General features: G+C 41.5%; 1 protein-coding gene across 2 annotated transcripts; it reads left to right on the top strand.

Moving 5' to 3' along the window:
- Window positions 1–13,481: 13,481 nt before the first annotated feature.
- Window positions 13,482–45,499, top strand: PMP22 (peripheral myelin protein 22). 2 transcript variants are annotated; one of them, XM_083352359.1, is made up of 5 exons: window positions 13,482–13,723; window positions 17,401–17,501; window positions 18,529–18,622; window positions 38,624–38,764; window positions 44,026–45,499. In XM_083352359.1, exons 2-5 carry the CDS (start codon window positions 17,424–17,426, stop codon window positions 44,190–44,192), a joined length of 480 nt encoding a protein of 159 aa, XP_083208485.1. In that variant the 5' UTR covers window positions 13,482–13,723; window positions 17,401–17,423; the 3' UTR covers window positions 44,193–45,499. The 2 variants fall into 2 exon arrangements, with proteins under 2 accessions (XP_083208485.1, XP_083208486.1); XM_083352360.1 differs by lacking the exon at window positions 13,482–13,723 and adding an exon at window positions 15,603–15,674.
- Window positions 45,500–72,089: the final 26,590 nt, after the last annotated feature.

Genomic DNA, 72,089 nt, shown 5'->3' on the forward strand with positions numbered 1-72,089 from the left:
TTAATTTTCTGTTCCTGTGGAATCTGGAGGCATTTCTAATTGAGAGGGACAATCATTGTCAAGAGAGTCATTATGGAGTGCTTCCAGTGAGAGAGGGCCATTGTGTTGTCCATGAAGAGATATTGCATAGTTATTTCACCTTTTCCTATGAAACAGATGTTCTTTAGAAAGTTATATGATGCAAGAAGAGGTGCGGAAACAGAATGATTAGCAATAGAGGTGTGGCATATCAGGAGCTCCCCTACAATTTTATGTAGTAAGAGCTTCATCTGGATGCCCATTTTATTGCTATGTTGCTTGAAAAAGAGAGAACATCTGTGCACTCAACAGTCCCTTGAAAGTTGGTGAAAGGGAGCAGGACTGATAAAGAGAGCCTGGTCTGACTAAGCAGCTGAAAAGGAGAACAGATGGTAAAAGCTGCTGGTTTTACTCTGAAGCCTTCACTGAGTTCATCTGGGGATAAGTTCTAAACTAGACCTCAGTGGGGGTTTTAAAAAATCATGCAGTCCAGAGTTCAGGATTTCTGGGAGGAGGGGGAAAAAAGAGAGGTGCATTCTGAGGAACTGGATGACTCATTGTTCCTGACTTGATGCTGAGCTGGGATTGGCTGCACTAGCCTCACTTTACTGCAGTCATTTATCAGCACAAGTCATTACCAATATCCTCTCTAGGGACCCTGAAAGCAAGCCTTCTCTATGGCAGCACTTGCCTTCTGAACAAAGTTCCCAACTCTCCTGTTTAGAAGACCATGGAGAAGAGCCCTGGAGATCATGAAGAGCCACGGAAACCAGGTTTATTCATCCAGGCCTTGACACTTTTCATCTTTTATTGTGGTTTATTGATTTTATTGTACTTTTATTATGAGTTGCCCCAAAGTAATTAAGAGCTGGGTAGCATATAGGTTTAATAATAAATAATAATCTTAGACTATAATTTCCACAGTCCTCTTTCCCCTTTTTAAAATAGATTGCTCTACTCAGTGCTTTTTTTGTAAAAGAAAAAGGTGCCGGAACTCACACGTCATACAACCCGCTTTGCCTACCCTACAAGGTTCCATCCAAAAAAGGTGCTGGAACTCCATTCTGAGCATTCTATGAGGAAAAAAGCCCTGGCTCTACTCATCAAGGAGTCAACCTACAGAGTGCAAACTAGATATTTTGTCCCTGGCTTAACACATGTAATTGAAAAGTTTCGTCTCTATGGTAGCTTGTTTAGCATGGAATTCTTTTCCAGTGGCTACTGTTCCTAGGAGCCCAGCTCCTTATTTTTTTTCCTCATGAAATGCTCACAGGGTTGTTTACAACTCTCACACAAAACCTTACAGCTAAACCCCCTTCTCAAACTATGGTTAAAGGTAAAGGTAAAGGTTCCCCCACACATGCATGCTAGTCGTTTCCGACTCTAGGGGCCAGTGCTCATCTCCGTTTCAAAGCCGAAGAGCCAGCGCTTGTCCGAGGACGTCTCCGTGGTCATGTGGCCGGCATGACTAGACGCCAAAGGCGCACGGAACGCTGTTACCTTCCCACCGCAGTGGTCCCTATTTTTCTACTTGCATTTTTACGTGCTTTCGAACTGCTAGGTTGGCAGAAGCTGGGACGAGTAACAGGCGCTCACTCTGCTATGTGGCACTCGGGATTCGACCCGCCAAACTGCCGACCTTCCGATCGACAAGCTCAGCGTCCTAACCCACTGAGCCACCGCGTCCCTATAAACTATGGTTAGTCCTCCCTTAATGGTCATTTGTTCAGCGACAGTTCAAAACTGAATGAAGGGACTTACCACTGCTGCCCAAACTTATATCTGTTTCAATCTGAAACCACGGGATTGCAATCTGACTGCTTGGCAACCCATTCGCACTTATGGTGGATTGCCAAGGGCCCTGCAATCGTGATTACTAGAATTTAAAACTTGGCAAACTTGCCATGGTTTTTTCTCCTAATATTTGAGTCTTAGATTTTAACTGTTGGCCAAAATATTAGATTTTATTTTATTTATTTTTGTTATTAGCCAGCTTTAAATTTATTGTTGAGGAAAAATAAAAGAGACATATGCAGTGGTGTGGACAGTTTTGGCGTTTCTGTTATGCTCATTAATTATAACACCATTGCTCTGCAAATTCCCTTCCTCCCTGTAAGTTTCTGGGTACAATTCAAGGTGTTGCTTATCATCTATAAAGTTCTGTATGGGTCAGGGTCAGGCTATTTGTGGGATCGCCTCTCTCCCATTGTTTCTGCTCACCTCACCAGATCTAACAGGGAGGAGGGTATGCTTCAAGTTTCTTCCATTAAACAATGTCATCTTTTGGACCCAGAAGTCATAACAACAGTTCCTGCCCTTGCAACAGCATCCCTCCAGAGAACAAGATAACCCTGACCTTGTTAGACTTTCTCAAGGCAGTGAATTCCTGTTGCCAAGGCATTTAGGACAGGTCTGCTGTGTTAATCCATCATAAATTGTTCATAAAATTTCATAAGCGTAAAATTTCAGTGTAATATTTTTGATTGTCGTGTGTGTGTGTGTGTGTGCATGTGCGTGTGTTTGTAGATTTTTAAAATTCCTGACTAGTCTAAAAACTGTTAGGAGACATGTCATTTATCAATAGCTAGGAGGGTAGATATAATTAGTTTGTGGAAAATTCCCTTTTATCTGAAAAACATATCCCCACCCTTCCTGCTGGATCATTTTGCCTGTCATTCTGGCATGTTATTCTAGAATTATTCATAATGACCCAGCAGAGCAATGGAGTCATTCTAACCATTAAAACTGGAGTGAGACCAAGGTGATCTTCAATTTCGTCCTTTTGCAAAAAAAAATAGTACATTTCATAGCGCTGGCAAAAAAGGGATTGGAAAAATTACGGAGGGAGGAAGGAAGGAAGGAAGGAAGGAAGGAAGGAAGGAAGGAAGGAAGGAAGGAAGGAAGGAAGAAAGGAAGGAAGGAAGGAAGGAAGGAAGGAGATAACTACAGAGAGGAAAGGAAGGGGAAGGGTCTCAACTACTTTTGGTTTTGACTTTGCCCACCATTGGAATACAGTACATCCCAACACAATATAAAACAGGTTTCAGTGAAGGTTGCCCAATTATGGATTACAGTCTTTGTTGATTATAGATATGTTTGGATTTTTACATAACACATTTGGAGGAAGATCCATGGCTTTTGGTGAACTTCACGGAAATTCTATGCTTGCCAAGTTGTCAAAATAAAACCCATAGTCAATGTTCTAATTTTAACCAGAATTATTCATGCAGGTTACACAAACAGGTACACATTTTTTGATCATTGCTCTCACATGTATTTATTTCCCTATTTCTTATTTCATATGCTTTCTCCCTTACTGTCTTTCCAATTCATTGACTACCAAAGGCTCTCTCTTTTATTATTTAAAAAAACATTTTTATGGCATCCATCTTGTGTCAATCTATAGCAGCACACAACCAATTACCACCATGGCTGTTGCCTTGCAAATTCCTTCTTATTATTATTGTCTCCAAATGAATTTGATTATTTATTCACAGCTTTCATTTGTACGGATAGCTGTCCTTTTCAAAATAATGATTCTCTCCAATTTAACAGCAATCTGTGTGCAGTATTAATGCATGATAACTCAAATTGACAATTGCAACTGTAATCAAGGAAGAGACAAGTAACCCATAAAATCTGTGAACCCTTCTATTGCAAATATCATCAGTTACATTTAGCCAAATGCTTTCCTTGGACACAATCATTGTCAGATATGCATGTCATTGCCAATGATTGTTACAATATGTAGGAAAAAAATGAAATAATGTAAGGCTATTGCAGCTTGCATAAAATTTCAGCTACGCCACTCACAGTACTGAGGCTTTAGAATATCTATAATCTACTTATATTCTTTCTAATCATGATCTACTTATTATTTTGCTGAAATTATGACGAGATAATTGAAGATTTCTGATCAACCTGCATACATGACGTACATCCCTTTGTTTGCAGATAATGTTTTGTTTTAAGTGTATGTTTAAAGACATACACACTTTCAGTATGCTAAATCATGGGGTTAACTGGATATTGTCTTTATTCCTCTAGCAGATACCGTAATTGGCCAATATGTAATTGATCCAACAAGGTAGAATATGTTTTATGGTCTTATGTAAGTATATTTTATGGTCTTATGTAAGAAAGCACACACAGAATCTCATTGCACAGAATTGTTTCAGAGTCCCTTGGAGAGTACATGGCTGTTTAAATTAAATTCATTAATTAATATGGCTTATTTTTCAAGAGATTTTTATTTAACACACTGGGTTTACACATCTAAAGCATTTCCTTAGGTTAATATCAAAGAGCACGCAGAGCCAAAGTCAAACCATTATTGCAGCACAATCCCACTGTATAATCCAGCTACCATATTTCTAAATATAGCAAGGCTGCCCATATCAGAAACTATTCTGACTCATCATTCCCCTGCCACACCATAAAACTCAACCCATGTTGATGTCAACATGTTACCTTCCCTCAGTAACCCTGTACTTGGGACAGAATTTCCTGTTTCATGAGAACTCATTCAAAGTATTTGTAGAAATCACATGATTTATATAGTGTACTGGTAAAAGATAAGAAAGAGCTAAATATCACCTAGAATTTTATAATTCTCAGATGTGCCAGCTGAATAGGAATAGATTATCCTTGCTTTTGTGTTGGCCAGACGTGTGATAAAAGCAAGTCAATTCTCTCACCCAGGATCTGACTCTAGAATAAATGATGAAAGCAGCTACTTAACTCAAGCTACTAATACCCAAAAAAAGAAACAAACAAAAAATGTTCAGGAAACTGTCATGGTATGTGGAACAGTTTTATTTATTTCTTTATTTGACTTTTATCCTTCTTTTATTACTTTGCAAGTAACTCAAGGCGGTAAACATATATAATACTCATTCATATTTCCATTTCCCCCCACAATAACAATCTTGTGAGGTGGGTTGGAATGAGAGACAATGCCTGGACCAAAGTCACCCAATTGGGGTTCATGCCTAAAGTGGGACTAGAACTCACAGTCTCCTAATTTCTAAGCCAGTACCTTAACCACTGCACCAAACTGGCTCTTATGGTCTGTACCAACATCTAAACTATTCAACTCCAGAATACTAGAACTGTGGACTTGTTCAACGCTCTCCATGCTACTACTCAGATAATGGGCTTGGAGGAACTTCAGAGTGAAGAATGGAGGTTGGACTTGGTTTTTTTTCTCAGAGTATTGCTGGGTACTGTTTCCCTCTATTTGCAGTTGGATTCAATTTCCACCAGCCAATATAAAGAAACCAGAGATACATGCAAGATTCAGAGACATTTTATCCCTATTTCCATTGCTCAAAGAAGGGGCAACACATGGGTATAGATAATTTAGAATGTGAGTTGCCAAAGGCTTCAATTAAATGCTGGACAATATCGGAACAAGTTATTTTTCTGAAGCTTGCTTTGTGGACTTTTGATGAATTTAAAAAATAATGTAGATCCAGTGGCTACAAAGTAGAACTCTTGGGGCATTAGAACAGCTTAGTAGTTATAGGAAAGATGTAGAAATAATGGAGGATCAACTAGAATCATGTCCAATGTGAAACAAACCTAATCTACTTCTTCAAGGTGCTCCAGGGTTTAACTGCAACAAAGTCAAAGGGAAGAAAATTGATTGAACTGCCATCAGAATCGATGGAATAAGATCAGAGGTTTGTGGCATTGAACTGGGATTGTTTATTTTTGTTATTATTTTTCTTTAGGTTAGACCAAGTATTCTGAAACTGTAGTCTGCAACCCATGTTATATTTTAAAAAATGTGAATCAGGCATTACAGGTTAAGTGAGGAGTGAAGTCTCAAGAGAGTTTCAGGTTGTCCAAGCTTTGCCAAACTGTCAAAACTCACTCCTGTTTTGCCTAGGCAAGGGTTGTGGTACTGCAAAATTTGAAGTCACCTGTGATATCTAGATTAAATATGTATTATTACTAAAAAGTATTATATTTATTTCTTGCCTATCCTAACCCCTATGAAAAGCTTTGCTTTACTTCAGTTGGATTGCACAAATAATTTATCTTTTAGTGGCTTGTGGTATCACATAATGTGAGAGGCCCTGGCTTAGTGCATTGTGGAAACCCATCATTATGGCCCTATTATATGGCTTATGGCTTGAAATGTACAGATATATTCAATGTATCATAGTTAAAAACAGCGCAAATTTTAAATGAACTTATTCCTGAAATCTCTCAATTTGTCTAGTTCTATACTTCAGTCTTCCTGGTCCTGGTGCTCTTCAGACATGCTGTACCTACACACTGTTTGTAACTTGGTTGGAGGGCATATTGAGTATTAGTCCAGAATAGTGCTTTGAACACCACAAACATCTGCTTCTGTTTTTTTTTTTTTCATTAGTTCCAGACCCATTCACAGGAGCACTAGAAAATGTCTGCAGAAATCCTATGCAAGTTTATTCTGTTGCATTGGATCCTAAAGTAGATCCTGTGCTATATCAAAACAAAAGCCTATAACATTAATTTAGGAATCTGGTTCTCCCCCCCCTCTAAATTAAATCTACAGCCTGAATAGCCCAGCTCTCCTCATCACTTCTCTTTCCAGAAAGAAGGCAAAGTAACTTTCCATGTGGCTTGTTCACGTGATTAAAAATATTTGGAAGCAGCATAGTTTTAAAATCCCTGGAGCTATAATGGAAACCACATGCTCAATAAATAAGTCCAGAGGCCCCATGTCTGCTTGGACTAGTTTTCTTTCCAAAAAGAGACTTTCTGAGACAGGATACTGGCAGGATGCGAGAGCTCATGTATGTGCTTCCTCCTCGTTTCCCAATCTAGGAGATTCTGCCAGAAGAGTCTTCCTTAGGTCTAGCTTTTTCCTAACTGAGTTTGGCATATTTCTCACTTTAAAATGTCTTTCTGGCTTGAGTGGTAAAACGGCTCTCTCTCTCTCTCTCTCTCTCTCTCTCTCTCTCTCTCTCTCTCTCTCTCTCTCTCTCTCTCTCTCTCTCTCTCTCTCTCTCTCTCTCTCCCCAGCTTCTGCTGGGCAAAGGATAAGATGAAAGTTTTTTTTTCTTTCTAGGTAAGAACTGCAAGTTGTGATTTCTCATATCAGGATCCAACTGTTTCACCTGTTGGATTACCTGTATTTAAATTGATCAGGAATTCAAATATGTGTCAAGTGCAGATTTTCCCTGCAAAATATAGACTGCACTCTTATGCCCATTTCCCCAGGGAGAAGAAATCTCCTCTGAATGTCTTCTCTGTCTTCTCTGAAAAACACATCTGTGATTATACTGCTGTGTGAACCAGTGGTGTGAAAAGTTTACATGCTAGGCCAGGGGTAGGCAACCTTGGCTCTTTTATGACTCATGGACTTCAACTCCCAGAATTAGGAGTTGAAGTCCATGAGTCATAAAAGAGCCGAGGTTGCCTACCCCTGTGCTAGGCTAAGCCATATATAATGTACTTTAATTGGCTTTGAATTAGTGAGCACACATGCAGTTAATAAGCCATGATTTAGGTCTTTGAATAGTTTGCCCAATCTGAGGTGATTTATGGCCTCTCAAAATCTTGGTTTAGCTTCCTAAGTTCTCCAAAAGTTGCTGCCAAATGATAATTGTTAACATGACAGAAGGGGGTGGGGAAACCATTAAATGTATGACAAAACCATTAAATACCTGGAAAGTGTGCGTATTAAGTATATTTAGTAACATTTAATTTTGTTACAAATTAAATTATATCATCTTTAGTTTTTCTCCTATACTTCTTTCTGGAGCACAAGCCCCAGCATGCCGGTCAAAGGACAAGAGTAGCTTTCAGTCTTACAGAAGATATCCCTGGTTTAGTATACTCTTGGTTTCGTATGTAGTGAAAAAATCCATTAAATTATGTTTAAACAAGCCATGCCTTAGTGCCATATGTGAACTAGATCAGGGCTTTTCAACCAGTGCTACGGGTACCACCTGTGGTACATTGGCACCTGGCAGGTGGTACATGACCATCCTAGAAAAGGGGTAGCAGGGGAGGGGAATGAGCTGAACCGGTGGCAGCACCGCACAAGGCTGAGAGAGAGATGGCTGGAGCTGCAGGGCTGTCAGGGCTCAGCAGAAGTGGCAAGATCAGCACCAAGCTCCAGCTGGAGCTCGGCACTGATTCCGGCGCTTCTGAGACTAGAAGAAGCGCCGATCAGCTGGAATGTTGCAGCATCTCCAGAGTCTCGTGATTTACATTCAGATGCCTGGCAACTGATTCATATTTATGACCGTCACAGTGTCCCAGGGTCATGTGAAGTGACCAAAACCTGCTGCAACCACCCAGCAGAGGGTGGGGGGGAATAAAAACCAAATACCCCGACACCCCACCCTCACTGCCAATCCTCAACAGAAATGCTCACAACAATGAAAACCTCAGACAGGAGAAAGAGCACCACCAGTCAGGCAGGTATCTTGCTTGACTGTGGATTGGGGGACACTTTTTTCAGTGCCATTGTAACTTCGAACAGTCACTAAGCGAACTGTTGTAAGTCGAGGACTACCTGTATTTCATCACTTTTTCCCTCTTTTATTTTTTGGTCATTAAGTTTTTGACACCTTGCTAGGCGACTGGTGGTACTTGAATGTTGCCATATCCTAAAAGTGGTACAGTGGGTGAAAAGATTGAAAAGCCCTGAATTAGATGATTGAATTAAAATATTTATGTTTTAAAAATAATTGGGTGGGCATTTTGGAAGTTACTTAATCCAGAGCTAACCTTAAACAGGATCCAGATTAATGCCAGACTTTTATGCCAGAAATGGTATATTTGGGTTTCCCCAGTTATTCATCCAAAGATAGGCTTTTAGTTTGCCTCATGACAAGGCTGGCTTTCTTTTCACTAAACATATTGCTCCAGCTGTAAATTGCTAGCTAGAAGCTTAGATTGTACATATAAGTAGTCAACTTGGGTGAACATACAAAGGAGAGAAAGAGAAATACAGCCAAGTTTAAAATTAGAATTAAAAGGAGGGAGGGGCTATTTAAATGTATTATATTTTTCCCCCTCTGCTTTACCAGATTAGCTCCCCTTGGTTTATGGAGGGCCTGAAGTGGACGATGTGAGAGATGAAGCAATGCAAATGTTGGTAATGCTTCATGTGATCCTAAGGATAATTTGTTGCAGCACAGATCATTTTAAAGTTGGAAGGCATATATAAACACAAACTTACTCTTATGCTAGAGAGCCAGTTTGGCCTAATAGTTAAGGCATCAGGATAGAAATCAAGAGATATTGTCCTGCTTTAAACACAAGCCAGCTGGGTGATCTTGGGCCAGTCACTCTCTATCAACCCTATGGAGGAGGCAATGGCAAACCACTTCAGAAAAACCTTGCCAACAAAATTGCAGGAAAGTGCAGTTTCTGAGAATCGAACACAATTGAGCAGATTTATTTATTTAAAAAACATCTTTCTGCTACCATAACCACCATTTTATAGGCTAGTACAATGACTCTAAGAAATAAATGTATGAGTGATTCTAGATTTTCTCTGCTTTTAAAATGGAGATAAATCAAGACCTCTGTAACTTTGTTTCAAAAACCACACCCATAACTTTTACTAAATTGCAATCTGCTACTTTAACTATCAACATAGAGATAGGAGAGATTCAAATATTAATGTTGCACTGATCCAAAGGCTATACAGTATTTGGAAAGGACCAAATAGGTTCAAATCCACAGTGTTTTCGCTGCCTCATTCAAGTAGAACTAGACACAAATTCCTCATGTTTCTGGCTTTTTCCTGAAGACATATTTTGAAACAAGCTCCTGTTGCACTCTGTATAATTCAGAATATTTATTATAGTTCTGCACCTTATAAACTTGCTTTTGGTCATTTGGCCCATGGTAGCTGGGAATTATAGGAAGGCTTTTAGTACTCCATAGTACTATATGTAACTTGGAAAACACCTCCCCCCCATTCCATATTTAGCAAAATCACTCTATACAGGGAGAGGCAGCTCCTTCTCTGTTTGAAGAATATATATTATCATTCCCTGTGTCCTTTTCCCTATATACACTGGGGCCTCTAGGAGGGAAAGGATTTCAAGACATACAGCTTTGGAGTGGGAGTGTGTCCCCAGCCCACTGACAATAAGAACAGCCCTGGGTTTATTTGTTGAGACCGAATTGCAATAAGATTGAGGAAAACCCTCAGAGAATGAGCTTGGATATATTGGTGGTTTAAGTACAATAATTCCGTGCCTCCTTAAGGCAATGGGGGAAAATACGGTCTTCGATACCCATATCAGAAGTTAATTTTAGTGAGACTGCCAATTATCCACCAGCCACATGCTTCATGATCATGAGAATTTGCTGCATATCTCCCAAAAAAACATACAGAAGTATCCTGCTCACCTCCCTACAGTGAAGCCCCCTTTGACTTCTTGCAATCAACTCTGAACTCTTAAAAGGCAAGCACTCTATAAAACACGAGCTGAAATAAAGTGGGTATTGTGAGCTCAGAACAAAGTGCCTACTCACATCTTTGAAACAAGTTGCATTTATTTGCATACCATTAAAGGACCAGATTTCTTTCCCTTAGAATGCCAGTTATCAGAATGCCCTACAAAATATTTGAAGGCAAAACTTGAGTGCTAGTTTTGTGCAGATTGGCAAAAGGAGGAGGTAAGAATCAGTTTCAGGTGCACAGTTAAAAAAAAGTTAGCACAGATTCATTATTTAGTCAGGATTCAATTAATCAAACCTCTTTTTTTCCTCTCCTTAGAGTAACTTATGCCCTAGCGGAATTCTGATTATTTGCTTAAGTAACAATGGGATGGCTTAATTTGTCTTGGCACGTGCATTACTTTTCATTTCTCTCTCCTAAGTTAATTAAAGAAGCTTGGAAGCCTTTTACTTCCAGTCTAATGAATGAAATACATAATCAGAAAGGACATGAGAGACCATAAAAGAGGGTTTCACAAATAAATAAAAATAGAATTCCCCTGAGATATATAAAGGAAACCCAGTTTGTTCTCAGATGGAATTAATTGCATTGGTGATATCTTGATCAGATGACACACAACCTGGTCCACAATGTAGTTACTAAGAATTGTCACTGGGTTCAAAAGGAGTTCCTTAGGCAGTCCACATGGCACTGCAGCCTTTATAGTAGACTTGTGCAAAGATCTTGTGCCCGATGAGCATACTGTTACAAAAAAAAAGCAAGCAGACTGCACGGGCTCCTTGAGGTGTGGTAGTGATTTGGTGACATCAATGGAGGGGAAGGACCAATCTTTGCATTTCTAGTTTGGAGGAAGTGAGTCTAAAAAAAAAGTGAAGGCGAGAAAAAAAACTTGATGCAAAAGCTACAGGGTTGGGTGTTCTGTTGTGTTTGGTGGGTTCTAGCACCCACCAATTCTAGTGGAGAATTATTTGAGTGAGAGAGTTGTTTCCCTGCCCCTTTAAGAATGTTCTTGTCTCCTCCTTCTCAAAAAATCATTGATGGATCCCATCCTACTGGCAACTTTCATCCTGTATCTAACCTCTCCTTTCGGAGGAAAATGATTGAGAAAGTGGTTGCAAAGTAACTTCAAAGAACTCTGAATGAAGCAAACCATCTGGATTCCTTTCAGTCAGGATTCAGACCCAACTATGGGATGGACACAACATTGGTCACGCTTTTGAATGATCTTTGGCAGAACCGGGAAGGAGCTTGGGCATCCAGCCTTGCCTTACTGAATCTTTCTGCAGCTTTCGATAGCATTTAACCCTGATATCCTTTTGAATCAGCTCTGGAGATGGGGTGGGGCAGTGTTGTGCTGGTTTGCTTCCTTTTTCCAGAGTCAGTTCCAAACGGTGGTGATAGACAGAGATCCTGCCCTTGGTCCCTACTTTGTGGGGTTCTGCAGATTCAATGATCTCCCCCCTCTTATTTAACATCTACATGAAGCTGCTGGCTGAGATCATCTGTCTCTATAGGATGAGTCATCGTCAGTAGACTGAAGCTACCCAACTATACCTCGCTGCCCCTGGCAAATGAAGTGATGCTGTTAGTGTTCTTTTCTGGTACCCGGAGGTTGTGGAGGCCTGGATGGGGAAAAAAAGGCTTCACCTAAACCCTGGCAAGATTGAATGGCTTGGGTTTTGAGGCCCTCTGATTCAGAGACTATGCCATCTTTGGTTCTTGATGGGGTTGCACTGCCTCAAGCAGATCTGATATGCCACTTCGGGTGGTCCTCAGGCGGCAGTCATGGTTAGGAGAGCTTTTGCACAGCTTTATGTTGTGCAGCAGTTACAGCCATTCCTGTTCTGCTCAGAATCAGTCATGCCCTGGTCACCACTCAGAGATGGGCTGTTATAACACCCAGTGCAGGGGGCTGCACTTCAAGAGTGTCCAGAAGCTTTAGCTGGTGCAAAATACAGCAGCACAGGTATGTGTGTTCCTAGAATGGCATGCATCATATCTTTGTTCTGTGAACTGCATTGGTTGCTAGTTTTCTTCGGGGTCCAATTCCAGGTGCTGGTTTTGGTCTTCAAAACTCTTCGTGGCCTGCGCTGGATTATTTGAGGAACCATCTTTGCCTGAATATATCTGTCCATCCTATCAGTTCCAGCAGCTGAGGCATGCTGTGGGGGCTGCCTACAAGAGTTTCATCTAGAGGGACTCAGAAGATCGGACTTTTCTGCCTTGGCACCTGCCCTATGGAACTGCATCCCCTCCAAGGTGCAATCTGTTATCCTCCCGGAAGGCCCTCAAAACCTGGCTGTATCAGCCCAGCGTTCTAATAAGATAGTTGCATTGTTTTTAATACTGTCTTATATTTAATAATATGTATAGGGGTTTTTAAAATTATATTTGTTTCAATATTTTGATTTTATGATTTTTATTACACACCACCTAGTCACTGTTATACAACAAATAAAAAAAATATGGGGGTCTCACAGTCACTCAACCCCTTATTTTATCCAAGAGCTCCTCCAAAAATTGCTTAAACAGAGTGTGGAAAAGAAACACAAATCCAGAAGAATAAAAGCCGTCTGTTAAAGAAGGCACAGCATTGGAAGTCCAGAAGTTCGGGTTGTTTCCCATATGGGAAACCCAGTAGTAGGATTTAAAAAAAAAATATTTCTAAAGAGGGTCTCCTCTTTAACACTTAAACTAAGCTGACCTTGAACAGCAAAGGGAAAACAACTTTAGGGTTTCCCCTCATTTTTCCCACTGAGTTCCCAGACACGGTACTGCATTACAGGTTCTGCCCCTCGCGTTGGTATTTGAGTGACAGCTGCCAGAGATATGAGGAGCCGACGACCCCTTTGTCGCTTTTGGCGCTTCCCGTGCCTTTTCGGTCAGGGGGAAAAGAGTCCAAAAGCCACACCCTCGCGGAGTAATGCCTCGCTCCCCCACCCCCAATAGGCTCTGCGTGCTTGCTGTGTTCCTTTGCTGGGGGATAAAGATAGAGGCGCTGCCCCTTTAAATAGTTCAGGGTGTTCTCTCTCAGGCCACCATGACATATCTGGGCGTTGGAACGGGGGCTGAATAAACCGAGTAAGCACGAGATCTGCGCTAGCAGTAAAGGGATTGCAAACAGCTGGGGCTCGTCCCATTCGCTGCTACACACCGGAGTGGCTGGCGACGGTCTTTGGCTCTGCTAAGGCGGGGCTCTATTCCTGGAGTTTAAACCACCACCGGGTTACTCTTGTTGTAGGGAATACTGCTGCAAAGGAAGCGCGCCTTTTCTCAGCCTTGGTAAGTCAACCCATGAACGAGGACGCGAGTTCTTATTATCTTCCCGCAGGACCAGGGCAAACTTTTTTTTTTTTTACAGGGTTCCCCTCTCGGGAGACTTAGCGAGTCAAAGTTTTTCGGGGACATCATCACATGATCCGGAAACAGCACCCCCCCCCCTTTTAAATGTAGATCAATCGCTCAACGGCCGACCGCTTCGTTTATTTGGGATTGGGGTGGTGGTGGTGGTTGGTGAACAGAAACTCGCTGGACAGTTATGAATGGGTTAGTCCCGCCCCGTTTCTATACAGTACCAGCGCTGTTCGAAAGTCTTCGGGGAAAAATAAAAAAAGGCTCTGCACGAAGAAACTAGTGGCGCGTTGGCAACTTCGTAAAGAGAGCTTGCTTCGTAAAGAGAGCTCGCGGAGCCCCTGGTTCTGGGCCAGGGGAAACGAAAACCTGGGAGGGGAAGGGAGCGGGCGTGGGAGGCATCACCCATTCCATGGGATCAAGGGCGCTCGATCACCTTTTTTTTAATTTTAATTCCATTTATATCCCGCCCTTCTCCGAGGGGCGGCTTACAAGCTTAGCAGTAGCATTTTCTATGTATATGCCTGCTTATTAGGGCTTTCACCCCCACCCCCAAGCGGCATTATTACAAAGTCAGCTTAGTTGCCCCCCAACAATCTGGGTCCTCATTTTACCTACCTCGGCAGGATGGAAGGCCGAGTCAACCTTGAGCCTGGTGGGATGCGAACCTGCGCTAATTGCAGGCAGCTGGTGTTACTTAAGGAGGCATTAGCCCACTGCTCCACCAAGGCTCTTGTGTGGGACGAGGGAAGTAATTTGTTTCCCTCTGGAGTTGCTAAGGGAGTACTATGTTCCACTTGTGCGCGCTCTCTCTCTCGGTGTGTGTTTTGTGTGGGAAGCGAATGTGTGAGGTAGACGCGCTATAGGCAACTAACGCTGCTGCGAAACGTGGTTCTTGTCTGCCTTCCCTGCTGCAATTCTTGGCGCCTCTGCGCTCCGAAATGCTCCCCGACCCAGCTCAAGAGAAGCGTCTTCGCGCATCCTTCGGAAGGCTTCTTCAGAGCCTTCCGGCTTTCTCTCGGCAGCGAGGATATAACGGAGAGCAAGCAGAAGGCGAGCGGGCCCGGCCAGGGGCGCTGCCCTCTCTTAGCAGGGCTTGGGAGAGTCGCTTTCAGGGGGCAAGGTGGGAAAGGGTTAGGCCAGGGGTCTTCAACCTTGGCCCTTTTATGACTTGTGGACTTCAACTCCCAGAATTCCTCAGCCAGGCATGCCTGGCTGAGGAATTCTGGGAGTTGAAGTCCACAAGTCATAAAAGGGCCAAGGTTGAAGACCCCTGGGTTAGGCAGTTTGCCCGGACTGAAGTTGAGTCGATACCCGCCCTGCCCTGGGAAAGGTGGCACCTGCCCCGGGATGAGGCGCGCGACCCGTACAAGGAGTCGCCTCTTTTTTCACGCTCCCGAATTAAGGAATTACAGGGTCGTAAAAAAAAAAAAAGGGAGGCTTGTTTGGAGTTGCGAGAGGAGGAGACGCCTTTCTTTCGCGGAAAAAAAGGTCATTCTCCCGCGCTCGGTTGTTGGCGCCGCAAGCACCCGAGAGCCGCCGCGTTCAAAGAAAGAGCCCGTCATCTCATTCCCTCTCTCTCTCTCTCTCCTCGGGGAAAGTATTTATAGCTGGGGCACGGTTTGCCTGGCCGTCGGCGTGCTACACAGACCCAGCCCGCTGGGCGCCCCGCCGTTGATTGGGGCGTTGTTCCTCTTGAAGGGCGGGACGTTTGGAGGCCCCGCCCCTCGTCTCCGGAGAGAAAAAACGCGGGCAGCCGCTTTCCCGGGCTCCTTCTTTCGGGGCTCCCCCCCCCTCGCTTTTATTATTTTTTTTTCTGGCGGTAGGGAGCGACCGACAGAAAAGGGGAAAAAAAACCCTGCAGAAATTAAATTGCAGCGGAGTAAGTAGGCCGCTTCATTTCCAACTCGTTCTTCTGGCGGCACGGGGAATTTAAGTTACGCAAACTCCATTCTTGGGGAGGGTCTGTTACAGGGGTAGGCAACCTCGGCTCTTTTAGGACTCGTGGACTTCAACTCCCAGAATTCCTGAGTCAGCTCTGCTGACTCAGGAATTCTGGGAGTTGAAGTCCACGAGTCCTAAAAGAGCCGAGGTTGCCTACCCCTGGTCTCTTACAAATCACCCTCCTTACCCCGAAGCCTCCCGGCGCTTTTATTGCACGAAGATCGCAAATAACACGTCTGCTGCGGTTACCCCCTCCCTCCTGGCATCCTAAGCGGGCTAAGTTGGGCATTGATTGGGAAGGAAGGAAGGGCGGGCGGGCCAGACCCTCTTCAGCTGAGCGGACCTCGGCAGGCAAATTGGCTTCTGGTTCGGGGTTATCGGATCTTATATAAAGCTTCAGTTGCTGTTTGAAAGCTGGCCCGCTCGAAACCATGCCGGCCCTGATATAATTAGAAACGGGTTGAAATATTTTAGCACGTAAATCTCCCCCCTCCCTCCATTTCCCGCTGCCTGGAATTCAGTTCCTCCCTGTAGTCCATTGGTAGACAGAAGTGTGTGATGTGTGTCTCTTGTATTGTTTGTCTGTTTATGGTGGTGTAGTGGTTTCCCTTTTTCCTAGTATGTAATAAATACGTGGAGCGGTTTTTTCTCACCTAGATTAACTTCGTCGGGTTCTTAAGCCCCTCCATTTCCTTGCTGCTTTTAACAAAAACCCACTTAGTTGTTGCTTTGGACCTTTCAGGATTTATCTGTCCCTCCCTCCCTCATTCTATCCAGTCCAATACTACAAGCTTCAAAAATCTCTTTTCCCCTCTCTGCCCCCCCCCAATAATTGTCAACTTTATTTTATTATCTGTAGTTGGGCTGTGAACTTGAGGGATTGGCGGTTTATTGGTTTGCAGATGTTGATGATTCAAAGGAGAATGGTGACTTTGTGGCATAACTGTTTCCATTCCCCGCCTCCTACACTACCTCAGCCAGTCTCTGAGGTCTAGTCCAAGCGTGGCACTGTTTTCCTACTTTTAGACTTTTCTCCCTTTGACCCGATTCAAGTGCATCCTCAGAAAAGAGATTTTTTGTCTGCTGTCTCTTTTCGGAGGAAAGCTCCTGTAGGGCGAACGGAAACTTTGAGGAATGCTATGGCATTTAGACTCAGCAGACCAGGCGTCATATAACTTTTCCAAATCTTGGAGGGAAGCAAAAAGGGAATCAAATTTTGGGGGGGAAAGTTATTGAAGTTGTGTATTTTATGGATTGCTTGGTAGGGGATCCTTTTCCTTGCAATTTCTGCAACTGTTAGTTAGTTACTGTGTGATTGCAGTGAAAGTCCCCAAACCTCCCCCCCCCAAAAAAAATTCACATTATTTCAAAACGTAGGCTTTATTTCTCCAAATAATCACATTCAGTCACATAAAATTACCATTGTTTGTCTTATAGTTGCTTTTATCTCCTGGTTAAGTTGGAAACTCTTCCACTTTCATGCATTTTCTTAGCTTCATTCTGCATAAAACAAAAACACATTTGGTGAATTTTTTTAAGTGATCATAAAATGATTCTGTCTCAGAGGCGCCCTCTGCTGTTCATTTCTTAAATTCAGGTTTGCCTAATCTCATCCATGAGTAAACATTTTCCCGCCTACTTAAAGGTGTTTTCCCCCTTTCCAGATCTACTGAACACTTTTGCCAAAATGCTCCTTTTGTTGTTGGGAATCATTGTGCTCCATATCTCGGTGCTTGTTCTTCTCTTCGTTTCTACAATTGTCAGTGTAAGTAAACTACCCTGCCTGTTTTTATTGCCTACACCTAATGCTCCATTGTGTAATTAACTCACTGCTTCTTTATGAAATATATCTGCTCCATCTATTAAAGCAGATTAAAATCTACCTGTCTATTCTTTTAAAATTTAATGTGAAATTATAGTGCAAACACAACAGAATTGTTGGCATTCTCATAACTTTCGCTATACTAATGATAGTATTTATACGTGTCAGAGAATATATTAAACTTTCGCTATATTAACGTTATACGTGTCAGAGAATATATTAGCCTTTGGTGAATCTGTTAGCTAAATAAAACAGAAACCAAAATTTTAAGCATAAAGGCCTATTAAATGTGAGTCAGTCTCTGCACTGGATTGGTTCAGGAAAAAAATCCTTTTACTAGGTAACCACAGAAAAGTTTCCAGATTACTGAAAGTGGCTAAGAGCCACAATTTTAGGTGAGTTTTTTTTTTAGTGGCCATCCAAATGTTACTGAATGACAATTTCCAGCAGTATCAGTTTCCATGGCTGATGTGAAGTATGCTGGGGTAGTTGTTGAGCAACATCTGGAGGAACTGTAGCTTTTTTAGTCCTGGCACTGCAGATGTGCCAATTCTCCAAGAGGGCTGATTGTATTAGCTGCCATGTGTTTTATTGGTATTCTGCTCCAGAACCATTCTGCCATTGGCACAAGAAGGTTGAAGAGAACAAAATTTTCTCCATGAAATTTTGCAAAGGTTTTAAAAGAGACACATTATTTTGTTTTTGCCTTTCTTCTGAAGGCTCTCTGTAATGCAGTCAAAGAGATCAAAGCACAAAGAAAGGTCTTTCTCCTCTCAGCCAATGTAAAGAGGGATGTGTATTTTTACACTTACTGTTGAAAAGAAGCCTTTACTGCATGGACCTTCAGAGGGTCTTTAATGGCTTTCATTCCTTAAGTGAGCTTGACTGGCTTAACTTCCTTAGCCTGGAAGATAACATTAAGTTCCATCCCCTTCTCTGATAAAAAAATACACCATTCTTTCTTTTTCAGCAATGGCTCATTGGGAACGGACATAGGGCAGACCTTTGGATGAACTGTACCATTCCTGTGTCTCCATTTCGTTGTACAACATCATCTACAAATGGTGAGATTTCTGATGGGTGTGGCTTTCTCTTAAAATACACATCTTTCATCTCTCTTTTTTTTTTACTCCAGTATCTGAAATAGTGTCATCAGCTAATCCTGGAAGCAGTTTAGATAGGATTTCATGATGTACTCCACCCCCTTCTCTCACTGTCAGCTATGTGCTGCTTGAATGTGTGCTTCGTTTCCCCAACTTCTTGCCAGACTATTAGACAACCCTGGCTCATTAACGCTATCTAGACACTTAGCTCCATTTATGAATGAATATATAATTTGCATTCTTCCCATTTTCTATTAAATTGGTGGTCAGATGTCTATTAAGAAAATGGATGCTCCTCATAAATTGCTTGGCTTGTCCCTCAAATAAAGCGTTTGACCGGTGAACTGTTAATCTAGTAATTGTTGATTCTTAATACCTTATAGAATGTTGACTCTGTCCTGCTTCCTTAATTAGCCACAAAACATTGGATATTTCTTTAACCTTTGGAGTATGCAACAATGAATCCAATCCAAGGCTGTATAAACCCAGCCTACGTATTACTTTATGTTATGCTAAACCATGGTTTTTAATCTATGAACAAATATTTATAGGCAGAGATATTCCACAGGTAGTGGCGTTGTACACATGAAAAAAATGTTAGGGTCACTGAGGTTGCAATCTTATGCTTGCTTATTTAAAGGTAAATTCCACTGCAGAAAATTCTTTGAATAAATATGTGCAAGATGTATTGTAGAAATGTGTAATAATGGTAAAACTGGGCCTCCATTAAGGAAAATCATGAAATACATGGGGTTTTCTCCTAGGTTGGTCTTTGACCGTTTGACTAAATCTTTGTTAAGGTCCTTGTATATGGTTTGTTAACATCTGTTGCTACAGATTATGGATTCCCTTCTTCTATTATCAGCCTCAGTGTTTTGGTCATAAGTCCTTGTAAGGCCATTTAGTTGCCTTTTATTTTGAAAATTCATCTTCTGTGTACCTAGGAAGTCATTTGATTTTGCCTTGTTGTTTGGGCGGTCCCATTTTGCTTCCCAATCAAGAGCATGGTTTATTTTGCATAAGACCCTGTCATGAGTTTTCTAAAGGGGTTTGTAAGGTTATTGTGGACCACTGAATTAAATGAATAGGTAGTTTAGGCCAGCAAAACTGAGTATTGTAACTTGCAACTGTGTGATGTGGGATAAAACCATTCTTAATTTTTTCTTGGGAGAAAGCACTTTAAACCTAGGGGATTGATGGGTTATTATTATGGCAACAGCTTTTCTTATGAAAATAAATAATACTTACTCCAATCTCTATCCTTTTCAATTTGTTCTCTACAGATAATTCACTGGCTATCGGTGGTTATTCTCCCAACAGCTATATACTCTATCCAACTTCAGTTTTTATACAGTATTCCCTGACCCCTTTACCAATCAGTTCTTGGATAGTGTTGGCAAAAAATGTTTCAGTATTTCTTAATTAGAATATTCTTTCAGTTTCCTCTCAGGGATCATCAGATTCTTTGTTGCCAATATGATGTGGGATTGAGTTATTTGGATCTCTGAATTGTTGCTCTGAGTAGGTGCTTTTATTTTTTCATTTTATCCAGAGTAGTTGCAGTCGAAGTTACCACCACTGGGAGGGTGGAACTGTATTAACACTTATCTTTTGTGAGTTCTGTTTTTCTAATTAGAAAAACTGTCTTCTTAATTACACAACCCTAAGAGGAAAGGAAATAAATACTTCTAAGTTTCCTCATAGGATAAATAGACATTTTTTGGTAATAAAGAGGAAAAGGGCCTTCCCTCCCATTACAATCACCAAGTGTAGATTGACATTTCTTCCAACTGTTTTTTTAAATGATCCCTCTGGGACAATATTCAGGGAGGTGAATTGTAAGTAGTTTGATCTATGTTAGTTTGTTCTCAGTTCAAAAGAAATACTGAATTGCAACAGTATGCTGGAATGAACATAATGTTTCCTTCCTTTGAAGATACAGGAACTTTCTTTACATACATTTTAAAACACTGAGCCTGTGACAATATTTGGAAATGAATTAATTATTTTGAATGTACTCAGTGCTTATTATTTTTGCAGTTCCTGAAACTCCAAGTCATTCAGCAGAAATAATGGAAACTGCTACAACTTTGGTTACTTTTAGGCCCATCAGATAAGTTCTGCCCTAGACAATTGGAGCAATTGTGAGGAATTGTGTGATTTTAGATCTAAATTATGGAAGTTGAAATGCTTCAGGATTTCAACCTAAGGTCACTAGCCTAGAATCCCTTTAATATCATACCAGTCATCAAAAACAAAAGCTTAATCTTGGATATTAAAAACAGCTGGACTACTCTGAAAGAGATATAAAATTGCAGGCAAATAGCCGATCTTTTGCTTCTGTTTCAGTTTCCCCTAGTCCAGGGGTCGGCAACCTAAAAAAGAAAAAGAGCCACTGGGAACCGGTTCCATCACAAATTAAAAAAAGAGGGAGCCGCGTGCGTGTGTCCATGCACGCGCATGCGCAAAAAGGTTTTTTGCGCATGCGCGGACGCACGCGGCTGCCATTTTTTTTAAAAATGAGATGGAACCGGTTCCCGGTTGCCCGACGGCGACGGCCCGTCTGCAAAGCTGCCGCTTTCGGCAGCTTTGCAGACGGGCCGTGGCAGCTTCCTCAAAGAGCGGCGCCCCTGCCCATTCCGAGAGGTGCGCGCGCACCTCTCCGAACGACCGGAGGTGCGCGCGTACCTCCGCGCGAATGGGCAGCGGTGCCGCTCTTTGAGGAAGCTGCCGCGGCCCGTCTCAGCTTCCTCAAAAAGAGAGGCGCCCCTGCCCATTCCGAGAGGTGCGCGCGCACCTCTCCGAACGACCGGAGTTGCGCGCGCACCTCCCCAAACCTTTGGGGAGGTGCGCGCGTACCTCCGTGCGAAGGGGCAGCGGTGCCGCTCTTTGAGGAAGCTGCCGCGGCCCGTCTCAGCTTCCTCAAAAAGAGAGGCGCACCTGCCCATTCCGAGAGGTGCGCGCGCACCTCTCGGAATGGGCAGGGGCGCCGCTCTTTGAGGAAGCTGCCGCGGCCCGTCTGCTAAGCTGCCGCTTTCGGCAGCTTCACAGACGGGCCGCGGCAGCTTCCTGAAAGAGCGGCACCGCTGCCCATTCGCGTGGAGGTACGCGCGCACCTCTCCAAAGGTTTGGGGAGGTGCGCTTGCACCTCTCCAAATGGGCGGTGCCACTCTCCATTTGGAGAGGTGCGCGCGCACCACTGCCCGTTGGAAGAGGTGCGCGCGCACCGGGCGGCTGGGAGCCGCAAGAGACGGCTCAAAGAGCCGCATGCGGCTCAGGAGCCGCAGGTTGCCGACCTGTGCCCTAGTCTTTTGCCCACTTACTGAACCGGGATAGAATTATGAGATAAACCCAAGAAAGAACTTCAAAAAGCATTTGTAGATTGGGCACGAAGCCCCACACGTAGGAGAACTCGGACAAGCTCTTAGTATGAAGTGTTTCAGAATTGTGGCAATTCTCATGAGATAATTATGCATCATCTTGCAACCAGGTAATATTAGTGTTTAATAGCCTCTCCCAGCTTGTTGTATTGGACTTCAGTTCAATAGTGTTCCTACAATACGGACATTTATCTTGTTGGCTGCTTATTCTGAGAAGAGCTGATCTGATGCATCACAAGGACACACAGCACTGGAGAAAGCTGCTCTGTAAGGCGATCATTTAGTATTTAACAGTGATACAGTGGGGCAAAACTCAGTTTGTGTAGTGGTCTATTTTTGTTTTTATACCACATTACTACCGGTATATTCTGCTGCGATTACACACAAACTCATTGGTTCACAGTATAAAAGAAACAAGACAGTAAAATAAAACCAGCAATCAAAATAGACAAACACAAGGCATCTGGCATCAGCCCTCAAATTCCCTCCAGAAAAGCTCAATTTGAGAAGTTTCTGGAAGGTGACCAGAGTTGGGAATAGCTCTTTGTGTTAAAAGCTGCTGGAACAACATTTTTTTAATGTCCCCATTAACTGAGTCCCATTGTCAAGGGCAACGTCTCTTTCTAAATCCTCGGCTCCATAGTAGTAAATGTCAGCATGGGCATACTGAATTGGTGGATTACTTTGCTCAGTCTGTTTTTTAATTGCAGGCCCACACAGGTATAATGAATAGCTGATAGGCTGTGTAAGACACAGGCATATAAACACAGCATCCTGTCTGCAACTCATCCAGACAATCTGCTTTCATGAGTTGCAGACGACTGGCAAGTGTGTGTTTCCACATATTCCAGATTATTTATTCCGTAATCAATCTTTTGTCTGTTAATGTTGGGATATTCTGTAATGCTCCCAGTTCAGCTGCAATGTTCATTGTAACTGCTGAGAGCAACAGTGATATGTGTTCCTCTCTGGAGTGAATGGAAAGGAGGCTGTGTTATCCCCTAATACAGGGGTGTCAAACTCAATTTCATTGAGGGCCGCATCAGCATTGCGGTTGCCTTCAAGGGGCTGGGTGGGTATGGCCAGGGTGGGCGTGGCCTACTGGGTGGCGTGGCTACAGTGCATGTGGCCTACTGGGTGGGTATGGCCAGCTCTACATCATTCGCATCAAGGGTGCCTATGGGGGCCTGGGCAGGAGTGGGACAGATCTGAGGGTCTCTGGCAGAAGGAGGGTCTCTGGGCCAGGGCCAAGGCAGTGGGGGCTATTCCCTCACTGTTTCCAGGATGGCTTCACGGGCCACATGAAACCACTTCATGGGCCGGATCTGGTCCCCGGGCCATGTGTTTGACATGTCTGCCCTAATAGTACAAGCTAAGTACGCAGGTACCTGGACACATCTGTGTATCAATGTAGCGGTTTTATCTGCTAAATCTGAAAGTTTCTAATCAGCATTTGGTAACGTTCATTTTTGTGCAGCTTAAATGTATGCAGGACTATGGATTTTTGAAGTCATTGGTGTAGTGGGCACTTTTTAATTTAAAATAAAACCTATTTACAGTATATTAAATGAGCCTTCCAACCTATTTCTGTTAAGTGAGCCCTCCAAAGTGGGGAGGGAGGCGATATTGTTTGCACAGCTGAGAAAGATGAAGGAATGTTTTGCTCTTGGTAACAAAAGCTTACACAAGGGAAAATTCAACATTTTGCTAACGTGCAGGACACATCCCAAAGGACAACCATCAGGAAATATTTGCATTTTTATTTTGGATACATGTATTGTTTCCCTCTGGGGATAGAGGGGATTGAGACAAAAGGGAACTATATGCAACATCATGTTCTTACAACCCCTTCTTTTGGCTCAGGTCCTGTGCCTCTTCCCCGTATACTCACTGCCAAACCTTATATACTAAGAATGGAAACTTGCATGGTTCCATAGTATGTTGCTGAACTAAATTCTTTACATCTTTCCCTGTTGGTTTGGGGCTGCTGGGAGATGTAGCTCAGCAACATCTTTTCTACCTATAGGGCAGACATGTCAAACACAAGGCCCGGGGACCAGATCCAGCCCATGAAGTGGTTTCATGTGGCCCACGAAGCCATCCTGGAAACAGTGAGGGAACGGCCCCCACTGCCTTGGCCCTGGCCCAGAGACCCTCCTTCTGCCAGAGACCCTCAGATCTGTCCCACTCCTGCCCAGGGCCCCATAGGCACCCTTGATGCGAACGATGTAGAGCTGGCCACGCCCACCTAGTAGGCCGTATGCACTCTAGCCACACCCACCCAGTAGGCCACGCTCACCCTGGCCATACCCACCCGGCCCCCTGAGGGCAACCGCAATGCTGATGCGGCCCTCAATGAAATTGAGTTTGACACCCCTGCTCTAGGCAAATGCATACCAAGGCAGTCTATCCAGACCTCCTTTGTTATAGGCCTCCCCATCCTTATTCTGAATACCAATTATGTTCTATGTCCCTAGCTGATTGCAGGTAATACCTCAGATATTCATTCCTACTTGAAGATGTCTATTTCTCCCATGGATCTGTAAAGAAAGATTTTTATGCATTATAAATGGATGCCACAATTAATCCTTTAGAAGCCCTCAATTATAGAAGTTTCCTTGTAGATTTTGAAGAAAAGCTGTCCAATGGGCATATAGCCATGTAGCTCAGTTTTGAAACTTTGAAATTTCTCCGGGTTCTTTTCAATTAGACTTCGTGCAGTAGACCTGGTTGTTCACCTTTTTGCTGGAAAACTAAGGATTGTATCTTTGATTGTCTCATCTGCTTCTCAAATAAAATGCTAATTTTTAATTTTATTTGCTGCTATGTGAGACAGATCAAACCTTTTAAAGCCATTGTCTGTGTTTACAGGGGCAGAAAGTAGATAAAGTACTTTTTTTTAAAGATCTTTACTTGTAAATTCATACAGTTGAATTGGGTGCTGTTCATTAGCTTTGTAAATATCAATACCACCTGAATAATGCCACTGCAAGGGACAGAAAATGTATCACTATGTTTTCCCTAATGGCACCTTACTTTAATTGGCAAGCTTTGCTCTGGAGCTCACTAGAATGATGTGGGTGGGTGCATACATGCACGTGCCTTTAGTCAGTATTGACTCCTGGTTAACTGCTTAGATTAGGCTCTACAATTTTCTTGGCAAGATTTTTCAGAAGTGGTTTGTTGTTGCTACCTGCTCAGGGCTGGCCCAAAATCTCCCAGGCTTTGAGCCTAAGGAAGGACTAGAATTCCTGGTCTTCCATTTTCTATCTGTTTTTGTGTTTTAATCACTACAGCAAGCTAGCTCTAGAATTATAAATAGCTTTGCAGATATATGCCTGCTTGAATTACTAACCATGTAGCAGAATATATGATTGATGCCTGCTTTATATTTACCCAATATAATTTGTCATTTTTTCTCTTAAATAATGTAGTTTCCTTTTTTGGTGCAAATGGAGTGTTTTGATGGTGGCCATCCTTCTTAGAAATTGTGGCTCTCAAAGATTGTGAAAGAATTTAAGGTAGCAATATCTAAAATTAAGGGTATGTAAAGTGAAAAAAAAAAATCCCCAGAGAAAGTTTGTCAGAGCAGTGTATGTAATATAAACTCCAAATCTAATTCAAATTGATATTCATGTTTATATTATATTATATTATATTATATTATATTATATTATATTATTATATTATTATATTATTTTCAGTGTTTTAAAAATGTTCACTTACAGCTCTCATATCTTAAAATCTGCTAGATGATGCAATCTGCTGAAATATTTTATTCAATAGCAGTGACAAAGATGTGTGTCTCCTAAATAAATCAGATAGTACAGTAGTATTTATTTGCTTATTTAATTTTTTGGTGGCTATCTTTGGCAAAAAAACATGTAACTTTCACATTCAGATTTTTTTTTACAATGTCATCTAGCAGTATCATCTTGTCTGGAACATGTTTGATTTTGATACATCTTACCATTGAAATTCATTGTTCAGTTTAAACGGTCAGTTATGTGCCATTTAAATAGTTTAAATGGTCAGTTACGTGCCACTTAAGAGTTGCCTGAGCCGTGGGATGGCTGTCCAATAAATTTGACAAACAAACAAGCACATAAATTTATAATAATTGTCAGTTCAAAGGTTGCACTTATCATAGTTTCAGCTTGCCTTGCCAGGCATTCTTCTTTAAGACTTATCTCAGGAATTTAGGACTGTGTCCCACTTGTATATCAAAGCTAGTTTCTCTTTTGAAGCAGCACCATTGAAAGTAGTGGTATAAAGTCAAAGGATGCCTGGAATGATGAGCTCATGTTCAAGGCCAGATACCATTTTTCAGATGACATATTTTATTTATTTTTTAAAAAGATTTATATGACTGCCCATCTTTAACAATTCTGGGAGACTCACAACAACTGTAAAACCAGTACAGTAATTATAAAACAATAAAACAGTAAAACGATCAAACCAAACCCCTGTGCCTCTCCTGCAGCATGCTCCCTTTTATGCTCATCCCATTCTTCCATCTTGTCCCATCCCAGCTTTTTGGTAAACAGCCAGGTCTTGATGGCCTTCCAAGTGGCTAAAACAATGGGGGGCTTCTGAATATTTTGGGGAGGGGATGTTCCATACGGGTAGGGACAATTATGGAAACTAAATGGCAGGATTTCAGGGAAGGGCTCTGGAACATGCCTATTTTATCTGATCCAGTGGGACAGACAGAAATGCAGTCTTGCAAATAACCATGTAGGGTTATCCTGTGCCATGTAGGGATTTAAAGATGATAACCGTCATCTTAAATTGCACCTGACAGGAAACTGGGAGCCAGTACATCTTGCACAACGGAGGTATAACATAAATGAACCTATGAACACCCAAAACTATGTGTGCTGTTGCCTTTAGGACCAGTTGTAACTTCTGAGTGGTCTTCAAAGGCAGCTCCATGTAAATTGCATTGCAGAAATCCAAAGGGGAAATAATTAAGGCACGAATGACTCTGAGTAAGGCCTCCTGGTCCAGGAAAAGTTGCATTAGATCTGCGCAAGCTCCCCAGTCAGCCATAGCTTCCACCTCTTTGTCAAGCAGAAGCCATGAATCCAGGAGTACTCCCAAATTGGGTACCAGCTCAGTCCAGGGGAATGTAACCCCATCCAGAATTAAAAATGAAAACTCACCAGACCCTGGAGGTGTGGGGAGCAGGAAGCAAAAAAATTAGATCATTCTCTTTTGCCAGAATTGAGCTAAAGTTGGTTCATCTCCATTCAGGCCCTCCAAGGATCCAAACACTTGGACAAGTACTTGCAACAGCTTCACCTGCCTGGTCTGGCATAGATAACTGTGTACCCTATGCCAGGGCTTTTCAACCTTTTCACCCACTGTACCACTTTTAGGATATGACAACATCCGAGTACCACCAGTCGCCTAGCAAGGTGTCAAAAACTTGATGACCAAAAAAAAAAGAAGGAAAAAAGTGATGAAATACAGGTAGTCCTTGACTTACAACAATTCACTTACTCTATGTTCAAAGTTACAATGGCACTGAAAACAGTGCCTGATCTAACCCCCAAGACACTCTTCCTCCTGTCCAAGGTTTTCACTGTTCTGAGCTTTCTGTTGAGGATTGGCAGTGGGGGTGGGGTGGGGTGGGGTGTTTGGTTTTTATTCCCCTGTCTGCTGGGTGGTTGCAGCAGGTTTTGGTCACTTCACATGACCCTGGGAGATTGTGACCGTCATAAATATGAATCAGTTGCCAAGCATCTGAATGTAAATCACAAGACCCTGGGGATGCTACAACGTTCCAGCTGATTGGCGCTTCTTCTAGGCTCAGCAGAAGCACCGGGATCAGCACCGAGCTCCAGCTGGAGCCTGACGCTGATCCCTGCAGCTCCAGCCGTCTTTTGGTCAGGCTTGTACGGTGCTGCCACCAGTTCAGCTCATTCCCCTCCCCCGCTACCACTTTTCTAGGATGGTCACATACCACCTGCCAGGTGCCAATGTACCACAGGTGGTACCCATACCACTGGTTGAAAAGCCCTGCCCTATGCCATTGAATGATCATATTCAGCAGTCTCATGAATGTGTTTAAAGAGGGGTATGGAGGGGTATGGAGAAACCCAAGTTCTTATGCACCCCACATTGCAGGAGACTAGGGTTTGATCTCTTGCCCACCAATTGGAGAAACACAAAATGGTGCTTCCCACTCCCAACCTCTGGGGCTGGTGATATAGAAAGCCACTGAGAGATTTGGGAGAGTTGCAGTACCCCCATCCTGAACCCTCCAAAGGTCATCAGCCAGCATGATCAATTTGACCTTTAGTTCTGTATCCTAGCCTGACGTCAGACTGAAAAGGGTGCAGATAATCCACTTCATTCAAGGCCCTCTGAGGCTGCAAGCAAAAGTGGAAGCTTGCAGATTGGACCAAAGTTGTCTAATACAGCTGGATCCAAGGATGACCAATATTGAAATCAGATTTGTCCTTCTGTTCCCCTTCCCCCCCATTGCCTCCTTGATATACAACAGGGCTTTTTTCATTAAGTGAAACAAAGTTCTGATTTTAGAAAATGTAAAGTCTTATTTCTGAAAGATTTTAAAGCTTCCAATTTTTCTTATTGCTTCTGTGCTATGTATGCAGAAATTGAAATGGTGAGGCTTTTCCTACGGGTGGTACAGAAATCATTGGTAGAGGGAACTATTTAAGAGGCAGCATATTTACATCAAATTTATAGGCTGCCCCACTCGCAGTGACTCTGGTCAGAATACAGTTTAAAAAGACCTTGACTTGTGTTGTTCTTTACATATTAGACTGTATTCACATTACTTGTTCTCGGCCCAGTCTGTTCTCTGGAGTGTCCTACCAATGTGTAGACCAGTCATTCATTTTTTCATTTTCATAAGAAGCCTTTGCTTTCTATCCAGTGCTGGCAGTGCTGGTGGAGTTACTGAATTGTGGCATTTGTGCAATTGTGGAGTTACTCTGTATGGCATCTTCTGTTGGATTGCTATCTGTTGCATGGTCTTTGTTGCAAGAAGAGCTCTAAAATTCAATTCTGGCTGCCCTCTCTTCCTTTGCATAGCTGGGGTTTTGCAGGTAAAGAGGTAAGTGTGTGGGTGGGGAGAATAGCTGTTTGGTTTAGATCAGGGGCCTTCAAACTTGGCCCTTTTTATGACTTGTGGACTTCAACTCCCAGAATTCCTCAGCCAGCTTTCATAAACATACAATATAGGAAGAATATTTCTCCTTTATATTCAGGAAACTATTTCACCACCTTGAGTCGCAAGGTGCTTTCAGTAACTGACCAATTTCTCACATTGCTGGGTGGTGGGTTTTTTAGTTTATTTCATCAAACCAAATTGCTTCAACTCTTAACATTTTCCAGCTTACCGCCGGGACCTGAAGACCTGGCTCTTCGAGCTCTCTGGCCCAGGCTGAGAATTTTAATTTTAATTTTAATTTTAATTGGGGTTTTATTTGTTCAGGGACAGATATAATTTTTAAATTGTTTTTAACTTTTGTATTTTTGTTTTTAATCACCCTGTAAACCACCCTGAGTCCTTCGGGAAAGGGCGGTATATAAATGTAATAAAATAAATAAATAAATAAGTGCTTGGTTTGGGTCCTGCTTCCAAGTTCCAGTGGGGTTTAAGTCAGTGTTAATATAACCTTTCCAAAGTACTGATTTTTCCCCCTACCGGTAATTAATCTGTTTGGAGGCAAAGTTACTCCAAAAGTCAGGAAATTCAACAGTAGGTGGGGGGGGGAAGAGGGGGAAATACTTTTCATAGACTTAGTTTGTATATGTAGGTTTATCTGTCCTTTTATCTGATGATTTTGATTCAGTGTATAAGATATTCAAAAGGCCATATTATGTGTTTTTGGAAGATGTGGAAGATGGTATAAATATGTATGAACTGATCTGTTTTCTCTCTCTCCTTTCCTTCCCTCTTAATATAGAAAGCAAGTAATGACCCCATGAATTAGGCTTAACTCCTAGTGACTTACGTGAACGTGCATGTCTTTTTTGGCAGCAGTACAAATGTGGTTTGCCAATTGCCGCCTTTAAGAATGTTTTTTTTCTACTTCCCACTCTAGTCTACTGTCCTGAAATTTTCATTCAAGTCATAACCAAACCTAGCCTTGCTTTACTTGTGAGTCCAGACAAAGTCAGCCTCTTGCCCTTACTTGTTGTTGTTGTTGTTAGTTGCGAAGTCGTGTCCGACCCATCGCGACCCTATGGACAACGTTCCTCCAGGCTTTCCTGTCCTCTACCATCTTCTGGAGTCCATTTAAGCTCACGCCTACCGCTTCGGTGACTCCATCCAGCCACCTCATTCTCTGTCGTCCCCTTCTTCTCTTGCCCTCGACCTTTCCCAGCATTAGGCTCTTCTCCAGTGAGTCCTTCCTCCTCATTAAGTGGCCAAATATTTTAGTTTTAGCTTCAGGATCTGGCCTTCTAAAGAGCAGTCAGGGTTGATCTCCTCTAGGACTGACCGGTTTGATCGCCTTGCAGTCCAAGGGACTCGCAGGAGTCTTCTCCAGCACCATAGTTCAAAGGCCTCAATTCTTTGGCGCTCAGCCTTTCTTATGGTCCAACTTTCACTGGCATACATTGCAACTGGGAAGACCATAGCCTTGACTATACGCACTTTTGTGGACAGCCCTTACTTGACAAATCTCTAATTATTTCTCCATGTTAGATATTTTCAGTTTCCTCTAATTTTCTTTTCTTTCTCACGGTTTGATAATTTCTCTGTTTTACTTTAATTGTATACATTAGAAGTGGAAAAGAGACATTAAAATGGCTCACAAAAAAAACCAAAAACAAAATCGAAGAAATCTTAGTATTGATTGATCAGGAAGAAGATTGAGATTTACGATGGATGGATTGTTAAATGTGCATGCTGTAAAAAGTCACATGCTTTAGGCAACCACAAGGAAAAAAACCCAGTAGAACATTTCTGTGGTGCCTTTAGAGAAAGAAGTAAGGGGTGTGATACACACTTGGAAGACAGTGTACAATTCTGTTCTGGGATTTAAAAAATGATATTGCACAAGTTAAAAAAAAGTTAGAGATAAGTTCAGTGAAAAGAGATCAGTCTGTTTTCAAATGTCAGTCATCACGCCATTCAAACAAGAGGCTCTCCTGCTTATAGATTCTTCATTGGCACCTGATCACCCTTTGTAGGAAAAACTGCAGAACTGTGATCCACTATGGGTAATATTATGGTCTAAACTCATTCTTTAGTGGGATTTTTCTAAATTGACAGTAATTTGAGAAAAAACACCTTATTTTTTTCTTATTTGCCACTTGGAGGACCTGACAGGGACTGCAAATTAACAATAAGGCTATTTCATAAATGAGGGGGAAAATGGCTGTCATCTTAAATACACATTTTGATTTACCATTAAGAAATAATCCTAGTCAAACTGTGCCATCTCAACTCATTTTGAATAATTCAGCAAAATTATTTTCATCTGGAAACAAGTAAATAAATACAAAGGTTATGAAAATTGCCATTAACATGTGCATATTTAAACATTTCAACTATATTTTGTTTGAACTTAGCAGTGTGTCTTCTGTGTCTTCTGATATGGTTCTTTTATACAGATGTTCTGCCCTCACCCAGTCAGGATTGGTAGAAATGTTTATTTTCTCCTGGACTACATGGTTTGTCACACTGCTATAATTATTACAGCTGATCTTTTTCTAAAAAAAAGTTTTTGAGCTCTGTAGAATTAGTAGACAGTTTATTTTCATGTTTGCAAGTATTCTTGTCTTTACTCAATTCCTCACTTAACCTTCCAAAGGAAAAGATTGGATCTTCATTGGATCCCTCTGGAATCTTTCTGCATATGAGCAAACAAAGCACATATTTTAAACTACAGATGAAGATGAGAAAGTGCAAGCAATGTTCTTTACTTTTTTATGAAGAATGTTTAATATTTTTTGTTACTGCACGTCAGATTGATTTTTAATTTTTAACCCTACTTTTCAGCATTCTAAGGCACAAGAGAAGAAAATGGTTGTAGAGCCCTTTCAAACTATTTTTAAAGGAATGGGAGACTGGCAAAAATAATATTGAAGTCGAGTTTGCATGCATAAAATACAAAGTAAATAGATCAGGGTTGGTCAAAATTAGGTATGTATTTATAAGTCCATCTGTGATATACACTGCATTTCTAAGAGTTCCTGATTACTGATTTCCAATAGTATAAAATTCTTCACCGTAACATTCTGTACTAAGCAGACACCTTTTTATAAGCCTTTGTGCAATTCTGTACAGTGTTGACTTTAGTTTCACAACCTCTGATCTGTAGTTCTTTTATTGCATGGGCAGATGGCACAATAATATACAATAATTTAGCAATCCTTATGAGTTAGGAACCACTCCGGTGGGAAGGTAACAGCGTTCTGTGCGCCTTTGGCGTCTAGTCATGCCGGCCACATGACCACGGAGACGTCCTCGGACAAGCGCTGGCTCTTCGGCTTTGAAACGGAGATGAGCACCGGCCCCTAGAGTCGGAAACGACTAGCACGCATGTGCGGGGGAACCTTTACCTTTTATGAGTTACTCTATGACTTTCTCCTTAGCTGATGGTTTTGTGTGTTTCGAATAGGCCTCTGGGATCTAAACAAAACAAGGACCCATAAGCCTGGCACATGCTCATTGTTGAATTAGATGACTAATTCATTTCAGGTGTATTCAGTGATGTTACACTTGTTCAATAAACTTGATGGAATGTTAGTGCTTATTAATATAGGTGCAATTCCCTTATATAATGCTACATTAAACTGAGTCTTGTGTCTAGTTTGACCAGTGATCATTTCCATGCCAGCTAAAACTGGGAGATTTCAGCAGTTTCCCATCTTCATTGTCTGAGGTCCAGTTTAATGTGTAGTTGTTAAGAAATAAAATTACAGCCTACTGCTTGCCAGTTCTATGCATTAATATAGGTGTTCCCTTCCATTCTTGTCATTTTTCAGTAGAAAAACATTAGCAAATCTGTTAGAATTAGCAATTTGCAAATTAGCATTCTCCAAATATGGACTTTAGCCTCTGTGATATCCATAACCAAATGCTGAGATAAGGAAATGTGCTGGTTGGTAATTATGAGAATTCAACACATCTGGAAATTACCAGATACAGAAAATGTTTTCTTTATCTGTTGCTTACAGTGACATTTTAACAACTCTTAATGGTTAAGAGTTACGTTCTTATGAGCTCATTTGTTGAAGGGCCTGAAGTAACATGTACACCATGTACTTTCATTAAACCACAACAGCATTGAGGGTTTTTTTTAGAAAAGAAGATATTAAAACCCTTTCAAGTGTTTGACATCCAGTGGAATGCCTCTCTCAATGCATTCCATCCAGTTTCTCCTTTAAAATAGGGACAATTCTTGTATTTATGTAGATGAGTAGCAAGAACTTTTCTGCTTGGTTTGTCTCTTGTGAGAGTCACTTGCAGCCCTAGGATGGGACAGGTTGCATAGGTCTCCAGGCAACTAGAAGCTGTTGGTTGCAGGTGTAGTCTATAAAATCTTCCCACCCATACTGTTGCATTAGTTGCACATATCCCTTTCTCTCTGGTTATGTGGGATCATATCATGGGAAAATAATTCCCACATCATGAAATGTAAAAGTTTTCATAGCTTTCTCCCTGGTGTTTCATTTCAGAACTTTTTTTATCTTGTAAAGGAATCTCCTCTATATCTCCCTCACAGACACATTCATACCATACCAGCCTCTAATCAAGGACCACCCACAAAGCAAATATTTTATTTCTTCCCAAAGAGTTACCCATTGTGATACTTGATATCCTATTGCACAAGAAGAAAAACTGGACATTGAAAAGGAAAAAAACACACTATTTCCAAATTCCTTACATGAAAGCTGCTTAGAGCATTCTTCATCTTCATAGTTTGCCTTTTAGTCATGTTTGGAATCTACTTTCCTTGGTTTCAACATAAACTCTTAATAGGCAGGATGCTCTGGTGGCCATCCAGCTGAAGAATCTTCAAGTCATGAGATATATTGTACATGTGGGAATTGAGATTTAATCTGGACACCAGAAACACAGCTGGTCTTTACTTCTGAAAAAGAATGTACAGTGAGATTGAGCTGAAATTCTTAAGCAATATTATCTCTCTAATTTTTATCATCATAATCCTCTGTGTCTGTATGGATCAACCTTCTGGAAAATTAGTTTTGTTAACTAATTACTACAGTTTTGTCTGTCAAACATGATACGATAGGAATGTTGGTGGGTTTTGGAAGTAAGGGGAAGAGCATCACTAACAAAACATTTGTTCTTATTCAACACTGATCTACAATATGGATGCCTCTCTGGTTTTCATTTTAATATTTAATAGAAGTCAAATGAGAATATAGAATGCCTGTGAACAAAGCTTTGATTGAAGAGTACAAGAAGATTGGCAGTCGTTTTTTAAAAGAGTTGTGGAGATAACTGTATATAGAAAGATTTCTACAAATAATTAAAGGTAGCCAATTTTAGATAACAAGCATTCTATTCAGGTATAATCATGGTTGGAATACATTAGCCATTTATAACCAGATTATCTAAGGGATTATCTAAGGGAACACCTGCTGCCGGCATCAACTTCCCATCGTCCTGTGCGCTCCCACAGGGAGGGCCTTCTTAGGGTACCGCCGGTTAAGGAATGCTGGTGGGTTATTCCCAGGGGAAGGGCGTTCTCTGTGGGCGCGCCGGCCCTTTGGAACCAGCTTCCCACAGAGCTTAGGACCGCCCCCGACCTTCGCTCATTTCGTAGGGACTTGAAAACTTGGTTTTTTTGAGCTGTCTGGCCCAGACTGAGGGGTTTTAATTATTTAATTAATGGGGTTTTAGTTAAGTTCAGGGATTAATTTAATCTTAGTTTTAATTGATTTTAATTGTATGTGATGTATTTTAACTTTAAATTTTCCCTGTAAACCGCCCTGAGTCCTACGGGAATAGGGCGGTATATAAATTTAAATATAAAATAAATTAATGAACTATGTGCCAAGGTATTAATGCCATTAAAATAAGTCTAGCTTGTTGTGTCAAATGTTATACAATGCTATGGTATAGGGATAATAAATACTTTTTATTTAATTTTTATAGCCACCAATCTCAACTGGTGAGTGGAATATATCATAAAAATGAACAATAAAACAATGAAAACAATTCATAATAAATATATGGTTGCTGAATAGAATTATTGCCCTACGTGTTGATACAGCCAAATAAATAGGGCCCTTAAAATAATTGGGGCCCCAGATCTGGCCACAAAACCACGTCTTCATGGCCTTATGAAAGGCCATCAGAGTCAGAGTCATCCTTATTTCTGAAAAGAGAAGTTCCAGAGGGACTAGAGAAGACAGGTTTATCTCCTAGTCCCTGCAGCTGACATCCCTCGGCTGATGGGATCTGTACTATGCCAAAGCTGATGGACCAAATTGGACAGATAGGAGATAATCTCAGATAATCTGGTCCCAAACCATCAGAGGCTTTAACCAGCACCCTGAATTGCACCCAGGAACACCCTGACAACCAATGCAGCTCACACAGTAGTAGTGTTACATGTGTCAAATGTATACCAATTACTACCCCATGAAGCTGCATTTTGCACTAATTGAAGCTTCCAAAATTTTTCGAGGCCAGCCCAAGGTAGACTGTGTTGCAGTAATCCAGACAAAGAGGTCAGGGGGCCATGAATGACTGTGAACAAAGCCTCCCAGACTAGGAATGGGTGCAACTGGTACACAACCTGGAGGTATGCACCATGGTATCCTAGCCATGGTTACCACCTTCTCTTCTAGCAGGAGCCATGAGTCCAGGAGGACCCCCAAATTGCGCACCTTGTGCCATCCCATTCAGGATCAGAGGTAGAATAACCTTGTCATCAGAATGCCCAAATGCCCAAAATCATTACATCCCATCCAGGCCCCTGGACGAGACATCCCTGGCATCATTCAAGCCCATGGTGAAGATATAAAGCTGGGTTTTGACATATTGATGATACCTCACTCCAAACCATCAGATCACCTTACTCAGTAGCTTTATGGGCAAAATGGGCCATTGGCTGGGAGCTCTCCCTCCCTTATTAATACTTGACTGTAAGAGACACCAGAGGAAGAAGGAAAACTGCTGCAATACAGTCCCGCCAATCCCAACTCCTGAAGCAACTCCAAAAGGTACCATGATTGATGGTATCAAAGGCTGCTGAGAGGTCAAGAAGAGCAATGATGGATGAATTACTCCCATCCTACACTGAACAAAGGTCATCCAAGAGTGTGATCAATGCTGTCTCAGTCCCATAATATGTGGCATAAAGCCTGACTGAAAGGGGTCCAGATAATCTACTTCATTCAAGGTCCTTGGAAGCTGCCATGTGGTTATTCTCTCAGCAATCTTTCCTAAATAGAACCTAATCACACATCTCCTCCCAGTCAGCCTTAACCAGCCAAAAGGACACAGATGTAAAACAGGTCAAGCATAAGTCCACTATTATATATTTTTACAGTTTATTTGTGTGAATGACTATGTGTGAAAAATGCATTATACATGACCCGATCAAAGTAGGTCCTAGAGTTTTCTTCTAGAACAATAATGGTGAACCTTTGGGGCTCAGCATGTCAAAAATTTGGAAAATGCCTAACTTGACTCTATTGATATATCATATACAGCAGTCATAGTGTTTTGCAATGGCTGTACTAAAAGGATTTTGTTTGTTCAATGTATGAAAAATGCTATCTAGAATTACAAAACACATCAAAACGTGGCTCCCAAAGCAATAACAGATTTTCTATGAATTGGATAGAATCAATGTATCAGGACAAGTATGAACAGTGCTAAGGTGGAATAAATGCTTACATTGACTGGTCAAGCCTTATTGGAATGTATATGTAATATGTGGGAACTGTAGTTCTTGGGTGCTGTCACAAAGTTTGTCCTTTGTGCATCATGACACAAGTAGAATGCATGACATTTGCAGTGGGTTGATTGAATGATACAGCATTAGATAAAGATAGCAACAAATCCTTGTCTTGTTAAAAAACAAGCAAACAACAAAAAAAGTTGATGTGCATATGGTATGGAAATCTATTGGGCTTAGTCCAATGTTTTCTAAACTTGGCAATTTTAAGATGTGTGGACTTGCTAGGGAATTTTGGGACCTGAAGTTGCCAAATTTGAACACAGGATGCTGGACTAGAACAAAGAAATTCTAGGTAGAAATAAGTAAGTTTGTGCCTGTCATAAGCTCCTCAATTATGAGAAGATTCACCCCATTTTAAAGAGTGTTTTTTTCTGCTTCACTTTTTTTGGGGGAAGGAAAATACAAAGTCCCTGATAGGCTTTAGTACAAAGAATGTGCATGAATCCAGATCAATATTTTGGCCTTTTTAAAATTTTATGGGCTTAATAAAAGTAAGAGCTGAAAAGGTTATTGTACTGCTTTGGTTATTTCCCCCTTTTTTATCTTATAAATAAAGGCAAGAAAAAATTTACAAAAAAGGAGCTTGTGCAAATGCAAGGTTCCTTTTGTGGGAACTACTAATTTCCACATAGCTTTAAATAGATAGAAGCGCTCCATGGAGTTGAGCTAATTCTATTCTCTCTTTTTAGACCAGTTAGACTAAACTCTGCTTTACATAAAAGTCTTTTTTAAAATTATTCCTGCATCAAAACAGCACAGTGGTGGCATTTTGTAGTGTTTGTTTTGCAAGGCCACTTAGCCACCCATAAGGCTCACAAATAGCCTCTGACTCAAATATTCAGGCTGGCTTTGAACGGGTTTATAGTGTGAATTTATTGACTTATCCTTTTGGCAGCAATGTCCAATGCCTCCTGTAAAGGTCACAATGAGGACAGGACTATCCATTAGAACTGATTTGGTTGTTTCCAATGTTTGCCACCTGTTGACTTCCCAGCCTTGATAACAGCCTTCTGCATACCCTTGTTTTCCTGCTGCCATAGTCTGGGAAGGCACTTCTTCCTAGCATTTCATCAGTGATGTGGCCCATATCTTAGCAGGAATAACTCTTGCTGCTGGTTGATAGCAATGATAAAGATGTGACGTCAATATGCCAGTGATACTCAGTCAGATATTCAGGACTGGATTTACCAGCTTTTTCAGCAACTGTGCCTAGGAAGACTTTATGATTATTTCATATGGAGAGACTTATGCCCCTAATCCCACCTTCCCCAAACAAGCATGTCTCACATGCACTGAAACTCCATAATTCCCATTTCTCCTGTCCATTCCAGCCAGATCTAAAAATAATTCACTTCATGATGTCTTGTATGCCTGATCTTTGTGCGTTCTTGTAATCAGATGTCTATAGTTTTGCAAACAAAATATGCTATATTTTCAGACCATTGCTTATCTAAACTAAAAACAAGGTACAGGACTAAATTCCAAACATTTGGAAGAAAACAGGCAATCTTCATTTATTTTTATGATTGGCTGAGTTCTACAGATAGAAAAGCTGGAAATGCTGCTGTAATGTCCTGGGTATGTGCAGCGGTAGAAATATATATGGTTAATATTGTCCTAACTTTTCTCTTGTCTCCCTGTTTACTTTCCAGAATGGCTGCAATCTGTCCAAGCTTTGATGATACTTTCTGTCATCTTCAGTGTTAAATCTTTGTTCCTGTTCTTCTGCCAGCTCTTCACACTCACTAAAGGTGGACGATTCTACCTTACTGGTATTTTCCAGATCCTTGCTGGTAAGTAGAGGGGAGAGAAATGTGTGCTATGAAACGCTTGCAAAGGGAAGAAAACCATGGCTAATAATAGAGAGAGCAGGGCAATTCCAGTCAAACAGGAGTCTCTTCTAGCCTCCCAGAACTTGGTGCTCTCCAGACAGGTTGCATTACATGGATGCAAATCCCATCCATCATCTTGAGCCAATTTCAGTAGCTTGCTAACAAAACACCCTTGAGTATTCATTTTGAAATGTGCACTTAATTCAAGAGGATTTCTTCCATATAAAAATAACAAGATTTCAACTTCAGTTGCTAATCAGATATGGATAATAGACCTGGAGATTCAACAATTAATATTCTTCTTTAGCATTTCTGTTTGAATATATTGGTGCTGGTAGATAGGATGACAACAACAAGAACGAGACAAGTTTTTGTTATATCATGTTTTTTAGAGTTTTGTATTATTAAAGAAAACAGCTGTCTTTCTCCCCACTATAAGGCACTATAAGTGCCTCATCCCATTTTGGTATCTTATAATATTAGGATTTCAGAGATTTTCTATATCCTTGAAATTTAACATGTACCTGGAACTATCTCACAGATTTTTATTCCTCCTGCCTCTGTTTGCATCCTTGCCAAAACTCCAACATTTTGCTTAAAATCCAATAAAAAAATTCTTGTGTCTCTGTTGAAAAGGACATTTCAAATGAATTACTTTGAGAACTATTTAAATAGGAATCAAACCAACAGGCTTATACCAGTATTCAGCTATGGAATTTATGTACAATGTATTTACTGGCCAATTAAAAATAGAAATAAATTGCCAGCCAAAGGTAGATTTTTTTAAAAAAAAGAAGCCCTGAAATTTCCTTCCTGGTCTTTTAATACTATGAACCATGTATTATGCTGTCCCTCCCAAAAATGCAGTTTAATTTCCTTTGAAGATACGTCATCATACAGTACTAAGACATAAATGTAGGTCTAGAGATAAAAATTTGAATTGGGCTGGACTGATAACCATCTGTTTAGGAGAACATGTGCACTGAATGAAGTCTCTCTGCGTCTAGCATAGCAGAAGGAACAACATTCATCCATTCTACATACTTGCTCTATTCTAGGCTAGAGATTAAACCTGTTGTATTAAAATGAGCTGAATATTATATGGCTGCTTTCCCTACTCTGATGCCTTCCAGTTACATTGGGCTATGTCCCCCATGCTTTGGCTTTTTTTCAGGGTAGACTTCCCAGACATTATCATCATTCATTTTCAGTCTTGAAGTACTATCGAGCATGATTTGCCAGTTCAGCCAATGAGTCTGCTTGTGATAGGATCTGGCTGACAGTGTTGTGTGCTGCTCAGTACACCTTCTGCCAAGAGCTAAGCTCTGTGTTGACTACCTTTCATCTCTTTGTGCTCCAACCTAATTAGAGTTGAACATTTCATGTCTGTGTCCTTTAAAAAAAAGAAGAATTTCTTCCGGAATGAGAGCTGCCTTGGCATAGATAAATTAGCTTCCCTTCCAAAAAAAAAGGATGGGGTAGGACATGTATTCTTTCTCAGAATACATGGTGATGCTTCTTTGTATTGTTCCTCAGGTGGTAGGGTGCATTGTGCATTTGTGAACATTCTATCTGTACCTTGCAATCTTTGCTGGAATTATAGAATATTCATGTTTCTTTGTAACTAGGATAAAACCGGCCCTCACCCAGGTTTTTCCTATTTGCAATCTCATGGGCAGGATCAATATGAGCGAATGAAACTCAGTTTCTGTTGGGTGGAATATCTGAAAGGCATCCTGGGGGGTGGGGGGGAATCAGTGAAAAGCTTCTGCCCCCCAAACAATCTTTTGTTTTATGACTCAGCCTAGGAAGAGCAATGGCACAATGGTTGATTGAGGGTGGGGGTTGTTGCTGTATAATTCAACCGCTGTGCTGAAAGGAACAGAATGTTGAGAAAGAGAAGGTTGATTTTGCTCTCTCTACAGTGTTTTCCCAGAAGGAACAAAGTGGATTCAGTTGCATAATCTTAAGACTACATGTGCATGTCTGCTGGAAGAATGGGGGTGGAGATCTCAGAACTGACTTTTTAGAACATTTGCTTCTGTTATTACTATGTGTAAAATTCAGTGACCTTTATGCAAAAGAAGGTTTGATTGCTATTAAGCATCTGGAGACAATAGCTTCTTGGGCTTTGGTAAGGGATTATGTGACTGAGAGAACAGTCTCAAATTATGAGCATGATATTTTCAATTTTATTTCACTATGGGACCACCCAACTCCACCTCTGAGCAGTTCATGGGGGAAAAATAAAACAATATACAGTAAAATTGAGCAAGAAAGAGCATATAATAGTAACAAAACAGCAGAGCCAGACAACAACACAAACATATCAAACACCGACAAGGAACTTCAGCTATAATAGCCCAATGGCCCTCCAAATACAGGCAGTTCCTGCTTAAGAATGTCTAACTTAAGGACAGACCCTAGATATGGTTGCATATTATTTAAAATAGCAGATGGTATTCTCCTTTCTCAAGCCAACAAACTGCTGAAGTTTTGAGTTTTTAATACCATATACAGCCTGTTTTCAGCAATGTTTAGTGATTCCTGAAAGTGTTGTATGGCTTCAGCAATTTGTCAGGTGAAGGAAGGACAAGATTGTTCACCATTTTTAATAAAAGGCAGCCAATTTGTAAGTATGAGTTATGACTTAAACAAATTTAAGTGAAAGGAATAGAGCTGGTTCTTAACTGGAGACTGCCTGAACTGAATTGTGAGTTTGCATCATCTTATATTAGAAATAATATTAATTCTGTCCTTTTGGAAAATTTAATTTTTCCATTAGCAATTTAATAATCCAGGTAGGAAAACGTGGCAGAAATGTGATGAAAGGGATCCTTCTTCTTAACTTTGCAACCAATAAGATGGAAGTTTTAGTCCAAAAACAAATATAAGACAGTCCCTTGACTTTTATTTGAGGTTTCCCAGCTCAAACTTATGGCTCATAATTTATGCACAAAGATATGCACAGTTCCAGAATCCTTATTTCATTGCTTCCATACAAGGACATTCAGAATGTGAGAAGCTAATTTGTGATATCAGAAGGACCCCAATTGGAAGAGCAAGGGGACAGAATGCCAGAGGAAAGATGACTGACTAGCATGTTGATAAAGTGGAAGGCATCTGTCAAGATGTGCTTCCAATTTTACAGCAATAGTTAGAGAATTATGAAAGCTGAATTTTAGCACCACAATGGATTTGGAGTAGAGGCCCACAGCCTTTGCTCCTATTGCATATGCATGCTCCTAGCAGCACTGGGAAAATAATCCTACACTATTACCTTTTGGCTTCCTCTTGCAAGCAAAAAAGTACAAAAAGTATGCATGGACCAGTGAAACAACCCCCCTTGACACGTACCAAAACTGAGGTTGAGTATTTCTGCTTAAAGGTACAGATCTTCTCTCTGCTGCCCTTTCCACAGACAATTTATGCTCTCTTCTCTAAAGACTGTAGATGACTTACAGAATGGCCACTACTCTGCTTTATTCTATTCCACCCAAACAGAGAGATAATAAGTTTTGCTTGCAGCGTGTGGGCTCCAGTTGTGGGTGTTCACTCGCTGGCCCGGAGAACTGGGAGCTACATCAGCAGTTCATGAATTCAACACCTTCCTACTCTTGCATTTTCTGCAAACAAAGGGGGCAGTGTGGAGAGAAAGAAGGGCTCAAATATCACTGCACTGAGGTGTAGGTGGTCCCGAGGCATGTTGTAGGAACAGAAATGACTCTGGTGGCCCGTAGAGCAGGTTGTGGAATGGCAGGGATCAACGGAAGAGCCTTGTTCTGGACCGTGAATAGAAGGGGCATTGTGTAATCCTGGCAAACTCTGATGCTGGGCTTTCAGAAAAAGCAAAAAGAGGAAAACCCCATGGAGCTGGTGTTGCTGAGCTGGCAATACAAAAAAGCTGACCTTAGTGGCATTGCTACACAGGAGCCTGATTTGAGCAGCTTAAATGTTGATCTCGGGAGCTTAGATACTGGAGGCAGTAGGATGGAAAAATAGAAATGTCAGGCTTGGCTTTACTGATTAGGACAAGGTAGAATTAACTACTGTGCTGGGGGTTGCAGAGCAGAACTCCAGCCGGATTGGGGTCCTCCTTAAAGTTAACAACCTGAACTTAAAAACAGCACCTCTCTAGCTTGCCCTGTTGAGCAGACGAAGGGCTTTTTTTCCAACCAAACAGTACCTGTATTCTCTACACCAGGGCTTTTCAACCTTTATACCCATTGTACCACTTTTAGAATATGGCAACATCCGAGTACCACCAGTCGCCTAGCAAGGTGTCAAAAACTTAATGACAAAAAAAAGGAAAAAAAAAGTGATGAACTACAGGTAGTCCTCGACTTACAACAGTTCGCTTAGTGACTGTTCGAAGTTACAATGGCACTGAAAAAAGTGTCCCCCAAGCCATAGGTGAGCAAGACACCTGCCTGCCCACCCGGCTGCGCTCTTCCTCCTGTCTGAGGTTTTCATTGTTGTGAGCATTTCTGTTGAGGATTGGCAGTGGGGGTGGGATGGTGTTTGTTTTTTATTTCCCCCCCCCCCGCCTCTGCTGGGTGGTTGCAGCAGGTTTTGGTCACTTCACATGACCCTGGGACACTGTGACCATCATAAATATGAATCAGTTGCCAGGCATCTGAATGTAAATCACAAGACCCTGGGGATGCTACAACATTCCAGCTGATCGGCGCTTCTTTTGGGCTCAGAAGCGCCGGGATCAGAGCCGAGCTCCAGCTGGAACCTGGTGCTGATCCTGCCACTTCTGCTGAGCCCTGACAGCCCTGCAGCTCCAGCCAGCCATCTCTCACTCAGGCTTGTGCGGTGCTGCCACCGGTTCAGCTCATTCCCCTCCCCCGCTACCACTTTTCTAGGATGGTTGCGTACCACTTGCCAGGTGCTAGTGTACCACAGGTGGTACCCGTACCACTGGTTGAAAAGCCCTGCTCTACATTATACCAGCTTGTCTGCAACTGCTGGGACAATTGGGGTGGACCTAAAGAAAATTTGGATGTTTTTAAAAGAGGGTTTTTATTTTGCCAAACGCAAGAGATAAATGATGCCTTAAACATGGCTGTCAACTTCCTACCATTTCTTGAAGTCAGAGGGTTGGAATTGAGGGGGGAGAAGGGAGTTTCCTAAACCGAAACATTTTTCTATGTTCTTCGGTCTCAGTCACAGACTTGGATGCTCATGTTCTTTCTCCCTCTCTCTCCCTCTCTTAGGCCTGTGCGTGATGAGTGCTGCGGCCATCTTCACTGTGAGGCACACAGACTGGCATCCCTCCACAGAGAACGTCTCCTTTGGCTTTGCCTACATTCTGTCCTGGGTGGCTTTCCCGCTGGCTATCCTTAGCGGGGTGATCTATGTCATCTTGAGGAAACGCGAGTGAAATGTCAAGGGAGGTCACTGAGACTAGAGCCCTCAGGACAAGAGGTGTTGGCAAGATCGAAAATGAAAAACAATACACTCCCCCCCCAAAAAAAAACACCAACCCCATCCATCCATCCACCCACCCACCCAGTCCCTTCAAAATCCACAAATATATTAAGGGGAAAAAAAGGAAAAAAGAGCTGAAAAAGGATTACTGTATTCATTGGAGATGTATATAGTATCTATGGTTTAAAAAGCCTATTTATAACACTTTTTACATATATGTACAGAGTACTGTTTGCTTTTGTTGTTGACCTGCCACCATGTTTAAAGCCTAAAAAAGTGCCTAAGAACTCTTTAACTCCTAACAATGTAATGAGAGTGCCGCTTTTCCCTCCCTGCATTTATGCTGTGGAAGCAAGTGGATCCCTCCTCCAAAGCTTTCCACTGTCAACCTCAAGCCAAGCCCAGTTTGAGAACCCTCCATCTCGCCCTCCAACTAGGTATAGTCCTGGCACCTACCTTAGCCCATGTCTGCATTATGGCCCTTTTAACCAAATGATGGAGACCAAATGCTACACAGAAAGGGGAGGAACTTCTACCCGGAAGCAGATGGTGTGTTAAGGTAAGGGTGGGTGAGCCCAGCTTTTCAACTGTTTGGGATGACAGACAACCAAGTTGTGAAGGGTTGAATGAGGTATATTGCCTCAGTGATGTAACCCAAAGCTCTTCGCCACTGTTACCACCTCCTGTAACCCCCACAGAAATGATCACCCGAGTTCCTTTTAGGACGGAGGTGATGCAAAGATCCTGAATTAGGCATCAGTCTCGGGATAGAAGGAAATGTTTACATATCTTAGAACAGCCAAGGCTAGCACAGAGGCTGAATTAGTTGAAAGGAACACTGTTGGCGGGATGACAATCTAAAATAAAAAGTGAATTGATTTTTAACTAGCCTAGTGGTTCTCTTCCATCTATGCCAGCTGATCTTCAGAAAGGACTTTCCTCCTTTTCCTGGAGAATAAAGTGGAAAAGTTGAATGACGCTTTCTAAGCTCTATGGTCCACCCTCATCCCTTTTCCCTAAATCCTCTGAGATCAAATACCAAATATGTGAAATGGTGCTATCTATTTACCATTCCTTATATTGCTAAGCCATTTAACCGTTGCTCACTGGAAATTGGGGTAACCATTTTGAGAAAAGCCAAAAGGAATGATAAATAATTCTGTGTAATATATACAACCTATAACTGCTTTTGTATGTAGGAAAGTTGCTATCCATTATTATTATTATTACTATTTTTTTAATAAAGCACTTATAACCAAGGATTTTTTTTTCTTTTTCCCTTTGTTTGTCAGAAGGGAAATAAGCAACCCCATAGAGCTTACAGAATCTGCTCCCCCCCCCCCCACCAACCAACGCTGTTCTGTAACTTTTTTCTGTGCTTCCAGAGATGTCTGGGAATGAACTGTACAGGTGACCGCCCAGAGGAGTATGGGCAGTGCCGTCTAATCCTAAGACTCCAGGCATTATTACGCAATTATTTCTCTTTGCTTTTCTGATTTATACCAGCTGTGTGGACTAAGAAGCAATGAAATAAAAGCCAGAATAACTCAAGTGCTTTGGCTTATATTGCATCTCAATCAATTGTTCTGAATGAGCCTTTTATGTTGGGCAACTGACAAGCTAGTGACCAACTTCACAAAATGTGCTAAGCTACAATGTGGTGTGCTTAGTTTTAGGTTAATACATGTTGGAAATGAATGTGCTTTGTGCTTTATTTAGTAAAACCAAGATTAAGCCAGCCAATCCTAATGGATGTGACTTTTGTGGACTGCTATAGAAGATTTATTTGGTGCAATTGCTGGTTTTATTCACTGACTGTATAAACAGATCTGCATTCTCCATTAAGCCACAGTTTTATTTCATATTTTACAGAATAAATCATAATTATCCAGATTCCCATCAAAGATCCAAAGTCAAACCAACCAGATCAGCTGGGCATCCTCATTAGTGGCTTACATTTTCTTGACCCATTCAATCACCATTGTGCTTAATATTGAGGACAGACTTTATTATTATTAGTTGAAGCTAGAAGATGTTATACCCAGTGCTTTTTTTGTAAAAGAAAAAGGTGCTGGAACTCACACATGTCATATAACCCGCCTTGCCTGCCCTACAAGGTTCCATCCAAAAAAGGTGCCAGAATTCTGTTTTGGGCGTTCTATGACAAAAAAAGCCCTGGGTATACCTCATGCATTACCTTATGTACAACGAAAGAACCCACTTTGGATTTTAGCAGAATTGGTCTGATTTTAAAGCCAAAAATCTCTGACTGCCAGTGCCTCAAATGTTTATTAACAATCTCAGTGCTTTCTTCCATACTGTGATAAGATGCCCTCAATATTTGATGGACTACCAAACTCTTTAATCTCAATTTAGGATAACAGTTAACTGGAGAACAGTGAGGCTTGGTTAGCATTCATGAAATCCCTGTCTGTGTGTATGTATGCACTTGAAGCCTGCAAAACTACTCTGTTGATAATTTTAAGGGCATTATTTTTAATTTACAAATTCAGAAGGATTTTAGATGTTTAGAAGCTTCTGATGCAAGACTACCACAGACTTGCCTGCCCTACCTATTTATGCAACTGTTGCATGGGAAGTTAGTGCTTGTACTGTAGATGGAGAGCAAGCCTACATGGGCAGGCCTGTCTTAACCTTAAGCATTTCTCTGACTGGATTAGCCAAATTTCTTGCTTCTTAAAAGGCACTGCTAGCGTTTGTAGTACTCTAGGAATATACTGACTCATTTGAAGATCATACTGACAGTCTTCTCCATTGGTGCAGATTAAGAAGTGCAGTTTTGTGAAAGGTGCTGCACTTCCTTAGACAACTACAAGGACACCTAGGGATCAGCTCTATCGTTTCTCCCAGAGATGGAACGAAAGAACTGAGGGAAGGGAACTATTGTATTTTCACAAATCATTTCAGAAAACATATTAAAATCAGTTACCCTCCCTGGGCAGTTTTTAAAAGATTCAGAAATATGGCTCAACAGAAAAGTAAAGTAAGAGGAGAATGAAAGTGGGCAGGTTATCTAAATTCTTCAGTACCTCCCAAGTTTTCCTAAACTCACCTACATGCTGTAAATGAAAGCCTTTCTGTACTTCTGAATGCTACATACTTGGAAGCATAAATCTTTCTGGCAACATTATTGTACCAGTTTGTTATTTGGGTCACAACACTCAAATAATCTTGCAGTCCTTAGGGTATTTGAAATGTATTCATGTCTGAGATGCATAACACTCAATATACTGGAATTTGTTGCTTGATTTTTATTCATGAAATTTTTAGTAATTATTGTTCAGAATCTGAAGTCTGATCTGAAAGATATAGAGTTCTCCTCTGGCATGTTTCTGGAATATCACTGATAAATTGTATCAGTATAAATTTGTCAGAAATCAAGCCATCTTTACTATAACACCCACACCATCTTGATTCAGAAATGAATTTCACCAGGACAAGCTTTTTATTCACCTCACATTTTGTTGAATTTCAAAAATTCGTTGGGGTAGTTTTCACATACAATACACATTATTGTCTTTGATCATAGCAGGCTAGTAGTAATGGTCATTTGATTTCTTAATAATAGCAAGCAAAAATGTAATGAAAGTCTGCCCTCTTGGGGAAAGACGTGGCACTACCACTCTTGTTCTTGAGAAAATGTGCATTTCAAAAGGCTCCCAAATTCCCCTAAATACAAACATGCAGGCTCATTCTCTTCTTTATACTGTACAATTCGAATATATATATATATTTAAAAAAGTGATGGAATCACATTTGCCAGATTTCTCTTTGTGAATAGATCTGTTTATCAGGAACAGTGAAAACACAAGTAAATTTTTCAGTAGGCTTTTTGTTGTTTTGGATATAGTTTAGAGAATACAGCCTTTACACATACAAATCCTTTTGTAGGAAATCTTGTTATGGGCACCCAAAATAATATACTTTCTTAACTTTTTGAAACTTGTATCAGAGTAGACAATTGCTAAATGACTTGAAGTCAGAAACTGCTGCTTTGAATGGGCATAGCTTTTATTTCTCTAGGCTAGGAGTCCCAGTCCGTGGATGGCACCAGTCCATGGCATGCCAGAAACCAGGCCATGCAAACAAGCCCCATCAGCAGGATGCAGGCAGCATGCGAAACCACTTCCCCTCCAGTCCACAGAAAAACCTCCATCCATGGAACTGGTCCCTGGTGCCCAAAAGGTTGGGGACCGCTGCTCAAGGCAAGAAAGGATCACAAATGAGCCTTCAGTGCATACCTACATAGGGTCCTTCCAATGAGAAGTCATCTTTGATGCCTACACAGCAACAAAAAATGATTAGAAACTTCAAGTGTCACTGATAGACTGCTATGCAACTCCCTACCACAAAGTTAGACTAATGGATATTTTTAAGAAGAAACTGTGTGTGTGTGTGTATTTGTGTATCTGTGTATTCGTAATCAAATTAACTATGGCAGCTAGCAATGTGTCTCTAAATACCACTTGTTGGAAATGGCTGTTGACTTCTACCCTGCTTGTGAGCTTCCTAGAGGCATCTGATTGGCCAGTGTGGGACACATTGCATTAGCAGGAGTTTTGATCTGATAGAGTAAAGTTTAATTTCTCTCTTCTGGAGGTAAGATGCCAATAACAATTCAAGAGAATGAAGATGCTGTTTTTAGTTTATTGGGATGTTCCCATTTAAAATGCCAATAACAGCTACAAAGAGAACAAGCATGTTTATTAGCATTTGAACCAGACAATCTATGTATGGTCAGTCTTTGTTGACCACATTTCTATACAAATATATTTAATTGTTCCTGTATGTAAGTAGATTTTGAACTTGCTGAATCTTTAAGATCTCAACTTATCTGTAGCTGACTGTAACAGTCACAGGAAAACAACTGGAAATGAAAGTCACAACCAGACATTGAAGACTTAAGCAATGCATAAAGGGAGACAGAATACCTCTTTGGAAAGATTATTCTCTGCACATTGCACCATAAATCTATACAAAACAATCCTTTACAGACTCAAGTTTTGTACTTGTAAATACACATGCACAATTGATTTAGCTTTCATTTATACTTCTGATTCTTTTTTTTCAAGCTTTGGAGTAACAAGATTTAGCTGAGCATAGTCACAGTGGCTCAAACTTGAAAGTGCCACAATTGTTTCAAAATTATTGTCACTTAAAAAAGACCAGTGCTGTGAATTAAATGTAAACAATAAATGCTATCTAGTCAATAGGGGGTGCTCTTGACCATGCATCTTTCAGTAATATAATTTAGAAGCCAATGAATTTCAGAATAGCCTTGAACTTGCCAAAAACTGAGATTTAATTTACTTAAGGTGGATTATATTTCACTTCATACACTGTACTAAGATTTAGTGTTAACTTAGTGCGTCATTAAATATAGATTCCTGTGTTTTATTCAAGAAACTATGGTCAAGTAAATAATAGCTTAGTCTGATATGCAAACTCAATTGGTGTAAAATAACAATTGGTGTAAAATTGAGAATTTGTCTTACAACAATTCATCTCAGTGGACACTAGTCTGCCCCAATCTGATGTTCTCTGGACTATTCTTCACATGCATTATACTTCACTTTAGTTATATCATATGGCTCAGCAGTTAAAGATGCTGAGCTTGGTCAGCTGGAAAGCTGACAGCCCAGGTTGGAAACACAAGTGCTGCGTGACAGGGCAAGCTCCTGTTATTTGCACCAGCCCCTGCCCACATCGCAGTTTGAAAGCGCGCAAATGAGGGTAAATATGTCTCACTTTGGTGGGAAGTGTTCAGTGTGACTTGCCATAGTTATGCTGGCCACATGACCATGGACATGTCTTCGGATGATGCTGGATCCCTTGACATGAGCACCACCCCCTACAGTCAGAATCAACTGGACTGGGGAAACCTTTAGTTTTTAGTTATATCACAGCCCTTTTGGTTGGGAATTCTGGAAGTCAAAAACCCATCACCTCTGGAGAGCATTGGGTTGGGCAAGATTGGTCTATTCTTACTGGCAGAAACTCTCAAAGCCTGAACGGATAGAGCTGAGGACTGTTTTACATAGAAACACATGACTGTCACAGGTTCTTGAAATGAATTGCTACCATGGAGGAGGTAAGGCGTTGAGGCAGAAATAAGAAGACCAACGTTCACGTTCGTAGCAAGTGGAAGATTTTTTTCATCTTTCAGCTCAGCCTGTCTCCTACATTGGCTCATTCATATTTCATACCTTTGTTCTATGATTCAGTCCTCCTTTGAACATAATTGCCTCAAAGTACTTCTTTTATACCAAGCATTCAAGTTTATATTCAATGCATAGTCACTGAATAAACATTCATGCCTGATCCTATCCCCTCCTGTTTGACATGCACACTTCTTAAATAACCCACTCTTATTGCATATTTGGGTTGCTTTTTTTTGTCCCATGTTCAATGTATGAAGCAGGAAAATATTTTATATGCAATCTTATTTTGCTTCTTTCAACAAACAAGAGGGGGGTGTCCCTCTCTCGGAATTATGCCCACCAGGTTTCCGGGTGCTTCACCAACCGTGGGCCCAGGGCATGGGCGGGGGGTGGTGGCGGTTATTATTAGGGAGAGTCTTTGTCCGCGAGTGGCCACTGTCCCTCAGATAGGCGGGTGTGAGTCTCTCCTTTTGAAGTGGGGTCCTGGAGTTCAGTTGGGCCTATTGATTACGTACCTGTCTCCCAGCTGCGTGTCATCGGTCCTGCCTAAGCTTCTCGACGTCTTGTCCGGGTTGGCGTGAGTTCCCCAGGCTTATAGTTCTGGGGGATTTCAATCTGCCGTCCGTGGGTGAGATGTCTGAGTTGGCCCGGGAGTTCATGGCTTCCATGACGGCCATGGACCTGACTCAAATAATTCAGGACCCGACCCATAATGGAGGGCACACACTCAACTTGGTTTTTATCTCTGGGCAGTGGATTAATGATCTGGGTAGGGGGGATTTAATCATCCAACCCCTGTCATGGTCCGATCATTTTCTTCTCCGGCTAGACTTTCAGTACGCCACCCCCCACCGCTGGGAGGCGGAACCAAACAGGTGGTTCCGCCCCAGGTGCCTGATGGACCCTGAAAGGTTCCAGACAGAGCTTGGGACATTTCCTGCTTCCCTTGCCCATGACTCTGCCGAGGCCCTAGTAGAAGCCTGGGAGAGGGCGGCTGCTGGGGCCTTGCATCGAGTTGTGCCTTTGCGGCCTGTGACCTGGCGCAGACCCCGGGTGGCCCCCTGGTTTACCAAGGAGCTCCGGGAGATGAAGCGCCAGAAAAGACACCTAGAGAGCTGTTGGAGGTCCAGCGGATCCGAATCTGATCGAACACAGCTAAGAACTTATCTTAAGTCTTACCTAGTGGCGATGGAAGCGGCAAAGCATGTTTACTTTTCCGCTCTCATTGTGTCCGCAGATAACTGCCCAGCCGCCCTGTTTAGAGTGACCCGCTCCCTGTTTAATCAGGGACCGAGGGATGAGCCCTTGCAGGGTAGGGCTGAGGAATTTGTACAGTATCTGCAGGACAAAATCGCTCAGATCTGGACAGGCTTGGACTCCGTCTGTGCGGAATCCGGCGGAGTGGAGAGGGCAGGTCTTGATCATACCATTTGGGGTGAGTTTGACCCTGTGACTCTGGATGATGTGGACAGGATTATGCGTAGATTGAGCACTACAACTTGTTTACTGGACCCATGTCCCATCTGGCTGGTTTCGGCCACCTGGGAGGTGACAGGGGGCTGGCTCCAGGCAGTTGTTAATGCTTCTTTGATGGAGGGTGTCTTCCCCTCTGCCTTAAAAGAGCGGTGGTGAGGCCCCTCCTCAAGAAGCCTGCTCTGGACCCGGCCTCATTGAATAACTACCGTCCTGTCTCCAACCTTCGCTTTGTAGTGAAGGTTGTTGAGAGTGTTGTGGTGCGTCAGCTCCCGCAATTCCTGGATGAAGTGGACTATCTGGACCTGTACCAGTCTGGTTTCAGACCCGGCTACAGGATGGAAACGGCATTGGTCGCACTGGTGGATGATCTCTGGCGAGCCTGGGACAGGAGCTGTTCCTCTGTCCTGGTCCTACTTGACCTCTCAGCGGCTTTTGATACCATCGACCATGGTATCCTGCTGCGACAGCTCGAGGGGTTGGGAGTGGGAGGCACTGTTTTACAGTGGTTCTCCTCCTACCTCTCAGGCCGCTCGCAGTTTGTATTGGCAGGGGGACAGAGATCTACCCCAAGGCCCCTCACTTGTGGGGTGCCTCAGGGGTCGGTTCTCTCCCCCCTCCTGTTTAACATCTATATGAAGCCGCTGGGTGAGATCATCCGTGGCTTTGGGGTGAGGTATCACCAATATGCGGATGATACCCAGTTGTTCATCTCCACCCCGAGCCAACCCAGTGATGCCCTTGACGTGATGTCCTGGTGCCTGGAGGTGGTGTGGGTCTGGATGGGAAGGAACAGGCTCAGGCTTAACCCTTCCAAGACCGAGTGGCTGTGGATATCGGAATCTCATATTGTCCAACAAGTTCCATCTCTTTTGATGGGGGGGAGGTATTGCCCCCCTCAGAAAGGGCTCGCAACTTGGGTGTCCTCCTGGATTCACCGCTTAATTTGGAAGATCATCTAACGGCTGTGACCAGGGGGGCCTTCGCACAGGTTCGCCTAGTTGTGCCCCTTTTTGGACCAAGATGCCCTATGCACGGTTACCCGCACCCTCGTCACTTCTCGCCTGGATTACTGCAATGCTCTTTACATGGGGCTGCCCTTGAAGAGCACCCGAAGACTTCAACTGGTGCGAAATGCGGCTGCACAGGTGCTTATGGGAGTATCTCGGTACTCACATGTTACACCACTCCTGCGCGGCTGCATTGGCTTCCGGTTACCCTTCGAGTGTGATTCAAGGTGCTGGTAATAACCTTTAAAGCCCTGCATGGCTTAGGCCTTGGGTACTTGTGAGACCACCTGCTGCCATTGTCAACCTCCCATCACCCGGTTCGCTCCCACAGAGTTGGCCTCCTCAGGGTTCCATCGGCCAGGCAATGCTGGCTGGCGACCCCCAGGGGGAGAGCCTTCTCTGTGGGTGCGCCGACCCTCTGGAATGAGTTGCCTCTGGAGCTGTGGACAGCCCCTGACCTTCGGTCCTTCCGCCGTGACCTGAAGACGTGGTTGTTCCAACAAGCGGGCCTGGACTGACTACGATTTTTAATTAGGCTTTTACTGGGTTAAATTGTTTTGTAATTTTGTATTTATTGTTTAATTCTCTTTTAAATTTTTTACTCTATGTTTTTTAATTTTTATTGTTGTGAGCTGCCCTGAGTCCTCAGGGAGAAGGGTGGCATATAAATTTAATAAAATGAAATGAAATGAAAATGAAATTTTCTCACAAATAAATATACTATATCTGCATTTGTACATCTGAAATTTTTTCCATTCATTTCTTCATATTTACTAAATGTTCTTCCAAGGTACACAGATGTTGTAACCTGGAATTGTTTGCTAGGTTTTCCTCATCACAAGCAAGTTCTTTGATCTTGCATATAATAATGTTTAGATCCAAACTTCTAGTTACTACATGAAACCGCTGGGTGAGATCATTCGTGGTTTTGGAGTTGGGTATCATCAATACGCCGATGATACCCAACTTTTCTTTTCTACCCCAAACCACCCCAGTGATGCCCTCGCTGTGATGTCCCGTTGCCTGGAGGCGGTTCGGGTCTGGATGGGGAGGAACAGACTTCAACTCAACCCTGACAAGACGGAGTGGCTGTACATTCCGGCATCCCGGGACATTCAAAATGTTCCATCTCTTTCTATGGGGGGTGAGCTTTTACCCCCCCGTGGATAGGGCTCGCAACTTGGGAGTCCTCCTAGATTCACGGCTTACTCTGGAAGACCATATAGTGGCCGTGACTAGGGGGGCTTTCGCCCAGGTTCGCCTGGTGCGCCAGTTGCGGCCCTATCTGGACCAGGATGCTCTGTGTACGGTCACTCATGCGCTCGTGACCTCTCGCCTTGACTACTGTAACGCTCTCTACATGGGGCTTCCCTTGAAGACCACTCGGAGGCTCCAACTGGTACAGAATGCGGCCGCGAGAGTTGTCCTGGGAGTTTCCCGGTACTCCCATGTTACACCTTTGCTCCGCGAGCTGCATTGGCTACCAGTTGTCTTCCGGGTGAGGTTCAAGGTCCTAGTCATGATCTTTAAGTCCTTACATGGCATGGGTCCGGGTTACCTCGGGGACCACCTGCTGCCGGCGTCAACTTCCCTCCGCCCAGTACGTGCCCACAGAGAGGGCCTCCTCAGGGTGCCTCCGGTCAGGGAATGTCGACTGGTGGCCCCCAGGGGGAGGGCCTTCTCTGTGGGCGCTCCGGCATTATGGAACCAACTGCCGGTTGAGCTCCGGATGGCATCAGACCTCCGATCCTTCCGTCGCGGGTTGAAGACCCACTTATTTGAATTAGCTGGTCTGGCCTGATGGGGGAATATGGGTTTTTAAATTGATTTTTAGTATTTATTATTGTTGTTTTTAATCGGGCACTGGTTTAATTTCCTTTTAACTTTTGTATTGTTATTTATATATGCCCTGTGAACCGCCCTGAGTCCCTAGGGAGAAGGGCGGTATAGAAATCAAATAAAACTAAACTAATATTTTTAACATTCAGTTAAAATGATTTTGAGTGAATGTTCACAGCCATCACCTTAGTGTTATTTGAATTCCAATGTATGGGTGCATTCATGTCCCCATCAACATACTTCTAATATTACCATAAGCATTCCTTAAATTTATAAATGCATTAAACAAATAAAGGAATGTTGAACATTCTTGTCCTACATCCTGCTTAAAATTAGGCCTTTTGTTAAACATTCCCATTCTTTTCTTGAATTTGCTTAACATTCACTATATGCTGCTCAATTCATATTAAGTGACCTACCTTCAAATCTGTACAAAACATTCCATAATTCAGACCTGTTCATGTGCTTTTTGTACAGGTAGTCCTCGACCTACGACCACAATTGAGCCCAAAATTTATATTGTTAAGTGAGACAATTATTAAGTGAGTTTTCCCCCATTTTACAACCTTTCCTGCCCCAGTTGTTAAGTGAATCACTGCAGTTGTTAAGGTAGTAACATGGTTCTTAAGTGAGTCTGGCTTGCCCCTTGACCTTGCTAGTCAGAGGTTCACAAAAGGGGATCACATGTCTCCAAGACACTGCAACATATTTATGACATAATATTTATGAGTCAGTTGCCAAGCACCTGAATTTTGATCATGTGACCCTGGAGATGCTGCAACAAGCATAAGTGTGAAAAAATTGTCCTAAGTCACTTTTTTCTGTGCCGTTGTAATTTTGAACAGCCACTAAACAAACTGTTGCAAGTCGAGGACAACCTGTATGTTTTCTCTAGAACAACAAATACAGTATTTGTTGTTGTTAGCTGCGAAGTCATGTCCGACCCATCGCGACCCTATGGACAATGTTCCTCCAGGCCTTCCTGTCCTCTACCATCTTCTGAAGTCCATTTAAGCTCACGCCTACTGCTTCAGTGACTCCATCCAGCCACCTCATTCTCTGTCGTCCCCTTCTTCTCTTGCCCTCAACCTTTCCCAGCATTAGGCTCTTCTCCAGTACAACAATCTTTTCCCTCTCAGTCAAAAAATTTCCAGTCACCTGCGAAAGAGCACAGATCTTGTCTTGCCCAGTAACCTCCTGGCATATAGCCTCATTATGCTGTCCATATTTCACTCTCTGGTCCCTTTTGTAACTAATCAAATTTTCCAAAAATTTCCCAGGGTCACTTAATAAACTAATTGCTCTGTAAATTTGTCATTCACTTTTGTTATGGGATATTGAGGTGGCTCCATTAATACAGTAAAGGGAAAATATGAAGCAGATTATACAGACAGTAGTAGGAACAAAATAGCCCAGAAAAAAAATAAATCCTGAAGTGATCTCTACTAACAGTATGAATTGGTACAATCATTTTAGTCATAAACTGGTTTGAATTGTTTCTTAGCTACAATAAAGGAAGAATGTCTATAAAGAATGCTGTAGATCAGGGGTGTCAAACTGCCTGCCAGCCCGCAGGCCGGATGCATCATAGTGAAGCTGCGCCCACCCCATTGCCAGCAATGACAAAAAAAGTAGTGATAAGTCGCGACACGTCACGTGACTTGTGAGTTTGACACCCCTGCCATAGGTCTTTTGGAAAAGTGGTGTGCACAAAACAGAATGCAACCTTACCTAGTTATTTCATAGTTAATTATATGAACAGCAGTTAAATGAATTGTAAAACATACATATTTGCTCTTGTTTCTATCTGAGCATCTTTTCCTTTGCTTGAGACATGACTAATACTCTTTTCTGCTGTTGTGTCAAGTTTATTTTGCAATTGTCATATATATTTTCTGGAATTATACCTCATAACAATATATGTGGTTTCAGTTCAAATTTTATTCTTAGGATTATTTTTTAAATATTTTGATGTATTCCTTTTCATACTTTTGAGCTTTTGACATAACCACCCCATGTGTAGCAAGCAATAAGTATCAATAGCTATTATTTCCTTCTGAAGTTAGAGGCGTATTTTATCATTTCCCTTCAGTTTATTGCATCTGTCTTCTTCATTTGTAACAACCTTCTCCTACCAGATATATGCCAGCTTGTCAAACGACAACTGTCACTGATTTTTAGTTGAACATTCAAAGGCAATGAATATACAACCAGGGCAAATGCTAGAGAGAGTTATGAGTATGTTAAAATTAAACTTTGTTGAATAGACACAATTATACATTGAGCACAAAATAAAGAATCAAATAACCTTTCTGGTTAGAAATCCCCATATACAACAATGGATGGACTCCTGGAACCACATGTGCATCTTCCTGAGTTGTTAGTCTAGGCCGAGACTCAATTTTCTAAGATTAATTTATATACAGGTAGTCCTTGACTTATGACCACAATTGACCCCAACATTTCTGTTGCTAAGTGAGAAATTTGTTTTGCCCCATTTTATAACCTTCTTTTGCCACAGTTGTTAAGTGAATCACTACAGCTGTTAAGTTAATAACAGGGGTGTTAAGTGAATCTGGCTTCCCCATTGACATTGCTTGTCAGAAGGTTTGCAAAAGGGGATCAGGTGACCCCCGTCATAATTATGAACCAATTGCCAAGGATCTGAATTTTGATCACATGACCAGAGGGATGATGTAATGGTCGTAAGTGTGAAACATGGTCCTGTACTATTATTCTAATTAATCATGCCACTTAACATAATACTTGTTATTCCCCAGGATATACTGACCAAGGTAATTCAGTTAACAGTTTCTTCCCCTCCTACCAAAATGAGAAAAGAGAGTGTTCCTGGGCAGTGCCATTATAATCTTTTTTCCCCCACTTGGTTATTGAGCCAAGAACATTTTAAAATTAATGGAAAATAGTTTAAAAGCCAAAGAATACATTAGACAGCATTTCTCAAATCTAAGAAGAAAGCAAAATACAAATCACATTTAGTAAAGAACCACTCTGCGCACAGGAAAAGGAAGTGCGGGATACGTGTCTCTTCCTTCATAGTGCCATGGCAAACGGTCACCTAGGAGGGAAAGCTTGAGGTACCCATCTCATTACCTTCCAACATCTCACAGGATTTTCTGTCCTTGATATCTATGTGAGGAGCATGGAAATATGTATTCATAAAGGTAAAGGTTCCCACACACATGAGTGCTAGTAATTTCCAACTCTAGGGGCCAGTGCTCATCTCCGTTTCAAAACTGAAGAGCCAGCGCTTGTCCGAGGACGTCTCCGTGGTCATGTGGCCGGCATGACTAGACGCCAAAGGCGCACGGAACGCTGTTACCTTCCTACCGTAGTGGTCCCTAGTTTTCTACTTACATTTTAAAGTGCTTTCGAACTGCTAGGTTGGCAGAAGCTGGGACGAGTAAAAGGCGCTCACTCTGTTACGCAGCACTCAGGATTCGACCCACCAAACTGCCGACCTTCTGATCGACAAGCTCAGCGTCCTAACCCACTGAGCCACCGCGTCCCACATGTATTCACAGATGTATTCATAAACTGAAATAATCTTATTATCAGTGCTTCAGTGTGCATGAAAGGACTACATATCTTGAAGAGTACATCTATAGGCTTTTTTTCCTGTCATCATAGAAGGAGGGAAAGCAGGATCTTGCATGAGATTTTATATATATATATATATATATATATATATATATATATATATATATATATATATATATATATATATATATATATATATATATATGGATCTTTGGTTATTCGGGTTTTTCCCCGCGTAGAACTAAAGGTGTAGGCGCAACGTTTCGACGAAATCCCATCCGTCATCATCAGGCTAGTGGTTTCTGCTTCCTTCTTCTGGGAGAAGTATGTGGCTGTTTGTTTTTCTTTTTTAAACTGCCAGAGGGGGTGTGTTCCGTGAGTGGAAGTGTGCTGATTGGGTGGGGATTATGTGTGTTCTGATTGGGTGGGAGTGTGTTTTGAATGGTGGGGGTGTTCTGATTGGGTGGGGGTGTGTTTTGAGTGGATGGGCTGGTCTCAGCTGCCAGCCTTAGACCTGAGCTGGTGAGTTGTGCTGTTTTTGTTTGCCTAATCCCCACCCAATCAGCACACTTCCACTCACGGAACACACCCCCTCTGGCAGTTTAAAAAAGAAAAACAAACAGCCACATACTTCTCCCAGAAGAAGGAAGCAGAAACCTGATGATGACGGATGGGATTTCGTCGAAACGTTGCGCCTACACCTTTAGTTCTACGCGGGGAAAAACCCGAATAACCAAAGATCCACATACAGGCACCCGCGAAAACCTCAGAAAACATATATATATATATATATATATATATATATATATATATATATATATATATATATATATATATAAAACCCAACCCTAACCAGCCTTTGCATGTAATTCTGAACATTGAGGACTAGGCATTGAATGTATTCACTGCAATTTTCTTCATTCAGTGGTAAATGAGGTGCATTTTGACAAATTCAAAGGTATAATCTCTAAAGTTGGTGCAAATAAAAGTGACAGTGCAGTTGGCTTCAAAATGTGTTGGAGGAAGTAAATATTATGCCATGTCATATTTCCACCCTATAAACTATGACTAAACGATTGTATCTTTATGGGCCTTGAAAAACTAAGGGTAAGAGCATGCAGAACAGGGGTGTCAAACTTGCCGTGTCACGTGACGTGTCACAACGTAGCATGACTTTTTTCGCATTGCCGGAGCTGGAGTGGGCGCGGCCTCTGCATGATGCAACCGGCCCATGGGCCGACAGTTTGACACCCTTGATGCAGAGGATCTCAATAAGCTCATCACTGCTTCTCCTATAATGAACTAAGTATACATGCAGTGATATTAATATTTTTCTTCTAATTTTCTGTCTGCAACTTCTCATTGACAGCATATTAATCAAGTTTATAGTCTTTACTGTATATACTAGCTAAAAAGTTTCTTCACTGTTGATTCAAGCATGCCCAGGTTTTTATTAGACAAATAAAAGGAACCATAGCAATTAGGTTTCTATTGCTATCTTTTAGTAGATTTTTTTTCTACTCTTGTTATTTTAATGTGGCATAAACTTTTATATTGGCATTTTCAGAGTCAATTGGTAGTGAAAATCAGCTACAATCTAGGAAACATTGTGCCATTACAACCATGCAAATACTTTGCTTCTTGGCCCTCTTGCTTATTCTAAACAGGAATATGAGATCAAAAATGAAAATGAAAGAAAACCAGGAAGAATGTCACGGAATGGAGTTTCTGAATGGGTTCAGCTACAACTTTCATTAACATTGGAAAATACCCCTAATATGATTTTAGGGAGTAAGCTTTTTATTTCTCAGTAATAGTTTCTATGCTATTTAAGGTATTTGCTAGAGTTTATGCCTCTCTTCAAGCAGCAGCACTTTACAGAACCTGAGAAGCTGGAATTCTTGAATCTTATGTGGTTCTGCGCTAGACATTTTACAAGATAAAAACAGATTGATATAGATTTATACAGGCTTATCTAGAAAGCTTAATTCTAAGGAAGCAATGAGATTTCTAAAAAAGATACATAGCAGGGCTGGGCCAGGTGGAGTTTTAAAAATTGCTATTTAGGAATATATAATTTTTTTTCCAATTAACCAGCTCTAAGTATACAAAAGCCATTGGTTAGGATACCTAATTTATAGAATATTTTTCAAATATACTTTTAAAAGTATATTTTATACCTGTTTTATAACTATGTTTTATTTTTATATGCAAACTGTTGCCACGATCTCACTAATTCAGGAATTCATATAACATACTAGTGTGTATTCAGGATGTTATTTTCTTTTCGAATTTACATAAAATGACACTACTAACAATGGAGGTAAGTTGTATCTAGTCCACCATCATGAAGAAGATGAAAAGTCTCTTTCATTTGTTTCATTATTGTGTTAGACAGTTAGAGAATAATGTGCAGCAGGATAAAGCCAAACTTCATGATTACAAAATGGTAACTTTATTCATCTGTCTCTAATTCTGCTCTGATTCTTGGCAACTTCATCTGACCCTGAAATTTAGAAGCAACAGAAGTTGGTTTGAGCATATATTTATTTACAAAAATCTATTGCAGAGCTTTTGTTACAACTTATTATCTTGCTGAATAAATTAGTTATATAACAAGAAAGTAGAAGACCTGGCAAGGACTATGAAGATTAACATTCTGGCGTGGTTTCTTTGCAGAGATGGTAGCCAGGATGCTCAACTGCTCAAAAATAATTTCCAACATGCTTGCAAATTATCTGATCCTTATGTATTTGGCAACTGGGGTCTTTCATTTAGCTGTTGCACAGTTAGAACAAGCTGTTTTCATTTTGTGCTTTTCCAAACACAAAATGGATAGTTTTGTCCATGCCAGTTATGTTTGTCATCTCATTTGGACTGCTCACCACTAGGCTGAGCCTTATGCTGCATAATGAACAAAAGCAAGTTTGAGGTACTGAATCTGCAAATTTTAATCCCATGTGCTTCCCCCCCACCCTGACAATTGGAAAGCAGTCACTGTATCTTGGACAACAATTTATCCAAGTTTAAATGAAGTCAGTTCACTCACTTTGACAATGGAGGTATAACTACATTGATGAGTATCCTAATTCCAAGGAACTCTTCTGATATAATTGTTTTCATTCCATCTATGCAACAAAACACATGGGATATGACTATTACTCCTTTTCACAGTTGTCTAGCGTTTCATCAGGAAGCATGACATGCTGGTTAAAGAAGTAATTTCTTTTCTGATAGGTTTCACACATGATAATCAATTCATGTTCATATTCTTCCCTTTCAGTCTTCAAAGAACAAAAAAGGCATCTTATATTATCTAGCAAGAGCAAAATAGCAGAACAATAAAACCAGTGCATACCATGGCAAACAAGTAGTGTGTTTTAAAAGATGAATTTGGTTTTACCATATCTGAAAAAAGACCCAAATGTTAACTGGTTTAGCGGCAGGGAAGGACGAGGGAGACGCGTCTTCGGTTAACAGCCTTTATTTAACTTAGCCCGGACAAAAGAGAGCAAACATGCCTTATATAGGCCAGCTGTCAACGGGACAGCAAATCAGGTGCATGTGCTTTTCCCGCCGAGGGACCGTGTCCAATGGGTCAGCTGGCAGTTTTGACATTTCCCCTAGTGACAGCGCAAGCGCGTTAGCTGGGGGAAATCCCGTCAGCTGGTTTTGGCGGTCGGTCGGTGTTTTGACAGCTCGCCGCTGTCAGGGCACATGCGTTAGGTTTGACAGTTCGCGGCTGCCGCTGTGGACTGCCCGCGGTTTGACAGCTTGCGGGCAGTGCGCATGCGCGGCATTTGACAGCTGTCAAACGGCCGCGTGTAAACGGTCTTTGGCAGGCCGCGGGCGTATTGCGCATGCGCGATTCTTTTGACAGCTGTCAGTGCGGTCGCGTGAAATGGCCTGTGACAGCTATCATTATTATTATGAATATGCTGCATTAACCATTAAAAGAACATCCCCAGCAAAGAAAATTCTGTACCACATTGCTTTTTTGTTTTCCTTGCATCTAATGCGAGAAGCCTCTCTTGCTTTTTTGCTTGCACAAAATGAATAATCTCCAAGACTCAGGGAATTGTGATTGCAGGAACCCTTCAACTTACAACCACAACTGGGACCAGAATTTCTATCACTAAGCAAAGTAGTTGTTGTAAACTGTGCCCAATTTTATAACCTTTTTTTTGCCGTGGTTCATAATCAAATAAGTTGTTAAATGAATCACATAGTTGTTAAATGAATCCAGCTTCCTTCCTCACTGATCTTTTGCTTGTGGGAAGCAGGCTGGGAATGCCGTTATTGGTGATCACATGACCCAGGATCTGCTGCAACCATCATAAATACCGGGTTTCCCTGAAAATAAGACCAGGTCTTATTATTTTTTGCCTCCAAAAGAGGCACCAGGTCTTATTTTTGAAGTAGGCCTTACCTCACCTCACCTCCAGCACCAACAGCCCCACCCAGCCTGTCCACTTCTTCTGGGGCCAAAGTTCTGCAGCTGCATTCCAGCCTGCATTTTGCAGTCAGGCCTTTCCAGAAGGCCTAAGCAGCTGAGCTCTGGATTCAATGCATAGCTTGGTGCTCAGCTGCTCAGGTCTTGCAGAACCAAACTATGGATTGAATCCATAGCTTGGTTCTTGGCTGCACAGGCCTTATGAAAAGCCCTGTCACTGAAAAATGCAGGCCAGCAGGAGAGGCCTGGCTGCAAGGTGAGGGGGTCCGGGGAGGGGGGGCAGCTCCACACCCCCACCCCAGCTTGATTTTTAGGTGTGTGCCTCACCCCAAAACTAGGGCTTATTTTTGGGATAGGGCTTATATTAGGTCCACCACCAAAAATCAAGCTAGGGCTTATTGTTGGTGTAGGCCTTACTTTCAGTGAAACACAGTACATGCTGGTTTGTCAAGCACCCAAATTTTAATTAGGTGGCTGTATTGGGGAATGCTGCATTGGCTGTAAGTGCAAGGACTTACTGCCATAACTCACTTTTTTTGGAATTGTAACTTTGAAGGGTTCATACAGGTAGCCCTTGACTTATTACCACAACGGAGCCCCAAATTTTTATTGTTAAATGAGGCATTTGTTAAGTAGTTTTGTCCCATTTAATGACCTTTCTTGCCACATTTGTTAAGTGAATCGCTGCAGTGGATAAGTTAGTAGCCTGGTTGTTAAGTGAATCTGGTTTCCCCATCGACTTTGCTTGTCGTATCACCTTGGGACAAAGCAACAGTCATAAATACGGTGGTTAAGGGGATACTGCAAAGGTCATAGCTGTGAAAAACAGTCATAAGACACTTTTTTCCCAAAGCCATTGTAACTTTGAACGGTCGCTAAATGAACTATTGTTGTCAAGGGCTACCTGTATATTATATTTCAAAAAGATACTTTCAGGAACCTTTGATTCCTCTTTGGCTAGGGTGGCCTTTCCTGTGGTTCTTAACATACTGCTGCTAAACTCTTTTTTGGGGATATGCAAATAAATGAGAGGAATAGTAGGAAATTCATTCTCTTGTGCCTGCCTGTTGAGGTGCAGGCACAGAGGCTGCAAAGAAGGGTTTACTGCAGATCAAACCATAACTAATCACTTAATGGTAAATGTAATTATTGCATTGAAGGTTTAGTAGTAAAATAATGCTATTTTGAAAAATAAAGGTCATTGTTCTAGCTTTTGGCATTGCTGGCTATCTGAGAAATGCAGTTTAAGCAAGGCAGCAAATTGGGTCCCCTTGCAGAGACTGAGGCCACGCTGCTTTAGCTGTTGGGTTCCACCAGCATGGGGTCATACAGCTCTCTTGACCTTGACCTCAGGTTTCTCATTTTACATGCATCAGTGTCACTTGTTATCTGTAGCTTCTTTTGTCCCTTCCTAATTCTTCTCCTCCCTTTCTTATCTACAACAACCTGATTTTGAAATTTCAAGGAAGTAGGTGACAAGAGGAAAGGTGGAAGGACGAAGACAAACCCTGCACCTAAAAAGGCTTTATTATAGCATATATATAAAAATAACCTCTAAAGGAAAGCACAGCAGTTTGGATCTGATTATGTGGATCCCATCTGTATCCCCTTGCTGTATTGCCAAGAAAAAACATCTTCATTTTCGCTGCTTCATCCTTCAAAGAACACTTCTTAAGAAAGAGTTAAAGGGAGAAGAAAATCCAGAAGAAATTTGATAGGATTTGGAATCATGCCATTGTCCTCACTCAGTGTTGTTTGTACACTGTTACTGGATCTGCATTATCGACCCTTTTGTCAGAACCCCCATGCTTAGAAAAGTCCTTTTTAAAAAATCTTTATAGATATCAGATGGTGATGAAATCTAGGCTATGTAGGATATATCACATGCAAAAGCTCCACAATGAACCTAAGAATTGAATGTGTTTTTCCAAGAGTAGACTGAATCGGGCATCTACTGATTCACAATATATAAAAGAGATATTAAGCTGACATTATTTAAAACATACCTTTTTAAATTGTGGGAGACAGAAGCAACTGAAATTGTAGAATAGAATAGAATAGAATAGAATAGAATAGAATAGAATAGAATAGAATAGAATAGAATAGAATAGAATAGAATAGAATAGAATAGAATAGAATAACAGAGTTGGAAGGGACCTTGGAGATCTTCTAGTCCAACCCCCTGCTTAGTAGGAAACCCTATACCATTTCAGACAAATGGTTGTCCAATCTCTTCTTAAAAACTTTCAGTGTTGGAGCATTCACAACCTGGAGGCAGGTTGTTCCACTGCTTAATTGTTCTAACTGTCAGGAAATTTCTTCTTAGTTCTAGGTTGCTTCTCTCCTTGATTAGTTTCCATCCATTGCTTCTTGTCCTGCCTTCAGATGCTTTGGAGAATAGCTTGACTTCTTCTTCTTTGTGGCAACCCCTGAGATATTGGAACACTGCTAAAATGTCACCCCTAGTCCTTCTTTTCATTAAATTAGACATACCCAATTCCAGCAGCCATTCCTTATATGTTTTAGCCTCTAGTCCCCTGATTATCTTTGTTGCTCTTCTCTGCACTCTTTCTACAGTCTCAACATCTATTTGTACATTGTGGTGACAAAACTGGATGCAGTATTCCAGTTGTGGCCTTACCAAGGCGTTATAAAGTGGTATTAATATTTCACATGATCTTGATTCTATCCCTCTGTTAATGCAGCCTAGAACTGTGTTGGCTTTTTGGACATCTGCAGCACACTGCTAGCTCATATTTAAGTGATTGTCCACTAGGGACTCCAAGATGCCCCTCACAGTTATTACTATTGAGCAACAACATATTTCTGATCATCTCTTCATCATATATGTTTATCTACCTTGGTGTACCAGATAGATGGCACAATCACTGGAATTATCCCAGTGCAGTAGCTTGGAGGTACAGTACATATTTATTGAAAATTAATTGGCCAAATATGCATATGCATTAATTAAAAATCTCACAAACCCCAAATGAGTGTAGCCTTTAAACATACAGTACATTATGGGAGCCACCAAAGCTAAATGTCACACTGCTTTTTCAGTCCAGCTTTTGCCCTAATGGTTTTTTGCTTTAACTTCAGAAGGGTCTTCTTCAGTGGCCTAGCATCCTGTTCTTCCTGAACCATGGACTTTACCAAACAGAGAAAAAGGGGACCATTCCCTGACTGATTCAAAGAGGCCCTTGAAGTAAATTAAACTAAATTAGTGTCTGTGATACAGATGAAGTTCAGGGACTCCTGCTGGGTCTCAGTCCTGTCCTTTGAGGAATTGTCATCCCACTTTCTTGTTTTTGGCTTCACTACTAATGCACCGCGAAGCACCTGGGGTGTGATTTGGCTGTGATCCCATCTGCCCTAGCAAAACAGCATCCCCTGTCGCCTATTCCCCTGCCAGGGAAAAGGGACTGTTTAATGGATCAGAGAATGAAGCAAGATAATGAATGACTGTGCTGTGTCTAATCTTTTTTGTTGCTTTTTGCCCTCCCCCCCTTTAATGAGAGACCCCCAAGTCCTTACATGACCTGTGCCTCATACTCTGGTTCTCTGACTGCATGGGAGCAGGCCTGGAGCTGCACCTGACCCACAGCCATGCAGGAGCAGGTGGGAGAAGCAAGGGATTTCCTATAAGCGAATTCAGTAGTTGATCACGGATGCTCTATAGGTTACAGTTCCCCAAAAGGCCAGACGCTTGTTGGGTTTTTATGTGCAAGTCCCGGCACCTGGGAATGCCTCAGGAAAGGGGCTGAATGGGAATCCAAAAAGCAGCTGTTGGGGCAGAGCATCTTTTCTCAAATGTTTATTACAGAACAGCTTGATGACACGATTCCCTCAGCACAATTTAGCAAGGAGCTCCAGTGCTACTTATAATAATGGAGAGCGGGATTTGGTTGCTGCTCGTAGGCGCATCTTCCTGAAACCAGAATTTTCCAGGGCAGCCAAAAACCTCAGCGAAGACAACCCAAGGGATGTAGAGGAATTCTGGAGCTCATTGGCTCCAAAGGGAATGTCCTTTAGCTGCTCTGCAGTGGTGGGATTCAGCTGGTTTGCACCACTTCGGCAGAACCGGTAGCTAATTTTTTGTTCCCAGAAGCCCAGAATGGACTTGCGGAAGCGGCATTCACACAGAGAACCGGTTGTTCACATATTTCAGTCCCACCACTGGTGCTATGCATTTATGGATTTGAAGGAGAAGGAGAACACCATAACCTGAAGGATATTGATTGACAAGGGCTAAAATATACACAGGTCATCCTCGACTTACAACAGTTCATTTAGGGACCATTCAAAGTTACAACAGCGTTGAAAAAAGTGACTGAAGGCTATTTTTCATGCTTACGACCATTGCAGCATCCCCATGGTCATGTGATCAAAATCCGGACACTTGGCAACTGACTCACATTTATGATGGTTGCACCATCCCAGGGTCATGTCATCACATTCTGTGACTTTCTAACAAGGAAAATGAATGGGGAAGCTAGATACCCTTAACAGCTGTTACACTAACTCAACAACTGTAGTGATTCATTTAACAACTGTGGCAAGAAAGTTTGTAAAATGGGACAAAGCTCACTTAACAAATGTCTCACTTAACAACAGAAATTTTGGGCTCAATTGTGGTCACCGGTCGTGGACTACCTGTGCCAAGGTCATTATATGGCTGCATAGTTCAGTTACCACAAGATAGACCATAGCATATTTTTTTTACCACCAAAGAGCTATTAGCTAGCTGTGTGTAAAATCAGGCTACCTACTATTCAATTTAGTTTCTCAAGAGCAGGGACAGCTACATTCCTTTAAACTTTGCCTTATTTTTTTAATGTAGCCTGGTATAAAAATATCTTTAAAATACAGCTATTCCATTAATAGTTTTTTTTCCTTATATCTTTACTTCCAGGTGAGTGAGTAAAATGTTTTATTTGTTACAGTTTCAGACCCCCTCTCTAACTACATTCAGGAAGATGCTGAAAACTGATTATTTCATTGAGTGTTCTAGATTAGATCTTGACACTGTTATTTTTATTACTTATCAAATGTTCTTATAGTTTTGTTTTAGAAGTTCCGTTTGTCCCATGTTCACACATTGATGAACAGCAGCAGAATATAAATGTAATAAATAAATGGAAAATAACAAATCATTAAAGAAAACAAATAGAATTTCAGGTAATTGTTGGTTACAAAAAAAGAGAAGGAAAAAGGGAAGGGAAGGGAAGGGAAGGGAAGGAAAGGAAAGGAAAGGAAAGGCAGGTAGGTAGAGAAGAAACTGGGGGGGGGGAACCTACTGGCTGAAACATTCCAATCACTACGTCTTATGGAAGACAATACTTTTAATTTTTGCTACACAAAGCCTCTGTCCTGAACCAGATGGGGTTTGCCTCATTCATCATGCTTTCTTAGAATACAATGCCAGGCCTGACAACCATAACACTTGAAAATGAGAGGAGTGGACATAATTAATGCTCATGAATTGCAAACAATGCTTTATTAAAGGGCTCTTGCTTGCCCTGGACCATCTGTTTGGTATCACCAGGCTTGGAGCATCCTCAGGCTATAATAATTTGTGGCTTTAATAATTTTACCGCTTAATTAAAGCTTAGTTTGCTGCACTCTGAAGGTAGTCTAGTGAACATAGGCCAGGCTGGATGTAAAAGAGGCCATCCTAGATACATAAATAATAAAATTGGGTGGCATCAGATTATATTAAAAGTGTGGAACAATTTCAGATTTTACAAAGGAATCTCTATCTCTGAAGGAAAGGATACTTTGGTCCTTCTTTTACTGTTTCAGGATGTTGGAGAAATGCCATAAAAACTCCCTTCTCCGAGCCATCACATAGAAAACTTTTACACTGGTCCACAAAAAAGTCTGGATGAAAAACTGTCACTGTTGCTTTCTTTTGTTGTTGTTAGCTGCAAAGTCGTGTCCGACCTATCGCGGCCCCATGGACAACATTCCTCCAGGCCTTCCTGTCCTCTACCTTCTTCTGGAGTCCATTTAAGCTCACGCCTACTGCTTCAGTGACTCCATCCAGCCACCTCATCCCCTTCTTCTCTTGCTTTCTTTAGAGAGCCTTAAAGAATCTATTCCTGATATCATTTATTGACCCTGACATGAAGGAGACCTAACTCTAACCCTAAGAAGAACCCTAGTTTCATTTCATTGACAATGGGATTTTCCCCCATGCATTTTGCTTTGGTCCACAAAGAAGTCCAAACAAAAAGCTGTCATTGTTGCTTTCCTTACAGAACCTCTAAGAATGTATCCCTGAAATCATTTTTTGGCCCTGACTCCAAGCAGAGCTATCCTAACCCTGATCCTAACTTTAGTTTCATTTCTTTGGCAATGGAATTTCCCCATGAATTTTATTGTTATCCACAAAGAAGTCAGAATGAAAATCTGTCACTGCCTCTTTTGTTAGAAAACCTCTAAGAATCTCTCCCTGACATCAGTTTTTCACCCTGACTCCAAGCAGACCTGTCACTGATCCTAACCCTAGTTTCATTTCATTGGCAATGGGGTTTTCTCATGTACTTTACTGGTCTAAAAAGAGCAAAAAGATTTTACAGTCCCTTTATTTAGATAACCTATAAGAATCTATCCCTAACATTAGTTTTTGCCCATGACTCCAAGGAGAACGACCCTTAACCCTAACTCTAATTTTGTTTTCATAGGTAATGGGGTTTCCCCATGTATTTTACTATGGTCCATAAATAAGTCCGAACGTTAAACCATCACCCTCACTTTCCTTAGAGCATATCCCAGAATGTATCCCTGACATCAGCATTGGCTCATTCACACTTGGTTACTTATACCTTGCTAACAAGTAGATAATCTTTCAAAAGTTTGCCTTTGCACATCAGCATCATAATAGTAACATTTCCATGACAACCTCCTGTAGGGTTTGTCCCATTATCTATAGTAGCTGTTTTGTAGAAGGCTGTGCACTTCCACTGCACATGGAATATGTGTTTGGCATCAGCAGAACAATTGTTTGCTTATCTTTCTGTGCTGTTTTAGCTAATTTTGCATTCTAAGTCTAATGTATGTCCTATATTTGTTTCGTTGCAGTTAAAACTATTAGTATGACACTCCTAACCATCCCCCAAATTCCTCTGGGTTCATCCATTTCTTACATGGGGAACTAGAAAGAGCTTACCGTATCTTGTCTTTGGTCTTTCCTGTTGACTGCTTGCTTTCTGTCTATGTTCCAAGACTCTAGCCAAGAAGTATGTGTAAAACTGAGAGAGCTGCATGTTCTTCAAAGATGTCTACGTCTTAGGGTCAATCTTATTTTCTAGCACCCATCCTGGCTAAAATGTAGCCATGACCCCAGTTATTTTCATCTTGTAAGGAGAAGTTGCTATAAAGTTCTGTTGTGATTCTGTGTCAGCCTGTGCTTTCAGCAGCTGAGTCTGAGGGATCTGAGGAGGAGGAGGAGGAGGAGGGGTTTGGAGAGCCTTCAGTGTCGGAGGGAGGCTCTGATGCATTGCAAGACTTTCAGTCGGAGGAAGACCCTGGCCCATCCAGTCGTGTTCATTATGAAGCTCAGCTGTGTGAGGAGGAGGGTTCAGACTCAGAGGAGTCACAGCTGAATCTATTGATTTAAAAAGGAAAAAAAAAGGGTTGTCGTTGAAGAAAACTGGGACGGTCATAGGCTGGAACAGAACAAGTTGCTTTTAAGAAAGACTCTTTGTTCCCCAACTATTTACCATGCATGTCCCAATAGATTAGCCCTGAATGAAATAAACAAGACAGAAAATGGCCTATCATTGAGCATGCCAAACACTCTTTTGGCCTAAGGATCATACAACAGTCTTGTGGGATATACTGGAATAGGGTTACCCATCTACTGGTATTTGAATAACACAAAACAAATATGTCAAAGCAGAAAGGGCATTTCTAGAGTAAAATCCATTTTTCATAAACACCATTCCTTTTTTATCAGTTCGTTGCTCCAACCAAAAATTCCACTCCCATCTTATCTAGGTTTAAAAACATCAAATTTAACTTAATGATCTTGAGGAACCAGAGGAAGAGTTGCTACCAAGACAGCAATCCGTTAAAAGAAACCTAAGTCCTGGGTAGAACTGTACCCTGAAAAGTCATCTCAGATAACATCTTCTTTAGTTCTCAGGAACATAAAGAGATGGAGGGAGGAAGCAGATTCAAACTTGCAAGATTTTTTCCCCCTTTACTATAATAAAAATAGTCTACCTGACTTTAGTTTCATAGTCTGGTCTACCTCAAAAGGCTAACAAAGGGAGACAAATGTTTCCACATCTTTCAGAGGAAGAAGCAAGAGACAAAAATAAAAGAAGCTGCATTACTTCTCAGACTCTCCTGCCATCTCCTGAAATCTCTTTAGGACCCTTTAAAAATGGTGTAATTTTAAAATGAGAAGGATTGTGACCCTGTTTGAAATAGATGGGAAAAATCAGTTCAGGCCATATTAATATGCAGGTAGGTGTTAAAAAGTGGCCAAGACCTGTTAAGAAAGCCAGTTATGAATTAATATGCCCATAATTCACTTATCTGAGGGTTTTTGCATGGAAAAACATTTCATCCTGAAATGTTATTTTAATTATTAATGTGTTAATTGAATGATGTAGTGCCAGTTTCCACAGGAGGACTGTTAATGAAGTTATTGTTATCAGTCCCTTTTTACATGATGTTCTGCTGGTTGATATACAGACGTTAATTAGAAATATGAGAAATAGGCCGGACATTATGAGCTTTCTAAATGATTGTGTTTTGTATAGAAATGATTAAAAATGATATGAAAAATGGATTGCTAAAGAGCTGTTAATTAAAAGGCATAGTGGAAAAAATGCTCTTAAATATTTGTACGTATATAGAGATGAGTAAATTTTGCTAATACATTTTATTAATTTGTATTACACTAACAGCTCATCTTTTCTAAAGGACTCAATATGTTCCAGCCCTCTACAGATGAGACTTTAAGTTGTTTAATTTCATCCGGTAAAATATGAGATGTAAAAAGAATTGCCTTCTCTAGCTACAGAGATTGCCCCCATCATCCCCATAATCATGAAAAGGGGACAGATCTTCAAAATGCTAATTAGCAGTTTTTAACAATTGCAGCCCCACTATAATGCCAATTTAAGCAAAGTTCCCTTCCACTGGCAAGCTCTATTTTTCCCTGGATAAAACACAGCACAAGTATAAGGGGTCACAGTGAGGCCCTCTGTCACGATCTAGACAGCTGCCACATGTGTGTACAAGCAATATCCAGGATTTTGAAGAGCCAGGGGAAGTGACTTTTGACATCCCTAGGCGCTGTTAGGAGGTACCTC

This window comes from Vipera ursinii (genome assembly GCF_947247035.1).
Source record: "Vipera ursinii genome assembly, chromosome: 2".
Lineage (NCBI taxonomy): Eukaryota > Metazoa > Chordata > Lepidosauria > Squamata > Viperidae > Vipera > Vipera ursinii.

Excerpts from the sequence above, each read along its gene's own strand:
- PMP22 (XM_083352359.1), top strand. The coding sequence starts at position 17,424 with ATGCTCCTTTTGTTGTTGGGAATCATTGTGCTCCATATCTCGGTGCTT. Across the intron at positions 17,502-18,528 it reads TCGTTTCTACAATTGTCAGT|CAATGGCTCATTGGGAACGG; the intron begins GTAAGTAAACTA and ends TTTCTTTTTCAG. Across the intron at positions 18,623-38,623 it reads TACAACATCATCTACAAATG|AATGGCTGCAATCTGTCCAA; the intron begins GTGAGATTTCTG and ends TTTACTTTCCAG.